The sequence below is a fragment of the Protopterus annectens genome, chromosome 6.part1 (assembly GCF_019279795.1).
Source record: "Protopterus annectens isolate FY-2018-M chromosome 6.part1, PAN1.0, whole genome shotgun sequence".
NCBI classification, from domain to species: Eukaryota; Metazoa; Chordata; order Ceratodontiformes; family Protopteridae; genus Protopterus; species Protopterus annectens.
In genome coordinates this window covers 460,755,078-460,827,166 of record NC_056738.1, presented here as the reverse complement: position 1 = coordinate 460,827,166, position 72,089 = coordinate 460,755,078, and positions in this window count along the sequence as shown.

The following is a 72,089-nucleotide window of genomic DNA, read 5'->3' as shown; positions in this document are numbered from 1 at the left end:
TGGAGGTGTGAGGACTTGTCCCATATTGAAGGGGGACTTGTACTCTACAGAAAACCAAAAAATGGATTCTATGGTAATCTGCATTTTTTTTGAAGAAGTTTGACACTGATCAGTGCTATCACTAGACATATTTTAGTTACAATTATTTTCACCGCAGCTAAACAAGATGAGAATAATTATAGTAAATTGCAGACAGTGATCACTAACCAGTGACCAGAGAACTGGATTGAAACATGGAGTTTTGAGACAAATGTCTTAATCAATAATCTACTTTTTTACACAACATGTCACTGGTTTATTTATTTTTATCTCCATTCAATGCCAGGTGGTATACAAGTTGCAGGAAGCTGAGATTCCTTGTAGTCCCTTTTAAAGGTGAAATGAGTTGCTTTGTTCAGTGAATTGTATGAGTGATTACTTTGTATTATACCATGACCCCCCATTATTATTCCAAAACGTGCACGCTGATTGGCCAGCGTGCCCGTTGTAAATCAAGTTATACTAATGGAAAAAGGTCCGGTCGCCTGGACTTTTTTCCATTAGTATAACTCTCTTTTTAAAACACTGTCTCGCTATGTTAAATGGGTTTAACATAGTGAGACAGCTTTAAAATAAGCAACGGAAATCTCCGTTCCTTATTTTAAAGCTGTCTCGCTATGCTAAACCCATTTAACATAGCAAGACAGGTTTTAAAAAAAGGCAACGGAGAAAGCAAGATCTCCGTTGATTTTTTTTAGTGTTTTGCTATGTTAAATGAGTTTAACATAGCGAGACAGTTTTAAAATAAGCAACGGACATCTCCGTTGCTTATTTTAAAGCTGTCTCACTATGTTAAACCCATTTAACATAGCGAAACACTAAAAAAAAAGCAACGGAGATCTTGCTTTCTCCATTGCTTTTGCCCACAGCTCTGATGTACTGCGCAGGCACGCAGTACATCAGAACTGCCGCGGATGCCAGACATCTGCAGAAGGGCAGCAAACAGGCATTATACTATGCCATTATTTAAGAAAAGTAATAGTTTCTTTTCTTAAATAATGTCATGGTATAATATAGCAATAACCCATGCCTGGGTGTGGGTAATGCTGCATTTACCCACGGTTGGCTTTGTTTGGTCCCTCGGGCTTCGCCCTTGGGACCAAACCACGCCAACCGTGGGTAAATCCAGCATTAGCCACACCCAGGCGTGGGTTATTGCTATAATGGTACATCATTTTCTTGATGTTCTGCATGCAGCTCATGTTTATGAGTGAGTAACATGCTGTGTTTACGTGTGTTATATGTATCGAGTGTTTAATGTGCATGTAGGTGATAATGCCTTTTGCTGCTTGTCCACATTTCAGAGCAGCTGTTTCTACTTCACACTGTTAGAACTTAGGTGTACATGCATTTCTGTTTGAAGAAAATAAAGCTCTACAGAAATAGCAATTGGATAAAAGTTGGAAAGGAAATGGCATGGGGCTCCAATCTACAAGTGAAAAGTATAGATTCATAGGTACATGTTAGGCTATTGATCCAGGAGGATACTTAGAAGTGTAGCCCATATTTCCCAAGAAATCTTTAGACCTTGTAATTTAAGTATGAATAGCAAGAGCCATGCAGACCATTTATAAGTTACTCCTATCCATAAGGGGCAAGGGTTCTAAACCAAGGGTTCCATTCATGCAGATTACATTTGAACAGAATAAGGAAAGTACTTACTTTTTGTGAAGAGAAAGAGGATTCCAAGAAGTGTTATTCTCCTTTTTATGTGTGTGTGTGTGTGTGTGTGTGTGTGTGTGTGTGTGTGTGTGTATGTATATATATATATATATATATATATATATATATATATATATATATCCCTCAACATGTTCTGTTGATGTTCCAAATTAGATTAAGATGTCTTGAGCAGATGTTTATACCATCAATGGATTTGCAGAAGTGCAGAAAATCTGAGTATAAGGTCTGTATGCATGGCAGAGATGGCTGTATCATGATGTGACATTTCCGGAGGCAGTAAAGGCACACTTCCTGTACATATTGGCACAACCACAGTGAAGAGTCACCTTGGGGTATATTATCCCAAATCCACTGCAGCGATACACTCAGCATACAGAAATAAAAATGCATTACGGATTGGTGACTTAATAGTTGGGTATACTAATTTTTCTGAGGCAGGAAAAAAGCAAGGTGGCAGGAGTTGTTTCTCAGGAGCCAAGATAGCAGACATTTCAAGGGTCCTCAGGGACCATAACCTAGACAAATAAGAGTATAACATGGTGGTGGTACATTTTTGGCTAAACAACCTAGTATGGAAACCCTTGAGGGATATGCAAAGAGACATGTAAGAGTTGTCTATGCATGTCACAAATGCAGCAAAGACCTTGGTATTGAGCAGAATCATACCATTCTCCACCAAGACTGATTCCAAATGTTCAAGGAAAAGATAATTAGTTTTAGCAACTGGTTAAACAACTGGTGTCATTCTATGGGAATCCAGTATGTCTCAGTTTGGGATGAAATAATGTCTCAGTTTGGGATGAAATATTTAACAATCAAAACTGCTGTGCAAGGGATGGATCACACCTCTTATTCCAAGGATTATGTAGACTAACAGAAGCCCTTGCTACCCCCATAATGCTTTTTAGACAACAGACTTACCAAATTTAGTAGTAATACATGTAAAGCAAAACCCCACATCAAGGTGGCTCTCCTCGGTATTTGGAGTCTAAACAAAAGATGCTACCAGACCTTGAGGTCCTCATGAATTTGGAGCACATTCATGTGTGTGTGTGTCTTGCTCCAAAACTTGGTTTACATACTCAGAAAGCACTCCTTTTATATCTGTAATTTGTGCATATCATGCCTTTAGACCTGATGGAAAATGTGGTGGCTTGTCCATATTTATTAGTTAGAGATGCATTACCTCAAGGGAGATTACAAGACCCATAAACATAACTTACTGAGATCCAAATAATCAACTGTCAGCTTATAGCTTGCTACAGGACCCCCCTATGTTCACTGAAAACCATGTTAGATTCCTACGTATTCTGGCTCAACTTTCTATAAAAAATAAACTCCACCATCCTGACTTTAATTACCTGATGATTAACTGGGAAACTGATGCCTCAAATTAAGGATATGCACAAACCTTTAGGCATCATAAGCAAGAAATTCCTGGAAGAAATTGTCAGGAAATCCACTAGAGGACAAAATATTCTTGGTCAGGTCCTTACAAACGTAGCATCAATATGTACTATTTCTATAAAGCCCCTGTCCTCAATGGATTGTATACCATTCAGTAACCCAGAAAAAAAATAAACCAGGCTGGAATGCTCCCTGATACACTTAGCGACCAAACGCTATCCAACTTTCATTGAGAACTTGAAACATTGTAACTGGATCTTTAGTTGGTCCCTGACTCTTCTTTCTATGTATCAGTCACTTGACCTGGGATTAGCAGGGAACTGTAGTATGCAGATAACCTCATCATTCACTCATTTTCCCTCACTCATACTCCTTGCTCGAAGTTTAAGTCTGCTCCCAGTTCAGTCAAAGAGAAGCTGGTGAAAGAAGAAGGCGGCCAAAATCCCGTCTCTTTGGTATTGATGGCAGACATAGGGGAAAATGTGATTGGCCCCTTCCTTCATTTATTAGGAAACAAGCTGAATAATTAAGCACTAAATCTCAGCTAATAAATAATGTTTGCTATAAGATTATGTGAAAATATTTTCTTAGCCCAGCTGGATTATGGGTCTGTTTTTAATTGTGGAAGCATAGGTTTACAGTGTCATGTGAACTTCCAATGCTACTAAAACAGAATCTGTCAGCTGAAAGCCCTGGCACTTACAAAGGAACAAAGTCAGGGAAAGAATAAGTAAAAGAATAAAAAGAGGCACACCACGACTGTCGAAGCAGACCCTCTATTCCACAAGTAAGTGCTTTCACGTCACCAAAGGCGCTTCATCAGACTTTCAACAACACAAAATAGCAATCATCTTAAATAATGGTTCAAAAACTGTTGAGCCAATGAAATTACACATAAAAACAGGAAGCTCATTAATATTTAAGTAAAAATACACATATAAAAACAGACAAAAATATATAAAATACATAATAATGAGCTATAATTGAAAACCCCTGTCCTCTTTTCATATAAATAATATATATATATATATATATATATATATATATATATATATATATATCTACTTTAAAATCACATTATAAAAGGCTTTATCATAAATAACTTTATTAAAAACAATTCTACTATTTGATTACTTAAGCCTTAACACAAACCACATATATCTAAACTAGTCATTGTACTAATGAGACAAAGGGTGATCTGATAAAAATGGTTTTAGTGAAATGCTCTCATTCAGACCATGACCCTTGTCTGCTTGTAACTTGATTATCCATCTACCTTCCTGTTTCTCTGTATGAGTCTTAATATTACCTAGTCTCACTGTTCTACGTACTATTTCTAATACCATACATGTAAATCTATGGCTAGTACCATGTACTCCACATGTCTTGCTAAAGCATTCCTTTCATTCAACTTATTAATGGCATATACGTGTTCCCTGATTCTCTCTCAGTGTCCTATTTGTTTTACCCATATAGAAACATGTGCAAGTCTGGCAAATTGCTAAATACACTGTCTCTTGATTTACAATCTGTATATTGATTAAAGGTGTAAGTTTGTGCTGTATCTGAGTGGATAAAAACATTGCAATTAGCTATATAAGGACACTGATTACAACCACAACATAAAAAAGTCCCCTTTCTCACTGAACCCAGCATCCTCTGTGGATTGTAGGTTTCATAACAAAGTAATCTCTTAAGGGATCTGGTGTTCTTATGACACATCCTTGGTCTTTCACCCACAATCTGTTTTATTCTATCGTCTAATAATAGAATATTCCAATTCTTATTTATCACTCCTAAAACTTTTTTGTTGTTATTGGTATAAGGGATCACAACTTTATGTACCTAGTCTTGAGCTGTCCTGACTGGGGGAGTATGTGTCATCCTATTCCTTCTAACATAGGTTTACCTGTCCCTGTCCTATCTAAATTTTGCATGGTCTCTAGATCCTGCAAATGGTAACCCCTATCTACAAACTCTTCTCTCATCTCTTGAGGTGTCACCTGTAAGGTATTATCATTACTAGTAAGTCTTGAATGTCTCAAGAGTTTGACTTTTAATAATGTTCATATAAATATATATATATATATATATATATATATATATATATATATATATATATATGTGGAGGATGCATACTATTACAATGTAGTAAGGCATTCCTCCTACATTCCTTCTTAAACACCTTTGTATGTATGGTGTTACCTTCTATCATTAAATCAACATCTAAAAAATTTATCAGGTGCCCAAACCACTTGGCCGTGAAAGTCAGGAACTGTGTTGTCCCATTAATGTATGAAATAAACTCTTCCAAGGCATCAGCATTGCCTCTCCAAATCAAAAACACATCATCCACAAAACGTTTATAATAAATTATATTGCTAGTATAATGTATGTTAGTAAGAACATAAGCACTTTCCCAATACGCCATTACAGCATTGGCATACCAATTAGCGCAGGGTGTCCCCATTGTTATGCCATTTATCTGTAAAAAAATGTAGCATCAAATACAAATACATTGTTGTTCAGAATTAAATCCATTAACATGGTATATTTTATCACATCATCTCCAGATGTGCCTTTATCATTTAGGAGCAGTCTCAGGTAATCAACTCCTACATCATTGGGAATACTTGTAAAGAGTGACCTAACATCTAAAGTCACCATATAGTCAAAAGTGGTAACTTCACAATTAGATAATGTCTCTAAAAATTGTTGCGTATCCCTTAAGACAGAATCAGTGGTTTCTACCAGAGGTCTCAGCTTTTTATATATATATATATATATATATATATATATATATATATATATATATATATATATATGGGCTCAGTTAGCCAACCTTTGCTTGACACTATAGGTCTTAAAGGGGGGTTATTTGTGGTTTTATGGATCTTGGGTAGCCCCCTGAGTGTAGGTATTAAGGGTTTCTCTACCAAAAAATATTTATAGATGTCCATATCTAAAATACCACACATCATCATGTCATACAAATCACTGTGGACATTTTTAATAACTTTATCCAGTTGTATATAAGTAAGTATTCTATATGCATTGCTATCAGATAACATGTTTCCCATACTTGTTATATAATAATCTTTATCTAACACAAAAACCGCACCCCCTTTGTCTACAGGTCTAACGACTATCTGGTCATTCGCACATAGAGTCTGTAGTGCTTCTCTTTCTGAGGAATTTAAATAGTAGAAATCAGGTTTAAAATCAACCTTATGACATTCAAACATATTCAACAAATCTTTTTCACATGCTTTCTCAAAAGAATCAAGAAGTGGATGTAACTGTGGTATGAAAACAGAGGGTTTCCTAAAAACATTCTCATTACTACGTGCCTCATTACTTTCATCTGCATACAAAAGCTTTAAACATACATTTCTAGAAAAACATTTCAGATCAACTACAATGTCAGAAACATCAACATTCTGTGATGGAATAAAGGACAACCCCTTTATCCAAAACCATCCTCTCAGAATCTGTTAATGTATATTTAGATAAATTAAAAGTTAAACCTTGGGCACCAGTTTTAGAATCTTCCTCTGAAACTTGTGTCTCTCTTCTGATGTTTTCCGCTTCCTCCCTGAGTAGCCTGGGCTCCAGGTTGGTTTCATGACAGGTTTGTAGGGCAGCAGAAAAGAAAAAGAAAAGTCCTGCGTGGAGGTCAAAGCCACCGGTTCAGGTGAAATATGTTTCCTCCTCACAACTGGCTCTTTTAATTGTAGCCTTGGACAATAAATTATTATAGGCTAAAAGGAAGAAGTTAGAAAGATTCCCTAGACTTTTTGAATGGGAATGTGTTCTCATGGCCGAGACAAGCACCGCAGACTAGAGAGATTGATTCTCAGCTCTCCACCAATCGTACTCTTGCTTCAGGGCAAGCACCACCTTTTGACGTCAAGTCGTATACCACTGCAGTGATAAGAAGCAACAAGAGCTATCAACACCCAACAGAGAAGACGTTGCCTCCATCTGTGGAGCCTTCTGCCGATGCTACCACAGAGAGATGTCCCTATATAGCTAATTGCAATGTTTTTATCCACCCAGATACAGCACAAACATACAACTTTAATCAATATACAGATTGTAAATCAAGAGACTTGGTGTATTTAACAATTTGCCAGACTTGCACATGTTTCTAAGTGGGTAAAACAAATAGGACACTGAGAGAGAAAATCAGGGAACACATATATGCCTTTAATAAGTTGGATGAAAGGAATGCTTTAGCAACATGGTACTAGCCATATGGTATGTAGAACAGTGGGACTCGGTAATATTAAGACTCATATGGAGAAACAGGAAGGTAGATGGATAATCAAGTTACAAGCAGACAAGGGTCATGGTCTGAATGAGAGGATTTCACTAAAATCATTTTTAGCAGATCGCTCTTTGTCTCATTAATACAATGACTAGTTTAGATATATGTGGTTTGTGTTACGGCTTAAGTAATCGAATAGTAGAATTGTTTTTAATAAAGTTATTTATGATAAAGCCTTTTATAATGTGATTTTAAAGTAGATTTATATGTTATTTATATGAAATGCAAACAAGGATTTTTGATTATAGCTCATTATTATGTATTTTATATAGTTTTGTCTGTTTTTATATGTGTATTTTTAAACACTTAAATATTAATGAGCTTCCTGTTTTTATGTGTAATTTCATTGGCTCAACAATTTTTGAACCATTATTTAAGAAGTTTGCTATTTTGTGTTGTGGAAAGTCTGATGAAGCGCCTTTGGTGACGTGAAAGCACTTACTTGTGGAATAGAGGGTCAGCTTCGATAGTCGTGGTATGCCTCTTTTTATTCTTTTACTTATTAGTTATTTTCCTTAGAGAAACACTTTACCCTGGATGTTTTTTCATTTTCTCAGGGAAAGAATACATCACAAGCACTTGTATGGAAACTGTTCCACATTCTTATAGATAGGTAGAGATGGATCACATCTCAGTACAGGAACATATTCTGATGGTGAACAAAAAAATATCCCTCCAGATCATAAATTGTGTGGCCATAGCTATATCATATGACACACCTAAGTGAGCAAAAAAGTGACGTGGGAGCATCACAACTATGTCATTGCATGAAATAATTCAAGAACAGCAGAGACAGCCACAGAGGACAGCCAGCTGACACTCCCATCTTACCTTCACTGCGCAGATATAAAATGAGGTCACTGAATACCTGTCTGCCTTTGAAGGGAAGATGACCCATGTGGAGTTATTTGGAATGTTAGTATCAGCAAGATAGGGGACTGGGGAAATGTATGGGTCATTAGGGTGTTGGCAGAGCTATACTGTCAAACTTGGAAAGACCCCAAAATAGTAAAGGCTGAAATAATCATGACGCGTGGTGATAAGTAATGGAAAAGGGAAGGCTAAGAATCATATCTGCATAGGGGCGCTCTGGTTTATTTACACTGTATCAATACACAGAAAGAACTCTAGCAGACAAATGCAGCAAAAATAAATACAAAAAATAACGTGACTGTTTTTCCTCAATGTGTGCATCGGTAGTAAAAGTGAATTACCATCCTGGGCTATCTAAAATAGCACCCCCCACCCCTGATGGCGTGATTATACCACAGTTAAAAAAATAAAAAAATAAAATAAAATCAAAATCTAAATGTTTTCCAACAAAAAAGCTGTGCAATTGCAAGCAACAAAGTGCCCCACCCCATCTTTCACTGGTGATGGCATGGCCAATACTAAATATTTTGTTGGTATTGATAATGGAAAAGGAACTTGTTCTTTGCATATCTGTGGTAAAGTTAAAGCTGCCATTATGGTAACAATATGTTTAAAATCAAATGTTAACTGTCCAATATTGATCTTTTTGTCAAGGGACAAGACACTGGCTCCATTTTTCCAGAATGAATGCAAATTATCCTTTAGGGGAAGCAAAGTGCTGGCCCAGTCTCTTGTTAAGCTCAAGTAAGGGATTTTGGATGGGTCTCGACAAAATAAAGAGACAAATACAAAGATAAATCAAAGTAAAAGAGAAATATAAAAGTATCATAAGCAACAGAAAATGTGTTTGCATGTATTCAGCAAAGCAGCGGGTCAGTAATTACAGATAAGGAGAACTGCACAGGCATGTAAGTACATGCAGTGGTTAATATCAAAAAAGGAGTAGAGAGAGCTCACAGTATCTATGACTTTGAAGTTCTTCTGTTGACATGAAATCTGCGAGCTAATTGATGCTAGAGCATATTATCAAAATATTTATATTACATACTGTCGGTTTCAATTAAGGCATACCACACATTTGTCAAGCACATTAGAACAGATTAGGAAAAGGACTCTTCTAGTTATCACATATTAAGCAACTGATATGAATGAGCGCTATCAAATATTCCTACAGAAGGTACAATCAATGTCAATTAAATTAGCTGCACATTAGGCAGGCATTAAAAATATTCAGGTTCATCATACACATCAGTTTAATAAATCCAGCATGAGCAACTAAAGGTATCAGCAATGACTAAGTACGTATACTATTAGGAAAATGTAACAGCATTAACTGACCACTGTGTATTTATGAGTGCAAGATGCCCTTACCATGGGGTACAGCAATGTAATAAAGGCCACATGAAAACCCCAATCTCAAATACAACAAGAATAATGTCACATTCTCAAATCAGGTATTACTACAGGTTTGTCCAGGAAAGCAAATGTATATATTATGTGCTGCTGTTTTTACGTCAGCACCAAAGGACACTAAGGCCAAGCTTGAATCGATATTGAGGTGAACCACTACATGCTTCTGCTTCCATGCCACTGTTATGTTGCTTCTGTTGTTTGCATTGTCATGCTTACTAACCAGTGTAGAGTACATCAGATGGGTAGCCGTTGTTCATTTACACAGCCCCCAGGGATGCTCAATCTCTTAATGCACGTACAGTGTTGTGGCAGCAATCTGATCAGAATAATAACCAGATACCCATTTGACATAAAGATAAAAAAGTTTATTAAATTACTGTGTGCTCAGATAGTTGTCAACAAAAATATAGTACAGTGTAGATCGACTCTTGCAGCTGCATTTTCAGTAAGCTGTACTCACGTTAAGGCCTACTGAAGAGCTAGGTTCAAACACTGTTTGTGTGTGTGTGTGTGTGTGTGTGTGTGTGTGTGCGTGTGTGTGTGTGTGTGTGTGTGCCTTTAATATGCAGAGAGCATGCAGCAACTATATAATGACCAGGAGTAGAATTCTTAACAAAGATTGGCACTTATATGGACCCAGACTACTTCAAAATGATGTCCCACACTATGAGACCATCCTATGCAGCATTACAATGAAACAATCAGGTAAAAAGGATATCTACCCAACAGGAGTTGAAAATTATGTCTGCAGTAAAATGCTGGGATAAAGTATTTTTGCTGCTGGGTGTGTGGGCTCCCAATGTCTGCTGAACACTTTTATGTCCTGTGTTTTATTGGGCTACAGATCCAGGAAATCCAGCTCCAAACAGTTGATCTGTATATGTTTTAAGTTAATGTTTATGACATTTACATACATTTTAAATTTCATAAAATATTCTTTGCTATGTAGGTGCCATCAGAATGAAATTCTGCATGTTTAAATGGATGTTATTAAAACGTTTTACTGCCTGTGACTATTCAAAGATTTATTTTCAATGTACTCATTTATTGATACTTTATCAACAGGTGATCTATGGCTCCACTATATATTTTTTATACTTATGAGTCAAGAAAAGAAGCAATTTTTAATGACATTTCAAATGTATGTATGAACATATGCATTTTTCTTGGGCAAGGCTTTGAATTTGTTTTAATTTGAGTATATAATGTGAGGTATGGGGCACTATTTAAGACAACTAAAAAAGGCAACAGTGTTTTTTGACTGATAAGTGTGCTGGAGTTCTTTGGATTGTGACTGTGTTTTCTCCGTGTAACTGGTATGTGCATCTGGAGTTCAGACACCAGCTGTCTGTTTTGACATGTGTATTGTATAGTAATTTAAAGCAAAACTAGTCTTGGAGTGACAAGGTGGGAGATAAACATTGCTTGCTGTACAAATCAGCCTTGGACAGGTGAATAAAAGGTGTGTCATCAAAACAATCCCTACGGCTTCTTAGGAAGGTTGTAGAAAGTTTGTTCACATGTGAGTCAGCTACAGCTCAAGTTCAGGAGGTAAAAGACCATGGAGATTAGAGCAAGAACCTTAACAATCATTGTTTTCTGTGCTGTCTCTTTGTATCTAGGTCAGAACAACAACATAACAATGCTAATTTCATTAATTCATTTGGCAATACCTGCTTTATCCTATTCAGGTTGGCATGTGAATTGAAGCTTAGTGCAGCAAGCACTGGGAGTGAGGCTTAGAATGGCATAAACAGGACATCAATTCATTGCCACATGAGCATGCATATGTATATATATATATATATATATATATATATATATATATATATATATATATATATATATATATATATATATATATATACACACACACACACACACACACACACACACACACACACACACACACACACTTACAGGCAGCTGACATAGCTTTAGGGTGTGGGTGGAAACTGAAGATCCTTGCAAAAGCTATTGTAGACGCAGAGAGGAGATGCAGACTCCATACTGAACGTACCCCAACTGAGACCCTAACAGGAGAACTAACAGTATGACATGCTGTAGCATTCTTCCACCCAGATAAACAAGCAATTTGAAATGCAAGTTACTATGCAAGAAAGCAGCAAAAAAGGAAACCATGTGTGCTACAAATTATGAACAGCAAAAAATGGAATCAACTTGCAGTAAACCAAGTATCTAGTAAACCAATTAACAGAAAAACAACAAAAAACAGACTTGGAAATGCTACAAAAACATTAATATACTGCAGATCATGATTCACAGCAAGAAGCATTAGGGAGGTCAGTGGTATCTTCACAGTGAGCTACCCATCAGTATAGCTGCCCACACTATAGATATTCTTTCATTCTATGTGGCAAATTAAGTAACCCCAGATGAGAAAGGTATGACACACATTCTTCTGACAGGAGGGAGAATGAAATGTTAATATTTGTGCTGGTGGTCTTAAAAGAGGGAATTCTGAGATTTTCTTTAGGACGACACTGTCTCACATTGGTGGTTCAACAGTCCATGAGAGGATTTCAAGAGGAATTCATCCATTTTTACATGTAGACAGTGAATTAAGGACCATACTATAAGATTAGTCATCCCTTAAAACAACATATATCTTCAAGAGAACATAATGCAGTACAGAGTCTAATTATTGAAAACAAGAACATGGTGATCCTGATGTGTGGGGAGGTTTCAGAATCTAACTTAAATTCTTAAGCCTTAGGAGAAAAAAAAAAGACTTTGAAATCAAGATGTAGAATCTCATCACTCAGGGCAAACTGGCCTTACTCTTTGATGTTTCCTTGAATGTTTCTAGAAGTCAGATGGGTTCGTTTGGAGATTTCTGCAGTTTCTGATCATTAACAATGGTTCATTTTTGCTTAATTGACTAAGTATGAATCACTTGCCATAAAACTGAATATTCTGTTTAAAATTAAGTAGTAACAAGAAATTGTACACCTTTATTTTTCACTAGTGAAACATTATTGATAAAGCAGTCATAGTTAATGTTTATTATACAATGACTGGCCATTAACATTCAAAAATGAGCACACCGATTGGTTAGCCAAATCAGCGTACCCATTGTAAATCGAGCATATACCAATGGAAGAAATCCATAAATATATCATATTAAAACTAATCATAATCGACTTAATTAATCAAAACTGCTCTAAGTATAAAAATGCTAGAATGAGTAACAAGAAAATGTAATTTTCTCACTACACACGTGTTAATCAGAACAGACATTCTGATGATAATTAATAACCACCCATAAGCAAGAAAACACTACACTCTTGACCATAAACGCAACACTGAAGTTTGCTCAGAAACATTAAAACAATGAAAGGAGCTTGGCAAATATGAACTTCTCCTGTTTATTGAAAACATACCTGATTATCCTTATATTTTCTCTGTCTTGTTTCTCCCATACGTTGAAAGTCTCCAGATTTCTTTTTTTTTAATTAAAAAAAAAAACAAAACTAAACTAAAAAAAAAAAAAAAAAAACAACAGAGATCTTCCTTTCTCTGTTGCTTTCTTTACACAGCACTGATATACTACGCTTTCTTTACACAGCACTGATATACTACGTAAGCGTGGGAAAGAAAGTACCATGCACATGCGCAGTACATCAAGGAAGCCCCAGAATACCAGGGAAAACCCAGAAGAGCAGTAACTTTTTTTTTAAATAATGTCACTGTATATATAATAGCAATGACCCACATGACCAAACCACGACAACCGTGGATATAACCAGCATTACTCACACCCAGTCGTGGGTTATTGCTTTATCATGCAATGTTCTTTCTAGCTCTAATACATAAAATTCATAAATGACACCCTGTAAAACACATTTATAGGAGTGAGATTTAAAGGCATAATGTTGGTGTTTGTTTTATAAAATGTGGACAAAAGTATTGAAACTACTGTTCATAAGTACTGACTGACTGAATGTAAGGCAGAGGCAGAGAGATGGTAAGAGTATAGGAAATCTGCCTTCAAATATATGCAGTCAACACATTGCTTTAAACACCTGACACTGAGTGTTCCAACATTTTATTGTCATCAGCATTCCATTTTTTTATCCTATGATACTTTGGCATGTGACAGTGAAGCAGCAGCTGCAACAAAATTGAGGAAAATTGCAAATATTCCCAGGAGACCCAAGAGGGAGCATAATTTGGACAGTGATGTGGAATACTAAATTAGCTCACATGGAAAATGAAGCCACCATAGCGTAAAGGCAGGTATCCAGTATCTTGTGCTTAGGTCTACTAACCTTGCCTATTATGACTGCATTGAAACTCCCCCTCCAAAAAAAAAACAAAGCAGTGAGAGTGAGTGTATGTGTATATATTTGAGATGACCAGTAGTGTTTTCCCTCTGCTGTCACTGCATAATATGCAAATCAATTAAGTGATTAGCATAGTTGCTAAACTAAATCAAACTCTCAGACAAAAAGACACTGAAATATTTCTCTTGTGAAATCCACATTTAGGTCACAATTGAAATGAAGCATGGAGAAGAGTTCTGACTCTTCTTTTATCAAGACAATATGTTTTCTCATCAGCTATCAGGCAAACAATCCTTACAAGATCCAAGAACACAAAAAAAAAAAAAACAAGGGAAAGCTACTGATAGGTACATATGATTTCCATCTCAGTTCTTAGTAGCTTACTGCACTTTATAATATTGCATCATACCAGTTACATTAATTTGTAATATTCTGATTAGAAGGCTGTGGTGACATGCCTCAGCAATTCTGCAGTTACATCTACAAATTGCAGCTGTAATAACCACAGATCCAGGAATGTGCTTGGAATTTCCGAGGGTAACAGCAGCCTTCTAATTAGAATATTACATTGAAGGCAATAACAGTACACATAAGCTAGATGTTTCCTAAAATCCATATACCATCATCCCAGAAGATTGACTAAGTGAAGCATAGTTCAGTAATAACCAGTTGGAGTAGAAGCATGCATCAAATCTTGCTTTGCTGGAAGAGAGCATTAATGCAAGTCCACTGTAAAAGTGGAAACGGTTCACTAGTGGCAATATGGTGGTGGTGGTACAGTTTGCATTAGATATCCAAGAAGTCACATTCTGCATAACAGTAATGGTACAGTTTCTTACCCCTGTGCTATGGATGGGTAGCAGACTGAAAGTCACCTGATTTAGGAAATATATATATTTAGAAACACTAGGAGACATAGGAAATACCCTGAACCAGAATCTGGTTTACAGCTGAGTTGTGCAGAAAGCTTGACAGACTACAGCTACAACAAATGGGTTCCAGCACTGAAAGACATTAGCACTGTAGAGCAAGACTACAGAATGACACTAGCCAGACTCTCAGAGCCTGTGTAGGCTAATTAGAGGGAATGTGTGGCCAGTTTGGTGCAGTATGGCTACTGAGGTACAAGTCTTAAACATGAACATTACACATCATTATAAATGGTACTGCATGTCTATTATGGCACAAGGCTATGTGGTGGGTTTATGGAGGGAAAGGCTATAAACACATTATATGTCAAACTTTGCTGGTTAGGCTACTTAGAAGGGGATGACAGAATGCTGTCTGACTAGTTTAGGGAAAGTGATTGTTGTCTTAAGGATTTCATGATTTTGTAGTGTCTAAATGGCAATGGTGCACAAGCAATTACTCTCAAGACAGGTAGACTTGAAAAGAGATACTTTTGCTGATAAACTGAGTAAGGAAACTGGGAGGGATCTTTTCCTATGTCTCCATTCCTGCCTAAAACTATAACATTCTTGTAATCTTCTATAATGTACCAGTCCTCCCTGAGGATTCATTCACTCTTTATAAGATACTAGACTGTTCCCTTCTGGCATGCTTCAAATAACTTGCATTTATTTTAATTTATCTGTTTTGCAACAACTTTTCCACCTAGAAACTACTCACCCATAAGAATCTCCACTGTTTCCTCATTACTGGCCTTCCCAAATACATCCCTCATTTCATTACTCCCTTCTACCTGTCGCTGAGTTTCTAAACACATTCAGCTTTCCTTACATTACCTTTCTTGACAGTAGTTCACTTCTCCCTCCTGATTTGCCCCCAAATCCACTCTCTGTCTGGAGGCAGAGTATACCTAATTCCATGCCAAATAATTAAAAACTGACATGTTAAGGAAAGCCTTAGGAAATGAGGAAGATTTCAGCCACCTCTACACTGTCCCCAGTCTCACTCTAATCATAATTCATATTCCTCATGGTCCAACAATCCATTTCTTTGTCTACTTTTGTATCTTCTGTAGCTCCATTCTAGAAGAAAAAACATTAGACCCATAATTACATGTGAAACAAAGGGGAACATCATGCATTTGAATAATTTAATGTACTCCACAGACTTCACCTTCCCTTCTTTTCTGTTGCAAATGGATTTTACTCACAATGTTGTTTAGATTCATTTGAACTCTGTTTTTTCATATGCTACTCACTTCAAGTTCCAGAAAGTGTGGGCCTATTTTCTGTGGAATATGTGACAAGTTCCCTTTTTCTATTGTTCACTATCCATATTAATAAAGTTCACTTTTTTCTTGTTTTGTAATCCTGCTTTCTTCTGAAACCAGTTAAATAGCCAGCATTTTAACTCAAGTGCTATTGGTAGAGCTTCTGATATTAATTTACAGAGATATATAAAAGCATACCTTCTTCTCTTACATGCTGTTTCAGAACTTGTTTTATTCTGCTTGGTATTTCTTCTATAACTAAAAATAGAAAGCCTGGGGATAGTGGGCACCCTTAGCTGGTACCACTACTTCTCCTGATTTTCACATATTCTACAACTCCTACATTCATTAATACTTCTAATTCTGGCCCAACCTTCATTGTACTGATGGAAACACCACCAAGGACAACAAACAAAGAAACTAATAAAAGTATCCCCCCATGTATCTCCACTGTAATAGCTGAAATAAAAAAAATCTCTTGAATATTTGTGTCCCTCTTTCTTAACTGCCTTAAAATCCCATAATACTGACAGGCATCTATGTCTTGCCACTGCTTCAAAAAGCTCCATCCAGATGGTCTTAAGTCTTAGGAGAATTGCATTGAATTTCATAACTTGTACATTTCATAATAACTGTATGTATTTATCAAAGAACTGGGTCTACAGTTATTAGGTTCTAGCAAATCATTCCAACCTTGGGGAATTCCACCACCATGGCTGATTTCATGGTCTCATTTACAGCCCTGTTTAACTCAATTACATTAAATTCTTGTCTTAACATCCTTAAGAAGGGATCTCCTTACCTGATTCAACCTTTGAAGACTCCCACCTTACATGACATCATCTTGTGAATGGACCTGAATATTCTCTGTGTAGTGATAGGCTTGGCTAAGTTATTTCACTCCTCATAGGTCACCCTATATGTGGGTTCTGGAATGTCTCATTTCTAATACTGAATCCAGTCTACATAAGTTGCCCAAAAACTTTCACATAGAAGGCTTTTAAACCCTCCGTAATTTCTTCCTCTTTCTTGCAAAAGGTACTTTCTTTCTGGCTGAATAGCTAATTGAGGTGTTTTCCCTAGACCCACCCGAATTCCATCTAATATGTTGTCTCCTGTTTCAGTTTCTCTAACTTTACTCCTTGTGCTTTTACTTGCAGCCTCATGTTTTCTCTCTTCTGCATTTCTTTATCCTTCTTGGCTTCCCATAACTCCTCTTGGGCCTTAAACACGTTCTTCTCTAAATCAGTCAGGTAGTCATGCCTCTTATGCCAGCTATTTTTTTTCTAAACATATATTTTATTTCCTAGTCACTTTCACTCTTTTCCACCAGAAAAATAGTTTTGTCTCTGCCCTTTATGTTGTCATTTGTGACCTTGTCCCCTCAGTAATTTACACATCTGCCTATCTTTCATTTCCAGCATGCCTAGTCCCAACCTAAGCTCTGCCGATTCCCTTCCTTATTTCTCTCTCCAGGTGCATGGTCTGATATGACTCTGTCTTCAATTCCCACCTCTTTTGTCATATCATATGTCATTCTTCTACTCAGAAAGTCATCCAAGTGACTGACTTGAACCAAGTAGTTCTGGGTAAAGGCATCTTCTTTCCTTTTCCTGTGTACTTTTCTCTACAGGTCTTTCCAACCCCATCCTGTATTGCTACTAACAAACTTTATATTTCTGGTTTTATTCTTTTTTTTCCCACCCAGATAACCACAGACATCAGCAAAAACAGGTTCTACTAAAGTTTGCACATACTAGTTAAATTTCAAATCAAGTTTGTATACTTCATACACAGAGTCCACATTTCACCCAGCTGTCTTTGACTTTATATTTCCAGATTAGCCATTGCTGTCTCTTCCTTTCCTAAAGTCCTGGATAAATTAAAAACTCTTTCTAAGCCAATCTACTTCCCTTTATTTGCTCCTATTGCATTTCTGATCTTTTACCAGTCGTGAAAATTTTAAAGAAAAAGTCCAGCGTCTCTACCTTCACACTGGATTTTCAGTCATCTTTTTCTTTTTTGTTACAAGAGAACATTCTCCAACATTCAATGTCAGAAAACAGATACATTACCATCCCTCCTTCCTAATATTCATCTCATTCCTATCAACTTCACCTTGATCCCTCCTTGCTCCTGAGCCCTGATCTCAAAGCAAAGCCAAGACAGCCTTTTCAACAATTGTACACATGGGATCCTACTTAGGCTTCAGTTTCCATGAATAAAAAAGTTTTGGCAAATGTGGATCATCTCCCTCTTGCTCAAGAGACTTGTATTTATTTATCTGAGGCTCCATTTCTTGTCTGTTTATGGCAGCCCCTTATATTGCTTTCTTTGGCATTCTGTAATCATGTATATAATTATTACCCTAGATTTCCATTTACTGTTTTGATCCTTCATGCATAATCTAGTTTTTGGTCCCCCTTCATTCTTTGGTTCTGTTTCCATCCCTTGATAACTGCAGCAACATCTGATATTACCCATTTATATTGTGAGCACCCTTGTGTCATCAGTACTGATAAAGATATCGATTCCTGCTGTTTTGTCTCATTTTAGTTCTACAGCTTGCTCCTTAGCTTTCTACCTCATTTGGTTTATCCCAGGTAGAAATAAACTTTTTAACTCATTTTGTCTGTTCCCATGTTGACTTTTCATTTACTTCTCAACCTCTACCTCCCACATCTGTCATTTTCCTTTACTTTCTGACTAATTCCCTTATTCTGAACTGTTGCACAACCTCACATATCACTATGCATAGTTAGAATACATAGTCTAGTTTCTTGTGAGAGACACAAGCAGTCTTATCTGTAGTTCAACCGTCCTTCCCCTATCATTTAAGTTGCACATACCACTACCAGCTTTCTGAGCCCAAATAAATATAGTTCATGTCCTGATTAGGATACTCAGGTTGTATATTTATAGTTGTACCCCTTACAGGCTAGCATATAATGCCTTGTTTTATGTATTTTAAAGCAACTGCCTTCAAGAATTTGTTTAAAGTCTCTGCTTTCTCTGGCACTCCCTCAACCCATCTTTAAATTAGTTCAGCTTAGCTCAATATCTCTTGCAAGCGTATATGCAACCTTTCATTCCTTAACTTCCAAATTCGGCAATACTGTATCCTTCAACTTCAAAATATAACCTTGGGAGACCTGTCTTTATTATTACATATGCTTTACTATTCCAGAGTCCACATTTATGAGCATTATAACATATAAAGCATTTTCTAGTTTTACTTCTCTACACCAGTAGTAAGTGGTTCAGTGATAATCTATGTACATTAACATTTTTAAATCTATGTATTACCTTTATTCAGTTCAGACAATGTATGAACAAAAACTGTTTGCTGTAATCTGTTATTAAAGAATTAGCCTTAATATACTGACACTTTATGTTAATACCAGTGTTGGCCAATTCATTTGTCTATGTCCTTTAGTAAAAGGTTTTATACAAGTTTAGCCGCCTACCTGTAGAGTACTATTTAGGGCTACTAAAAGTCCCTAATTAGCTTCAGCAGTTCATTCTCTTCAATATTTGATTTCCAGTTGTGGTCAGATAGGTCTTCTCCAGTAGTTTCTTGTACTTCTTCAATTTTCTATTAATTTTCAGGGAACCAACATTGTTCTCAGAGTTTCCATTCTCAGAACGTATACTTCATCAAGACCTATAAGAGCCTGGACCTCTGCTCTAAATACTGTGGACATGAATTTGTTTTGTTTGTCATCTTAAACTGATACATCAACTTTGAGTGTTAACACTTCCTTGGCTTGCAGTTCTCACCTCCATCAAATAGCTTTATTTCCTGTCCCTGGGTCCTGTTTATTTATTTATTTTTAATCTTTAGTGCTATCTTGTTTGGTAGTCTGCACTCTGAGTATGTGTGTCTGTCAGTTTCAGTAGTTATTGACTAATGTCCCTTGCTCCTCAAAGATTGCCTGATAAAGCCACAGACGTCCTGAGTAGCCATCCATTTATTTAATTCTTCCATGTGTTTAGAATGTTTTAATACTATGAAAGGAATGAAATCAACTCCCAAGTCAGGTTAAAATTAAAGCTAGCAAAATTAGTTTTGTTTCAGTCTTAGATGTTTGCCAAGTGTGTGCTGCTCAGCACCTGCAATGTACCTGGAATGGTCTTTCTGTTATCTATATTGGGTTACACACATTTACAGAATCTTTTAATGTGCTTAAAAATTCTTCATTATCCCAGTTACTCTCAATACCACTGAAACTATGTGGGTGTCCTTATTCCACATTGCTCTAATTTTGGATTCCGTGTCTTGATATTGTATAACTGTGTCTTTCTGTATGTGAGACACTATTGTCACTGGATGTTGCAATTTTTATAATCAGTGCTTTTTTATCCTTTTCTCTTTCAGTACTGTGAAAAAATTAGACACTGTCATCTGGGCTAGCATGTCTTTTACAGAATTTCAGACTAGCTTGTGTATTATATGGCAGCCTGATTAGTTATGATATTGTGGATGGGTTCTTGTATGTTGATTGATGCTCTGTTTGTACAGGACATTTTTAAAAGATGAACAGTGTTCTGTTACATGTCTAACTCATGTTTGTAAAGGTGATTCTAAATGCAGGCTGTCTCAAAGTCAGCTGACCTGCAGATTATGTCATTGGAATGTTTGCAGTTGCTCAGTGTTTACTTTTAGAGACTAAAAGACAGGAAGGAACTTTAATAAAAAGCTGTCTTTGATTTTCAAACAGTGAAATGAAAATAAGAACTGGAGCAGTTGAGACAGTTAACCTAGTCTATAAAAGAGCCTGCTGAAGACAGCTGAAATCTGTAGAAGTAGTTGTTCAGTTGTGTGCAGTTGAGTTCATAGTGTGTTGTTCAGTTCACAGTTGTACTGAGCAGTGGCTGCACAAAGACTCACCAAGAACTTTAAGCCTGCCTTTGCTCTGTTGTAATATTTAATTCAGATCAGGGACCATGGTCTTTAGTTAAATAGGAAATTATAGTAAAGAGTTTTTTTTAAATGATGGAATTCTATCCTTCAGAATTAATTTTATTTTCATGTGACTGAATTCTGTTTGTTTATTGAAATTACTGTTTTATATTTTCAATCATTTTGCTTATTATTAAATATTTTTATTATCTTACATTGTGGATGGTCAATCAGTGAATTCCTTAGTGATTTGAGAGTGCTTATACCTGCTTAGATAATTCCCAGGCCACTTCAAAAGCCTGGCTACTTTAGGTAATTTGCTGCTATTTGTTTTAATACACAATTTTAATAATCGGACACCTCTTTGAAAGGGCATGTAGATGCTCTGGTTGGTGGCAGTGTTTTACCATATTATTTGGGAAAAGGAACCAGCTGGAAATCTATTTCAGGCTTTTCCAGAAGTGTTTAGATGTGTGACATTCAATTTATTAAAGTGCGAGTGCATCGGAGGTCTTAAACTGGGACACATTGCTCTGAAGTGTGAAATAAGGAATTACACTGGGGTGGACAGAAGTATACAGTCCAGTCCTAGGTTATAGATTGGGTTCCTAGTGTGCTCTTCGGGGAAATTGTGAAATATTACTTCTGTTTAAGTGATGGTCTCACATTTATTTATTTGTTTTATTTTATTTTATTTTACATTTGTTGACCAGGCTAGTCTAGCTGGATATATGTCCATTTTCAGTAGAGGCCCAGGGAGAAAAGCTCCACATTAAAATAGACTAGACACACAAAGTATTAAGTAATAAGTTATAGAACATTAAACTTCAGATGCGGATAGGTTGCTAGACAAAAACTGGTGATTAAGGTAATTTAGCAAACATTGATGGAACAGAAGAATAGCACAAAAATAAGATAAGGTAATACTTAGTTTTTTTTTTTTTTTTTGTGAATGTTGTGGGAAGAAAGTCTTCTGCAGAATATGGGAGATCAGGTAGTTGAAAACAGGATTGGAAGAGTAAGTGGACGGGGACAAACTCAGGAGACAGAAAAGAGGTAAATTATATCTTAGGTGTATATGAGCAACTACAGCATCTAGATGGTAGAGGCCTTAAAGTGGCAATAAAGTGAGTAAGAAACTTGGGAAGACTGATTGTGATGTAAATAGGCAAAGATAGTCTTAGTCAGGGTTTGAACAGGGACATAGCCAATGTTTTTTAAGGTATTGTTTTAGTTTCTTTTTGAAGAGTGTGGTTGATGATAGTGATGTAAGTTCACTGGGAAGTAGGTTCTAACTTTTCCCCACAGTATTAGAGAAAAGAGAATCTCCTGCTTTGTTGTTGGGTTTATGTATGGATACCAGAAGTTTATTGGCTGAGCGTAGGTTTGTAAGATTTTTATATGGGCAGATTAGACTAGTGAGAATTGGTATGTTTTCTGGGTGGTAAAGGGTTTTATGTGCAATATTCAGTTGATGAAATAAAATTTGATTGTGGAATTCAAGCCAACCAAGCTGCTTCAGATTTAGGCAGTGGTGTGTTCTAAAAGGGGAGCTGGTAGCAAATCTGGCAATATTATTGTAAGAGACTGTCAGCTTGTGGAGGTTGCATTTGGATAGATTTGTATATATAGGAGAGGCATAAAAGAGAGTAGAGATAAGGTGGGTTTGGGCAATAGTAGTTCTAGCTAGGGGAGTAAGGAAGGGCTTTATTTTGTAGAGGGAGCCAAGTTTTCAGTTTACTGATTTGATTGTGATGTTGATGTGAGTATCATAGTTGAGGCTGTGGTCAATAGTTACTCCTAAGAGTTTAGTAGTAGTGTCAGGAGATATGACTGTACCAGTTTTAGATTTGATAGTAAAGTTAAGTGGGGTGGACTTTTGTGTAGGAGTAAAGAGCAAGAGTTTAGTCTTTTTGGGGTTAAGGAGGAGACGCCGCTGTAAAAAACATTCTTCTACAAGCTCAAAGGTATTAATTGGATACATTGGAGTCAGTAGTGAGGATTGAAGTTTCTTAGTTACTGACCCAGGATTGTGGGGGACGTTACATATTGGTGGCAGTTCGGTGAGATATTAGCCTAATGTCACAAGTACTATATCTGGTTTTCTTGCTTCTGCCTTCTTAGTTTTTGGTATTGGATGATTCCTCAAGACTATTGCTTCTTTATTTTTAGTAATCCTTTATGGTCCATATTTCCAATTTTTCTTGGCAACCTGTATGTTGCAGTGTTTACACCACCTGTAGTGTAACAACCTTGCCAGATTGTTACATCTTACAGTATATAAGCCCTCAGCCACATATTGTATAGCCTGTAACAAGATGGTCAAACAGCTTCTAATTTTGTGCTGCAAATGCTACATTTTCTGCCTTTGGTATAGATTTTGTGAACTATTGTATATTTCAGCCACTCTCTTAAGCTGCCATTAGCTTTTCATCTTCTGGTTTAAATTCAACCTCCATAAGTAACTGGTGTCTCAATTCTTGATCAGCATGTGGCTATTTTAGTAGTTCTGTGTGTTTTCTACAATGATTGTTGATTTCTATTTTGTCTTGCCTTTTTACTGGTCATAGTCTTTGTAGTCTTTCTTTTGCTTTTTTGTAATCTCTTACAATCTGTTTTTGCCTACTTCTGGGTTGATCTCTATGCCTCCTACCCTCTAAATGTAGCTGCTAACCAGAGCAAAGATGCCATCTTAGACTTATTTTGTTCATGGTTTACAACATTCACTATGTTTGTATCTGTTAATCTGAACAAATCTCTGCAGTCCCACAAATGCTGACTTATATATGTAGTTCATTTCAAGGTGGCCCATTCTTACTTTAGGCCCTGGGATATATAATTGTGCAAGCACTTTTCTTTATCATTTGGTAAGCATGAAGCATTTTTTATTTTCCTAGCCATATTATCCAATACTTTTTGGAGCCAGTTGACCATACCAGAGCTTACATTAGAAGAAGAAATCTGAGTTGATTTATAGCATTAACTTTTTTCACAGATATTGAAACAGTTTTCAGTATTAGTTTAATTCCCCTAAAATATTTCTTACTAAGAATTCTTTTTCTAATTTGTTTATACTGCATTGCAGTCCCTTCCTCTTTTCCCAGATATGTATATATTATGTTGCTCCAATGCTTTTATATATGGCATTCCTTTACAAGTTTGATATTTAATTGATTCTTCAGTTTGCTTACTACATATATTGCTTTTGCACATTTGTTAACAAAAAGTATCTTAGGTGGAAGGGGTCTCTGATTTCTGTTTTATTCTGAAGGAGATGGCATTATGGTCAGACCTAATAAGTCACAAAGATATGCAAGGGATGGTGTAACATGTCCTCGTATTAGTAAGGACAGGGTCTAAAATGTTATTCCCCCAGTGGGTGCTGCAATCATTCCCTGGCATTTGTATTGACTATGTCCAGGAATCTCTGTGCTGGTATACTATTGCTGGTGTTAGTTTCCCAGTTTATAGTTGGATAGTTTGGATCACCTAGAAAAATGGTAGTGGATTTGATATTGAGAGATTCTAATACCCGTGGAAAAATGTTGTGGCTTTCTTCTGTCATAGAAGTTTTACAGTTAGCTAATATAGGAAACAGGACTTTTCTGATGGTTATTTGTACATGAAAAAGCTCTAGTGCATCATTCTGCTTTACCAGCCTTGATGCGAGTCTTTTCTGGATGAAGACTGAGACACCTCCACCTTTTTCCCTCTCCTGTCCAGTAGCTGGTTTAAATGAATGGAAGGAATCTACTACATTTCAGCAAGTGCTCTAACTCCCACTAACCAATCTCCTGTAATGTTAACTATCCCTACTAGAACCCTTATCCTAACCATAAAAATTCCCACCCAATGCCTAACTGTAAAGTCCTCCAACCCTCCATAAACCTAAAACCCTAATCTCCCTCCCTTTCCCTAAAGTCCAGATCACTAACTGAACCTAAACTTACCCATCCCATTCCAGATCATTCCCTAAACTTAAAATCCCCTTCCCCTCCTGTTCACAATTGTTACTTATACCCACAATCCCCATTCCTCTCCTACCCTTAAAGGAGGTATCACTTTCTAAAACCTAAAATCCCTGTCACCTTCCCCATTCCCCCTCACAAACCATAAAGCAGTCTTTGAATTCTCCTTCCCCATTTACCTGGTCTACAGCAAGTACCTGCTTGCATCTGTCTGTTAGGACGTGAGCAGATGATGTGGCAGCTGTGCATGCAAGTTGGTCAGATGGGTTTATAGCCATTTATGTCCCTGGCTTTGAGTTCTTGAAATTAAAGCAGATGCAGAATACCTACATGGAAGGTGTTATAGCCTTGCACTGACAGAGTTTCTCATTAAGGCTCCTAACATTGATTGTGTTGGATATCTACACTCTGAATAGTAATTTGCCCTCTTATGGTTCAATCGTAAAGTGACTTGCAGCTTTTTCATAAGCAATTTTTATACAATTTATGAATGTGTGATGACTCTTTTACATATAATCCAGTAATATGGAAAACATAGATTCATAGGTAGGTACTAGGCTATTGGCCCTAGGGCCTATATAAGCCTAGCCAAAAAGGTACCCTGGCTTTCGCCACCCAAGAAAATTATTTTCCTGTGCCCCTGTCGAGGAGAGCCACAGAAGTGATCCCCGGGGTAAATTTTCTATCTCCCATCCAATCATCAAGATTTTTCTTGAAGAGTGCTAATGAGGAACTTTGTTTGATATAGATAGGCAGTTTATTCCAGAGTATGGCAAGTCTCTGGGACAGGAATCTATCCCTCTAGCATGTTCTGTTTATTGTGGTGACAAGGTTTAGGTCCCTAGAGCGTGTAGCTCAGAGGGATTGGGATTTCTTTAAGTGGAGCATGTCCAACAGCTCTGGGTTTGATGTAGCTTTGTATGTTAGGCATAAATTGCCTCTGAGCAGGTGATATGCGATAGAGTAAAGCTGGAGTTTTTTGAGATGGTCTATGTAGGGCATCTGTTTGAGGCTGGTAATCCTTTTTGTGAGGTATTTCTGCAGTCTTTCTACTTGTTGTAGATGTCTTGTGAGGTACATACCAAAAGAGGCGTTGCGCTCTATAATGGGTCTAATGAGTGATGAGTAGAGGGGAACAATGACCTCTTTTTTCCTGGATGAGAAGCCTTTTGTGATGAAGTGTGCCACATAGAAGGATTTCCAGACTACTTTGACGATGTGATTATCAAAGGCGAGACTACTGTCCACCTGTGTCCTAAGGTGTCTTATCACACTTTCAGTGTTAAGTGGACTAACGCCTATATGGTAGTTCATGGGTACAGATTTTTTACCAAAAGGGATGACAATGCACTTTATGGCATTGAGCTTGAGGCCATGGCTTTGACACCAGGCATCTGTCTCAGTGTGGCCCTTTTGTAGGATGTCCACATCATTAGGAGTTATGGCTCCAAGTTTGCAGTCATATGCAAACTTCATTAGCCAAAGGCCTTCTGTGTTAGCCTGTACTTCTGAGAAGTAGATACCAAACAGGAGAGGACCCAGGACTGAACCCTGTGGTACTCCACTTGTCACTGGTCTGAAGTCGGATTTGGAGTCTGCTACTTTCACAGTGTGGGTTCTGTCAGTGAGTCAGTTGGCAACCCATCTTGTGACATAGGGATTTATACCTAGTTTAATGAGTTTATCTATAATTACAGAGTAGGGGATGGTGTCAAAAGCCTTGACAAGATCTAGATAGGCTGTGTGAACCACCTTACCCTCATCTACAGCTTTGGTGACTGCTTCAAAGAAGTCTATCAGGTTTAGGAGACACGATCTGCCTTTTACAAATCCGAACTGGGTGGGGTCCAGACTTTGGAGATTACCAATGTCATTGTTTATAAGTTCCATGATAATATGCTCCATAGCCTCGGAGACCAGGTTCATCAGGCTAATGGGGTGGTAGTTCCTGGGGTCCGTGGTGGCTCCCCCTTTGTGGAGTGGGATAACCGTTGCTGTGCATCATTCAGTAGGCACAAAGCCTGAGGTGAGGCAATGATTGAACACGGTACTTAGGTGGGGTGCCAGTTCATTCTGTAGTTCATGTAGAACGCAGCCTGGGATGTTGTCAGGTCCCATGGATGCTGTGTTCTTGGCTTTGAAGAGTGTGTTTTTTACCTGTGCAGCCGTGATTACAGGAACTTTGCATTCTTCCGGTAGGGAGCTGGGCCCTTTAGGGGGTGGGGGGGGGGTAAAGTTAGCACTGAACCTATCTGCCAGGATGTTGGCAATATCATTTGGTTCTATATATTTAGTGCCATTGTGCTGTTACTCAGAGCAGATCTGAGTGTTGCCATTGAGATTCTTGACATAGCTATAGAATGCTTTGTGGTTGCCTTTAGAATCAGTGGTGATTTTGTTTTCATAACTAGCTTTGGAGGATTTTATGAGGGATCTCAGCTTTTTACTGAAGCTGAGTTCCTTCAATCATGAGATTTTACTCTTTTTAGCAAGAGTTTCTTTCTTCTGTTGTAAAGTTTGTTTATGGCAGGGGACCATCAGATTGGCTTCCTTTTTTTGGAGGATAGCATCTTGGTTCTGTTAGGAATTGCACGATCCATGCACTTGTATAAGTGCTTATAAAGTGCATTTGTGTAGGATTCAGCAGTTGTACCTCTATTGTCCGTCTGCATGGGTGTCGTAAAGTTTGTCACTTCTGTCTTAAGAAGCGTGAAGTTGGTTTTGGAGAATTTTTTTATGGTGGTTCCCTAATGGGGGGTGGGGGCAGGATGTGGATGTCTAGGGTGATTAGCTTGTGGTCAGATCTGACCAAAGAGGAATTGACCTCTGGTTTGGAACACCAGTCACCCATGTTGGTAATGACCACGTCTAGGATATTGTTGCCCCTGGTGGGGGTGTGGATATGTTGATCCATGGTGTTGGAATTTATGAATTCCAGGAAACGTTGAGCAAAAGAGTTGGTACATGAGTAGTTTTCACAGTTAATGGTGGAGTAGTTGAAATTGCCCATTATTAGAGTGTTAGGTTGTGCTCTAATATTTTCCAATGTATCAAGAAATGAGGAGTGGGAATCCTGGGGCATGATGGGGGATCTATAGCAAGCTACAATTTGGATTGCGGTCTTGCCCAGAGTTAGTTGCACTTGGATCATCTCTGATGCATTATGCTGAGCAACTAGCCTGGAGGTGTGGATATCTTTAATGAATATGGACACACCTCTGACTTTAGTGTTTTGGTCCAGATTAGGTGGCTGAAAGGTGTGGTATGAATTATAGCCTGGTAATGCAGGGGAGCTCTCTGGAGCCTTGAACCAGGTCTTTGTCACTGCACAGAAGTTGATGTTCTCCATTTTAAGGAGTGCCTCGAGTGAGTGCATTTTGAGGTTTAGACTTCTAGCATTGAGTAGCATTACCTTCAGATTTTGCTTGCTTGTACCTGTTACGGTGGCGAGTTTGTCATTTGAACCTTGCCTAAAAAAGGCACTATAGGGCTGGCAAGAGCCTTAGCCAGTATCTGGAATCCCAAGGGCGACAGGTGCAGGCCATCTCTGGCAAAGCAACGTGGTCTGTCGATCATGTCATCCCAGGCAGACAGATACTGGATCCCCTTTGAATGATACCAGTAGCTTAGCCAATTGTTGAAGTCAATCATTTTGTTCTTGTGCTGTGGTATCATTCTGGTTGATGGCAGGATGCTACTCAGGGCTAGGGTTATACCCAACTAGGCTACAAAATTGGACAGCTCCTTCATGTCTCCTTTCATGTTATCCAAGGAGGTACATCTCAAGTCATTCACACCACCATGGACAATGACAGAGTCATATTTGTACTTGCTATGGAGTGACCTGAGTGCGTGCATTATGTGGCGGATCCTGGCACCCGAAAGGCAGCTGACCGTAACTTTCTCCTTGTTTAGCCTTGTGACTGGAACATCAGTGTGCCTGACTATAGAGTCACCTATGAGTAGAGTGTTGGGTACATTGTTATGCTTTATGGGCTGTGGTTGAGTGGCACACTGAGTTTGTGGGCTATGTGTCATTTGGGTTGTGATGGTGGTGGAGGTTGCTTGCATTTCTGCTTTGGAGGTCCCTTTTGCTTGGGAAGATTTTTATTGAGAGCCTCCACAAATGTAAGTGTGTGTTTTCTGTTTCTAAGTGTGTGTTTTGGTGGTGTAGGTTTTGAGGGACTACGTGATGAGTGTGGTGTGGTGCAAGTGTTTACCCTCTCCTCTTGACTGTCTAGTCCAGTCTTGGGTGAAGAGAGCTTTGCTTCCACTTTGGCTATATAAGTGCATCTCTCACAAGTTGTAGTGTTGAGTGGTAGGAGGAGAGGGTTGTCTGTGTACATGAGGTAATTGCTGCATTGACCCAAGATGCCCAGATTCATCAGGTAGACAGGAGAAAACACTGGAAGCTGACCCTTAGACATGCATGGATAGGTGCTTATTTATTAAGTATTAAAACCTGTTTTCCTCTAGACAAGTGAGGAAATTTGAGTGCTGTAGTAATTTGCAGCTTATTTAGTGCTTACAACGAGTTCTAAATTGCTGAGCTCAAAGAAACAGATTTGGGTGCTAAAACTAAAAAAATGGCTAGTTCTAAGGGAAAATTTGAAGAGCAGACTTTATGGCGCCAGGAATAGTTTAACCCTAGCTAAGCATCGGGTGCTCAGAAGCTTACAGTCCTGGATACAGAAAATCTGTATCTGGACTAGACTACTCACAGGAAAGGCAGGAAACAAGCTTAGAATTTTTTTTGTAAAGTGGAAAGGGAGTAAGGAGGAGCAGAAGATAATTCAAGGCTAAGAACTAAGTAGGTTGGCCTTCTCAAATGTTCTCCCTGTATTAGGTAGAATGAGGTAATGACACTAAACTGGGAGGAGTGTCCCAGATCAAATTTGCAGTAGGGGCGGGCAACTGCAAAACCACCAAGTATAAGAACAGGATACCAATAGTAGTCTATCAGTGTCTTATTGAAATTCTTTTGTTTTTTTTAAATAATTTTGTAAATATTAGACAAGTAACCATTACCTTGATAAGGTAAATATTAGACAAGTAACCATTACCTTGATAAGGTTTATTTGTGATTATAATAAGATATTCAATAAATTCTGGAACAGTTAGTCTGACTGTTACTTGCATTTGTTCAGTTCTATTTATATGGTATTGGCTTAGATTTTGTAGAAGTAGCCATAAATCATTATTTATATTATATTTGTTAATTATTTGATCATTAGTTAATATTTTCCCTTGTTCTACCAGTTGATGTCAATAGTTTATTGTATCTTTCTTTAGTATATTTATTTTCTGAATTTGGGATGTATCAAGAATAGTAGGTGTAAAGGCTATTGGAAAGGTCAGAAAAAAGGAAGAATTACTATTTGGGACTTTGTTTATATATTTTTTAAAAGTTGTTAAGGTAATATTTATATATTTTGAAGGCAATGTATTGCTTTTATTTTTCCCTACTAGGTGATCTTTTAACAACCAGACTAGTGGTGATGGTATGATGGTTAAACAGTCTTTTATATGATTTTGACTAAGTTCTAACTACATTTGTTCATTTATTTGTTTCCAAATAGGCATGTAATGAGTATTTAACCATAAGGTTATATTTTTGACAACAGATGATATAATATATGTCTCAATGTCTGGTAGATTAATTCCTCCTTCTTCCCTATTTGGCAGATGTTTATTTAAAGCAATTCAAGGTTTATTTGGGAGCCACAAGAAGTTTAGTATTAGTTTGTTAAATCTTTGGATGATATACTTGGGACGTGGCAATGAAAAGCTTTGTATTAGATATAATATCGTGAGGAAAATGACTGACTTAATAAGATATAATCTGTCTCCCATTGCGAATATATATTTTTTCCAGTTAGATATTGCTTGCTCTATTTTATCTAATGACTTTTGATAAATAAATATAAGTGAGTCTGTAAAATCTTCAAGCAGATCTATACCTAAATATTATATTTTGTTGCCTTCTGCTAGGAGTTTGGAATATTTTTTGTTTACATGTTTCTTTTTGGTATTGCATGGCATTAATTTTGTTTTGTTTTCATTAAAGTGTAAACTTGAGACACTTTGAAAGTCTTTTATGTCATTAAATAAAGCTTGTAAAGATTTGTTACTGTTTGAAAGGGCTAGAAGTATGTCATCAGCAAAAAGTTGTTGTTTAAGGTTCAAAGTTTTGTTAATATATATTCCTTTAATGTTTTTGTTTGACCTGATTTGATTTGCAAAATGTTCTATTATTAAGGCAAATAGCAGTGGTGATAAAGGGCAACCTTGTTTAGTTACCTTTTTAATTTGTATAGGTCCTGATCTATATGATCTTAATTTAACATATGCTATAAATTCTTTATATAATGATTGGATGAGAGTGTTAAAATTTGTGGGAAATTTATATCCTTTTAAGACTAATGTTAGAAAGTTCCAGTTAACAGAATCAAAGGCTTTGTTAATGTCTAGAGAAATTGTGTTTAAATTAAAATTTATTTGTTTAGTATAATCTATTAATGTCAAAATTCTTTAAGGTTGTCATATGTATTTCTTCCTTTGATAAAGACTGTTTGGTCTTCATGGATTAACATGGGGAGAAAGTGCTTGATTCTGCCTGCATATATTGCCATGAACATTTTATAATCTATGTTTAATAATGATATTGGTCTATATGATGAGCATTGTTTTTCATCTTTGCCTTCTTTAAGTATAGGGGATATCAGTGAGTATTTCCAGGAGGATGGGATATTTATATCTTGTTTTACTATGTTATATACTTTCAGAAGTAAGGATATAGTCTGATTAGGGATTAATTTATACATTTCAAGTAATATATTATCTGGGCTAGGTGCTTTATTTACTTTTAAGTTTTTTAATTTGTGATTTCAGTTCCGTCATAGTAACTGAATTACTTATAGTGTCTATTTGTTCTTGTGTTAATCTAGTAAGAATTTTATTTTCAAGGTAATTTTCTATATCTTTAGTGGGTATTTCTTGAGAAGTTAAAGAGTTATCGGAGTTGTATTGTTGTCTAAATGCTTCCAAAATATTATTTAGATCTGTTACTTTTTTCTTAGTATTAGGTTTATACATTTCTTTAATTTGTTTAGATTTGATTATTTTTTTGTTCTGTTTGCTAATTGTTTCTTGTGCTTTGGATTTGTAGAATAAGAATTTAATTTTATTTTCTCTAGAGTAATCATAATCTTATGATGTAATATTGATTCATATTTACTATTGGTTTGTAATAGTTCTTGAACTAAGTATGCATTTCCTTTTTGAACTTCCAGATTCAGTTTAGGTTTTTCTTTTGTTAATGTACCAAAATAATACCTTCCTATATATATATATATATATATATATATATATATATATATATATATATATGGTTTTAATGAGTCCCAAGTATATATTTCAGAGATGTCCTCTGTTATGTTTAAGTCTAGAAATGTTTTAATTTCTTTTTCAAAGAATTCTTTAAACTCTGTTAATTTTGTGATGTAAGAGGGTATTCTTGTGATGGGATTTGTATCTGTATGCTTAAGTTCTCTCTCAAAAACTAGAGCGTTATGGTCAGATAGTGGACAATTTATTTTAACTTTATCAATTGTTGTTAGTAAGTCATTAGATATGTATATCTTGTCTATTCTGGATCTAGTTCTATGCCTATGTGAGTAAAAGGAATAAATTAATGACTCTGGGTCAGCAAATTCATTTATATCTTTTATGCACATTGTGTCTGTGAATTTTAAAAGTGTCTTTGATATAGGTAGTTTTCTTCTTGCAGTTTTTGAATCTGTGTCCTTGTCATCTATTATTCAATTAAAATCTCCTGCTATTATCAGGCTACCTTTGGCTAAGTGTATTATTTCTTCAAAATGATGAATAACTGTTTCTAGTCCAAGTCCTGGTATCCAGTATAAATTTACTAAAGTACTTATTTTCTTATTTAATTCCATAGACACTAGACAAAAGATACCAGCTGTATCACGGTAGGTGTTAATTATTCTGGGAGATATAATTTCACTACGGATTAATATGGCTACTCCTCTTTTCTTTTGTTTATATTGAGAGATTGCTAGTACTGTGTAGTTGTTAATATTAATATTGTTTATATCTATGTCTAACAAGAGTGTCTCTTGTAAAAATACTATTTGTGGCTTATGTAAGCTTATATATTTGAATAAACTTCTCCTCTTATTACTATTTTCAGACCATTGACATTTATAGATAAACATTTCATATTTTACTTTATGTTTGATTTGTATGAAAGTTTATGCAATCAGTTTTGACCCTTGGTTTTGTTTTATATAAATGCTTTGATTCTTTTTTCATATATGTATTCTGTATATTTCCTGTAAACACCAAACCATTATAAAAGAAAAAATGAACTGCTAATCTTATGATTTTAAATCGTATAATATAATCCCTATATTTATGAGGTAATATACCTCTTTGCCTGACTAGTAAAACTACCCAGACAAACCTTCTAACCTTGTGAATAGTGCTTAGACTAATCTCTCTTAACCTCTAAATCAATATAACATTATTTACATAGCTTAAAAGAAGAATATAATCAGCTAAAAAGTAAATATATAAAATGTGTATTAAAATATCTGCACATCTAAAATTCATAACATGCTTAACACAGTAACAATGCTCTTATTTTATATATATGTTTCCATTCAGGATTCAAAAGTAAGACTTCAAACTTAACATTCAGTATTATTTCAAAATCATGTAGTAGTTTACATGTCATTCTAATACGATCGAGTTGTTTTTGGTTCTTATTAAAGATGTTTGGTACCTTTATATGAAGTTTAGATTAGGTAATTTGTTCAGGTTTTATATTATTTTATATTCTTTCTAAACCATTTAGCAACATTTAATTATGTCTATCTTGTCTTATACTTGTCATAAAGATAACTTAATATTAATAATATACTTCTAAAATAAATATTTCCATCTGTGTATAAGTATGGATTATATTCTAAAAACAGAGCTATAATAATTGCTCGTTAAAACAAATGAAATGACTGACCCTCTGGGTTTGCATGAACCAAATGTCTAGTAGCTGTCTGTAACAGAAAAGGGGGCTATGTTCCTGGAACTGGTAGCATCTATTACATTACAGATATAAATAGTTTAATGATGAAGTGCTACATACAGATTGACAAAATGTAACCATATAAAGAACTGTAATGTGTAATGAACAGGAGTTTAAACCTCTGAGGTTTACATACATATTCAATTATTTAAGGTACTTTTCCTTTATACCATCACCAGTCCATGCCACCGCATCTTGCCAGTACTTCAGTAACAGGCACAAGTTTCAGTGTGACAAGTATATCTATATGGGTGATAAACGAGTTTCTTTTTAATGGAAAAGCATCTAAGTCACAATGCAGTTTGTGTTTCAGTGGCTGTTAATAAATACTTTACCAGAATACAGCAGCCGCCCTTCTAATTTTAAAAATAACCATAGAGGATGTCTGAAGACTGCAGCAGCTGCTAGTAAGATTTCCACCAAAAATGCCACCTTAAGATTCAGTTCACTACTCTCTTGGAACTGATGTTCATGATATCCTTCCAGATACTTGTATAATGACTTTTAGATAAAATAAAAATCTAAGTCAAATATTGGTCAACGTGAATCAAAAACAGGGCTGGGACTTGGAACATCAGGTTAAGAAAAATGTTAATTAGAGTATAGTCATAACTAGTTTATGTAGCGCCCAATTCAGTGACTCAGTTTAACTATATGAAATCTCTTGCTATATATGTGACAAACAGCCTACTATAGCTATTTTACCATATAAGAAATGTAACCCTAACTGTAAATGCAGCATCTGGATTAATTTCTGAATGCTGGTACACAGATCTATAATTATCAAAACACATGTACTGGTGTAGCAACGTTTTATTGGATCTGTTAACAGTATTTCTGCTGCAATTGTGCTGTAGTATATTCTTTACTATTCAGATCGATCAACTGTCTCTGTGTTGGGAGAATTTACCTATTTTTATATCTGATTTACCCATGCATATGATATACCCAAGAAAGGCTGCTTGTCATTAAACATTTCTATCGACTTAATGCTATTTACGTGTTCCAGTAATATGTGACAAGTGCTCGTTTTGTATTTCTGCTTACAGAAGGACAAGCTGGTAGGGGCTCAATGGAAAAGCACCTCATTTAGCATAAGTTTAGTTTGAATAATGTGTACACATTGACTGAAGTGTAAAATTTCTTATTTGATGTGTCAGGTAGTTTGAATAGCTGAGTTCGTGTTTTAACGTGTGTTTATTTACATGCGCTTATGGTTAGCAGTACTGATATTGTAAAAAGCAAGTGTACTTCCGTGTTTTGCGTCTCTGTATTATGAGGGTGTGATGACATACTTTTAAGAGATGACGTAAGCAGGGAAAGAACGGTTGCAGAACGAGTTTAACATTCCTGGTGTGGATGATGCTTTAAAATTCATGTAAACAGCTCGAGGAACAGGCGGGAAGGAAAATATTATTTTTCTCCTTTTTGATTAAGGTAATGTTCACACGACTACAATGTATTGTTTGCGGTTGTATAATTTGTAAATGGAACTGCTTCGATGTCAAATACAAAATGCTGCAAAGCACAACACAAACTGAAAGTTTGATTAATCGCTCCTGCAAGTGTTCTGTTTTAGTTTAAAAAATTCCAATACTTGTAATTAAACATCTAGTTTAAGGGGTCATGTAACAATAAATTCTAAACATTTTAATAGTCTTGTTAGTTAATTTTATCACAAAGTAATTTAACATTTACATGGCAGTGAAACAGCCTCTATGACAACTTGATAATCAGGAATGTTCATTGAAAAAAGCAACATTTACTGGCTGTTTCTATAAATAATCCAATTAATTTTGAGCACCCATAACTGAACATTTTGTTTAAGACTACAGCCAATAAGAAACTTCAAATACATTTTGCAACCCATTTAATCTATCATATCAAGGACTTATCAAGCATTTGCATGTCAGTGGATGCTCATATAAGGACATTTCTATTTGTTATTGCTTTATATGTTAACTATATGGAAATCTTTATATATTTATTTATAAGTTTAACCAAATGAATATGAAAGTAATTGTTAAATGACTATAGTAAAGACATTGCTCTATTTTAATAATTCTAATAATAATAAATGAATAACTGTAAAGGGGTACCTGTTTCATGTTGGTTTGAAGACAAGTAAACACTCTCTGTTTTGTTTTTTTTTCCAAACATTTACATTATGTAAAATATGAATGTTTATTTGTCCTTTAGTTTTTTGTTCAACAGTCTACTGGTTGTTGGGTTCTGCACTTCTTTTGGGTGTACTGTGTGACCATTCCATAGATTCTTCTTGTGTTAAGATGTTGTTATTAGAAAGATATATTATTGTGGAGTCCATTGTTTCAAAGATTTTTATTCACTCTGGTAGGAAGATTCTCAGTCTTGCTGGAAACAGAAGATGAGTTTTCAGTTGCTTTTCTTTTAGAACTTTTATTATTGGTAGGAATTCTTTTCTTTTGGAAACTACTTTAACAGAATAGTCATTATCAGATCTGATTAAAACATCATTATACTTGATGGGTGAATTTGCCCAGGCATTTCTTAAGATAAGATCTTTGTCATGTGTAGAGTAAAGTTTCACAATTATGGATCTCGGCTTATTTGTGATTAAAGAAGTATTTCCAGAGGCTGTTAATGACCTGTGTGCTCATTCTATGCCATATGAAAGGGCTTCTGGTAATTTCACTATGTTTGATATCTAGGTGGTGAGAAAGTTTATTATGTTATCTCCTTCTGCTTTTTCTGGTAAACCATATATTCGGATGTTGTTTCTTCTTGTTCGGTTTTCCACATCATCAAACTTTTCTGTATTTTGTTGCAACAAAACTTCTGTTTGTTGTTCTTCTGTTAGAAGTCTAGAGTCAATGTCATTTAATGACTATTCTATAAGTGAAATTTGCCCTTTCTGTTAAATAAACATTTCCTGAAGTTGTTCAAGTTGTTGAGAGCAATTTTCTTTGAAAATATCTATTTTGTTATCCAGCTTATCTATCTTAATTGTAAGTTCTTGTATATTTGAAATAAGAGAATGCAGTTCCTTTGTGATGGAAGAGCCCTGAGCTAAGTTCTTGAGATGACTCATGATGTATAGCTGATTGTGGTGTTGTCTTTCCAGTGGTTACTTTGACAGGAATTATCCAAAAATAAACAGTAACATTTCTTCTGTAGATGCTCCAAAGTATTAAGAATTAGTTAATAGTAGAAATTTCCTCAAATTGTTCCTTATTTCATAACATTCCTGTCAGGAACAGTAATGTAGTAAGAGAGCTGAAAGAAAGTGCTGCTAACTGATTACCATCTTGGCCATGCCCCCAACATGGAGCTTATTATTGACAGTTTCTACATCACAACTTTGTTCTCATTTTCCAGTATATCTATTTTTGTGTGCAATTTGTAGTGCTGTGTGGTGCTGCTAAAAAGTAGTTTTAGCTGTCTTTATGTTTTATGACATGTAAAATAACATCTGCAAAACACACACACACACACACACACACACACACACACACACACACACACACACACACACACACACACACACACACACACACACACACACACACACACACACACACACACACACACACACACACACACACACACACAAGCACACACATAACTTCCATTGTAAAACTTCTGAAAGTTGCTGTTGATCCCTACTTTCTTTTTCATCTCCAAATACAAAGATACTGAAACACAGAAGTGATGCAATATCTTTTTATTGGGAAAATACATTTTTTTCAGTTACTCAAGCTTTTAGGCCAGCAGGAGCCCTTCATCAAGACATATTACATCACATTTGTGCTCCAGTATCTTTGCGTTTTCTGTTGGTGGATCAACATGGCAGCTGCTAACTTTTTATCGCTTACTACATTTTATGTCTCTGTGTGCTATCTGTGAAACAAATTGTTTTTAAACAGCCTTAGAGAAGAGCTTCTGAATTAATCTTCACAACTACTTAACTTGTAGCTTCCACTCTCTCCCCCAGAAACAGTTTCTTCTTTCTCTGGGATTGTACGACTCTGCATTTGGAATTTATTAGCCAGGGGTAAGGTTGCAACTTCTAGAGGGGCTTACTGTCCCTAAGAAAACCACAGTTTGCTCTGCTGTATTCGGGATATTTCAGTCTTTTTTTAACGGTATGATACATTCAGATTTGATATATAAAATATACACAGAGAGAGATACAGGCACATGTACATAGTTATGCACACACACAAACACCACGTGTATTCATGCATACTTGAAGAAAAAACATTTTTCATCAGATTTTCATACAGAGATCAGATTACAGCATAAGTTATCATTTGAGACAAGATCCATGGAGGATTAGATAGTATGTGGTACAACTGCAATTTGTCTGGAAAATTGTAGGTACTGAATAAATCGGCAGTGGGATTATGATCCAAGGGCATAAGTAGACAGTTTAAGGTAAAAAACGTGTTAAAAGGGGTACTTTTTCTAATATTAATTTTGCAAAATTTAATATCAGGAAACCAAGTGTGTAGAATGCAATTCTGCTGACAAAGTAACCTGTGAAAATGTCTTCAAGGGGCTCAAAAGAAAATTTATTACAAGTGGGTCCCTCTAAAATTAGCTGTAAATTCTTGGCTCTGTATTAATACTGTGATTTTGATTTAACAAAGATTTTTGACATTATTAATTAAACAAGAAAAGGCTATGTTAAGCTACAGTTTGATTGATAAAAACGGATATATGAAAGCTGATGGGGGAGTGCAAATATGTGGTTTTAAATGAGTTATTCAAGAAAGGCCTTTTAACTTTAAATGCTTACACATTTTGTATTGTTTCCAAACCTGTCTTCTGCATAACTTTTATCAAATCAAAGGTACAAGCTGATTGTGTTGATCCCCCATTTAGACCTTTTATTTCAGAAGAGAGCTCAAAACCTGGACTATTAACTATGGTAGTTGAGGAAGAATTACATCCACCTTTAAAAAGGATATACTTCTATTATAAAGGATTTAGCAGATTTTATCAGTAGGTAAAGTAATGTTCATTGTGAGAAGGACTGGTTTATGACAATTTATATTAAATCCTTATATACTGTGATAAAGAAAGAGGGTGCATCTAAAAGCATTTAGACCAAAATCATCACGCTTACCTCTAAGATTGTTAGCTGTCAGTTCTTGGCTCTGTACTAGTACATTAGAGAGTTGATTATCTGAACATCAATTATCCGAAATGTCAGTTATCAGAACCAGCCTTCCAAAGTTTCCGGATAGGAAAAAATCATAAGATCTGAATATGTAAACATTATACGTATTTGCTTGAGTATGTTTTTTGAGCTTGTAGCCAGTTTGTGTGTGAAAAATATTCTTTATTGTCCAATGGAATCACTGAATGGTTGAAAAATATATTTCTGCGTGCAGAAGAAAACAAGATTTTAGAATTTTTTTTATCTCGTTCAATTATATGTTTGATTATTCAGTTTATCTGAACTACCCCAGGTCTCAATTAGTTTGGATAATCAACTCTCTACTGTACTGTGTTTTTGATTTAGCAAAGGACCAGATTCATGAAAGTCTACACTAAGTATACACCATTCTGAGTGAATAAACAAAACAAACATAACTTCCACCTTTTTCCTCTTAAGTTTAGTTTTCCTACTGGTTTTCTTACAGCCTTAAATATTGAAGGGGATTCATAAAGGTTACCACAAAGTGTAGACTATGTGTACACCTAATGTAATTTTTTGAGTGAACAGACAGCTGCAAACATGTGGAAGGGATGTGTTTGAATATGGAATGTGTACACTTAGTGTTGGCATTCATGATTCTGGTCCAAAGACTTTTGACATTATCAGTTGTACTTTATGTGTAAGCTTTGACCCTAAAGTTCCCATGTACTGCCTTTGGTTATTTCAAGGATCACCCTTGTCACTATTACCAGTGTATCTGGCACTCCTCAGCTTCACTCCCCGCTCTTGTACAGCTTCCAGACAAAAAGACTGCCAAATGGCATATTCCATGAAAAGAATTCCTGCACAATAGATTTCAGTTATGCCCTTTCACTCAGATATGTGCTGTTAGGCATCACTTCCTTATGCGTTCACTCAGACAGGTGCTAATGGGCATCATTTCCTTACAAATTCACTCATGTGTGCTGCTGGGTCTCACTTTCTTACCCCTTTATTCAGATATGTGCTGTTGGACCTCACTTCCTTACCCCTTTATTCAGATATGTGCTGTTGGACCTCACTTCCTTACCCCTTTATTCAGATATGTGCTGCTGGGCCTCACTTCCTTACCCCTTTATTCAGATATGTGCTGCTGGGCCTCACTTCCTTACCCCTTTATTCAGCTATGGGCTGCTGGGCCTCACTTCCTTACCCCTTTATTCAGCTATGGGCTGCTGGGCCTCACTTCCTTACCCCTTTATTCAGCTATGGGCTGCTGGGCCTCACTTCCTTACCCTTTTAGTCATATATATATATATGTGCTGCTGGGCATCACTTCCTTACCCCTTTATTCAGATATATATGTGCTGCTGGGCATCACTTCCTTACCCCTTTATTCAGATATATATGTGCTGCTGGGCCTCACTTCCTTACCCCTTTATTCAGATATATATATATGCTGCTGGACACCACTTCCTTACCCTTTTATTCAGATATATATGTGCTGCTGGGCCTCACTTCCTTATGCCTTTATTCGTATATATATATATATATATATATATATATATATATATATATATATATTTAGATGTACTGCTGGGCATCACTTCCTTACCCCTTTATTCAGATATATATGTGCTGCTGGGCCTCACTTCCTTACCCTTTTATTCAGATATGTGCTGCTGGGCCGCACTTCCTTACCCCTTTATTCAGATATGTGCTGCTGGGCCGCACTTCCTTACCCCTTTATTCAGATATGTGCTGCTGGGCCTCATTTCCTTACCCATTTAGTCGTATATATATATATATATATATATATATATATATATATATATATATATATATATATGTGCTGCTGGGCATCACTTCCTTACCCCATTATTCAGATATGTGCTGTTGGACCTCACTTCCTTACCCCTTTATTCAGATATATATGTGCTGCTGGGCATCACTTCCTTACCCCTTTATTCAGATATGTGCTGTTGGACCTCACTTCCTTACCCCTTTATTCAGATATATATCTGCTGCTGGGCCTCACTTCCTTACCCCTTTATTCAGATATGTGCTGTTGGACCTCACTTCCTTACCCCTTTATTCAGATATATATCTGCTGCTGGGCCTCACTTCCTTACCCCTTTATTTAGATATGTGCTGCTGGGCCTCACTTCCTTACCCCTTTATTCAGATATGTGCTGTTGGGCCTCACTTCCTTACCCCTTTATTCAGATATGTGCTGCTGGGCATCACTTCCTTACTCTTTTATTTAGAAGTATGCTGCTGGACACCACTTCTTACCCCTTTATTTGGATGTGCTGTTGGGCATCACTTCTTTGCCTTCACCATAACTGCTTCCCACATCATGCCCAAAGACATCTAGTAGCGTTCCTTGCCCACAGGCACAAACTCTTCAAATATTTAATTGATCTGTAACTCACGCTAAGGCTTTGCTGTACTGTTTAACATCTACAGTTCATTTCTTTACTTTTACCTCTTTGCAGACTGTAATTTACATTTATTTCATCCCATTGCACTTCCTTAATAGTGGTCTTTTTACACAATAATTTTACTCCAGTCTGCAACACAAGGGATCCAGATTTGAAAGACAATGGTTCTATTTTAGAACCTTGAATTATCATATGCTCGAAACTCACATGCCCGAGACCAAAGATCAAGCATACAAAATTGCAAAGGCACAGAAAATTGAAAATTCAAAAGCTCAAATACTGTGTCTACTGAGTATTAGATAATATGCCTTGGTATACTAGAAGTGCAACTGTAAAAGAAAAAAAATAACAGCTGTGTCCATAAGCATCCAGCAAGACTTCTGTAAGGACAAAAAAAGAAACAAACAAAAAAATCCTCTAAACATTGACATGTTCTAAGCCACATGACAATGTGAGAAAATACAAAACAGAACATATGTCCAAGAATTCTGTAAAAACTGAATACGTGCAGACAACAGGGCATTTCCCAAACAATCCCAGTGGTACATTAAAGGTACATGCTATGAAAAATTAACAACTATACATTCAATATCAAAGCTAGGATTTTCAGAAATTCTTGTGTTGCATACTTAGCTTTGTTCTCCAAAAGTTGGATGGATTGGTGTCTCTGAGCGGCACAATTGTTTTAGGTGATGGTGGGCATTCTGTCAACATTGTCAAACATTGTTCATCCTCTCTTTTGTGTCCCCTAATGAGAACAGCCATGACCACTGTTAAATCGGATATTCTTCTATCCAAAAGACAGTGTATTCTTCAATGCCAAGCTTTTTATTTCTGTGTATGAGGCAACATTATTCATAATGGAGACATTCCACAACTGCATCGGAAACAACAGAGGAAACCTAGCACTGCTTAAAGTATGTGCAGTGAACTTTCTAGGTGTCCCATTTGTGTTCCAGTCTTCAAAGTATTTCACCAACCCCCTCCCTTCATCTGGAAAGCTAGAGTTCAACACCTCAAAGGCATCTTTTACTTCTTACACATCTAGAAATGATGAAACAACAGCTTTTTCACACTAGGCAAACCAAACATACCTTTCATGCAGTGCAGCTACACCAAAACGTTGTCGTTTTTACATATATTCTGTCTAAAGTGGACCAGGCAGCCATTTGAAATTGCTCCATTGATATTTTGATGATACTCTTGACAGCTTCTATCTCAAAGTCACAGTTTGCATATTGTACCCTGACAGAGAAGTTGGAAGTATATAATAACTCAAATACACAGTGCCATAGATAACTGTATGACTTTAAAGGTTTCTTCCGTAACAGGCAATGTTTCAAAGACATGGTTTTAGTCATCCACCCGATAATGAACAAAACCATGTATACTACACAACTGACAGCATATGTGACCTTTTGTCAGAAAGGTGCCATCCATTAACCAAACAGCAGCAATGGTTAAATTAGGAGGGTTTACTTTGGTTGAAAGTACTAACACATCTCCCGTACAAATTCTCCGTTTTGTAGGGAAAACTGTCTACTACTATATTGTCAGCTGTTATTTCCTTACCTACCATGTAAAAGCTCCTAACTCTAGTAACCTGTTGCAGCATTGCTTTTTGACTTGGTAAAACCTTGTCACTCACCAACAATTAAACAAGGAGTATCCAAGCATAGCTCTATCCAATGCTTCAGATCTATGCACATTACATACTGTTAATGTTAATTCAGGTCACTGTAATGACATCACTGCACATCCCTTACTGCATTCATATATATTTTTTTAATACAACGCCAGTATTTCAAGTTTTAGTTCTTCTCTCCAGATGGTAAACTTATCGGTCTACACACAGCATTTCTTCCCTGTCCTTCAGTTACATCTTACATCTGCTATGTTTGAATTTATTACCTTTGACAGATGACTTGACATCCCAAAAAAAATTCATGATTTTGAATGCTCAATCTTCTGGTCTCAAGCATGTGAATTTTGAGTACATGGTAATTTGAGGTTCGAAAATAGAACCATAGGAGCAGAGTGGTCAGAGAAGCCAGCTGGAAGAATGTTTGGGATGGTTAATTGCTGGTCCTTTAATACAAGGGGAGAGGAGAGTTTAGATAAATAGGCATGGGTTTCGGATACCTTCAGCAAAGGCTGGTGGACTGCTTATTGCTGTTCCTGTCTGAACAACCTTGCTAAAACACAGAAAAAGCAGATTCTCGACTGCATGGCACAATAATAGTTAGTGCTTTTACTAGTTTGTGCTCTTAGTTATGTATCAGTACCAGTGCAGCCTTTGCTGCTGGGGGATAGGTGGACATATACATTCCTTCAATTGTCCCGCACACCAGAATGACAAACCTGATAACTTTATGCCTTCCCAGATCCAACAAGTGAGTAAGCAATCTCTGGAATCCAAGATTCTGCAAGGTAAATGGATCATGGGGAATAATAGGGTTGAAGATCATCTGGTGATCCAGTGGTACAAGTCCAGAGTTAGCAAGATCATCTTCATTTTTCCTGGAACTACTTTGGTCATTAGCTGCCCCTTTCCTCCTTAAAGTAGTTTTGGGGATGGAAGACAATTACAGAACAGTGCAACTGCCAGTTTGTGCTGTATTAAATTTTGTGGCATGATTGGGGAAAGTTACTTATTAGTAAGCAGAATTGGCTTGCTGTGTGCTATACATTCAGTACTGCCTGTCCTTTCAGTTTTATAGGCTTTATGCAACCATGCTTAAGACATTGTTTGCCTTGTAGATTTTAAAATTTAGTGTATAACAAAGAACTATAGCTCTCTTGGACCAGAATTTGTAGTATATATATATATATATATATATATATATATATATATATATATATATATATATATATACACACACACACACACACACACACACACACACACACACATATTGGTTTTACTGCACTTAACTAAACTGAACTGTTTTTGTTCACTATTACTCAGCAAAAATCTGTGGTTCTGAGGGTCTATATTAAATCAGCGAATGCTTAAAAAAGTGAACGCTGATTTATCGACCCGATGCGAAAGCTTACAATTCCGAACACTTAGAACAGCAATTTTTTTGCCAGGGAAAAAAAACATCGCTGTTCCAAAAAAGAAAAAAAAAAAGAAACTTTGAAACATTATATAAAGCGGGGGGCTTTCGGCCACCACACCCCCCCCTACTTAAATATACCAACTCCAAGATCGCACTAGTGACAAAAGCTGGCAAAATAACGAAGGTGGCCAAGTGATTTCTTTCCCAGGGAAAGAATTCACTTATATGCCATTTCGGTATTTTGCCGTTTCGTGCTTTCAAGTTCGATCAAGATGCATTCGAAAGAATGCGTCTTCGATCATATAATAGGGAACCGGTTCTGATATATTATAGTTTGTAAGCCAAGGGTAAACAGGGTACACAGACAATCCATTCAGTAAAAAACTGCAAGAAAGATGCAGCCAAGCTTGAGTTTTCACTATGTAAAACTTAAACCACCTGTAGTAGAAGCCCATGGGATATATGCAAATGATCCCTCAAGGACATAACAGTGTTTCAGTTACATGATGTCTGAATGCCTATGACCATTTACATTTTACATCTTAATGGTACATTCAGTCCAATACAATCAAACCTCACTAGCTGTAGACATGAACATTTTGGTCTTTTTTGACCTCATCAGTACAGAGTAAGCAGATTGTTTTGCTATACATTAGAAACACAAGAGGTTAAATCAAGCCTGGTATCTATACACATTAGGGTGCCTATAAAATAAAGAAAATATCATCTTTCTTGCAATTTTTACTGAATGAATTATCTGTGTGACCATTTTACCCTTTGGTTTGGATATTACTGTATTAAAACTGACCCACTTTTGTTCCATATTATTATATAAAGTTGTTTTATTGGGTTTCTCATACCAATACAATTTCCCACGTTTTCAGCTTAAAACCTTCAGCTCCATCTACTATTGACACAGGGCTAGATTCTTACTGCAATTGTCACATACTGAAGATGATATCTCTTTATCTAGCTGTATAGATAGCTGAATAGAATGTATATGTATGTATATATTTACTTATACACATTATATATATATATATATATATATATATATATATATAATGTGGCACATCTGTGTTTCTTCTCACATTTTCTCCTCAGGTTCCAGCCTTACTACTATTTTTTGTTGTTTGCAGTGTAAACTTAACTCATTTTTACAGGTACAGTGTACTTACTGGCTGTTCTCATTTTATTGTGATTAATTTCTCTACCATTGCAACCCCTTTTTAATTAGAACAGGCTGCTTCTAAACAGGTTTGTAACTGTTGCAGACCTAGATCTGATATTTGTTTTTATATAAATGCATGTATTTCAGGGTTCCCTGTCAGATATTCTACTGTCATATTAATGTTTCAATGCAACCCTTTTTTTCCTCACATCACTACTTATTCTTAGAGAATAAGATGGTCACAGTTCTGAAAGTAATGTCTTTTTCTGTAGCATCTATGCAGTTGGTGGGTGTGAGCTCCATTTAAAGGCACCATTGCTTAATACCAGCTTAATTTCTCACTATTATGAAAAAAAATAGAGGCTTAACTCATTTTGTCTTATCTGTCCCTATTTTAAATCAGTAAGTTGTAAATAGTTTACTATTTTTGTTCTTTGGAAAACAGTTGCATTAATGTTATTTATGAAAGTATTGCAGGGTAACATCAGTCCCATTTAAGGTGATTAATAACTTTTGTTTTCTCCTACCATCACAAAGACTTAATTTACAGTATGCTTTTTTGTCTTACTGCGCTGCATGGTGCTGATAATTATGAACGCTGCGCTATATTTAGCAAAACTTCTAAAATTAGGATATGCAAAGCCTTGAGATTTTCTTTTATAGAATAGAAATACACATCTTAGGAAAAAAGCTAAATGTGACAATTTTGGGAAAGGCAAGCAATTGTAGAGAAAGGTTTAAAAATTAACCTAAAGACACTAAAAAAAATAAAATGAGCAAAAAAAAAAAAAAAATATAATAATAAATAAATAAATAAATAAAAACCATTTTTGTCTTTTTTTTTTTTTTTTTTTTTTTTTAGAAGTATAGTATAGTCTGTCAAAAAATGTAATAAAGCATTGTATTTCTTTCAGTTTCAATACAGAGGGGCACAAACCCTAACACTAATGAAGGTCTCTTAGGAATTATTGACTATTGTAAACAGTTGCACATTTAGGATAGTTCCACTTCTGAGCTTAAACACACAAGTATGGGTGTTAAATAGACCCTGAAGACTTAAGGCATGTCTCTTTTGAGCTCCCACACTACTTTAACGGCTAGAGTAGTAGCAGCTGTGTTTGACGTTTGCTGGTATATAATCCAGTACAACCACCAATGTAGAGCCAGACACTAGCATTGGATTAACACCGATTTGCTACTTCAGAGTCAATGGGGGAGGTGAAGCCATAGCCTCAGTTCTGGTACATCTGCCCACATTTAAACAGATGCAAACAACTCATTAGATGAAGGGTTTATCCCATTTACTACACTGGTGTCTCATTCACCTTCTAGATCCAAATCAATTATTCGCTCGTCCAAGTAAAAAGTTAAGATTACCCTCCAAATGATCTTGTCTTCAAAGGATGAACCCATTTATTTTAAACAGACAATTATATTTTGCATGGACACTGATTCTGATAGATCACAGTAAAACTGCTGTGTTATGGTAAAAAAAAAACTAGCAGGGCAGCATAAAGCAACCATCATTTAGGCCACCTCATTCCCCCTCCAAACTATCTGAAGATGTTCTGGGATTCAGAAAATAATATAACAGGGTTCCTCCAACAATAGCACTTTGTAAGAAAGCTCTGTTAATACCAAATTAGGTTGCTTAATTCCAAAAGACCTTCTAAAACAATTCTCCATATTACTTACTAAACACAAATGGGCAAACACTAGTGTTAGTGGCACAACAGGGAGCATGCTTGCTTTTAGTGCTGGAAGACAAGACTGCTTTGGGTTCAATTCCTACTCCAGGTGATTGCATTGCTGACAATGTAGTGCAGAATTAGGGTGTGCTGCACTCCTGATTATATAACTTTTCAGATGAGGTGTTAAACCAGGGTCCCATCTGCTTAGATTTTAATGGCCCAGGTGGATATAAAAGATCCTATGCCACCTATTGAAAAGAGTAGGAAAACTCCCTGATGCCATGGCCAAATTTCCCCTAGAAGTAGAAATACCACTTCAGATCTCCCCTGAAAAGAGAAGCTAGGCTAGTGGGACTACCTAGCTCAAAAAAGAATAAAAAAAAGTAAGTAAATCGATAAATAGAAAAATATGTACAATTTTATCACTCCAAATGAGATCACAATGGATTCACCCAAATATATTTTAAAACAAAGATATTACCAATGTAAGAGAGAAAATACCAATGGATATCTCCACTGGAGCAAACGTTATCCACCTATAGTTCATCATACTCTGCATGAATTATATCTGTTTCCTCCACTGAAACAAATATACAACATATGCACCATCAAAAATATCATGCCAATGCAATAGATAACGACTATGTTAAAACCACTACTTAGGTTCATAGGTAGGTACTAGGCTATTGGCCCTAGGGCCTATATAAGCCTAGCCAAAAAGGTACCCTGGCTTTCACCACCCAAGAAACTTATTTTCCTGTGCCACTGTCGAGCAGAGCCACAGAAGTGATCCTTGGGGTGAATTTCATTTATATTACATAATACTTCCAAAGCTAAAGACCCATCTCTGTCTTACCTATAGGATTCTTACGCATCATTATCACACCTTCTGGTCATGTTAGAGCACTATGATGCCCTGTTGCACCCTAACTGATGACAAACTAGAAAACATAAACAGAGACCTTGTTACAGGCAGCATCTTTATTTACCTTAGAAAAGCATTTAGGCTAGCTAATCACTCTTTCCTGATAAACTTCTTTATTAGGTCAGGAATATTCTCACAAGGGACAGAAGGGTTTAAAGGCTTCCCATCTAATACACACTTCACAGTTCAAACACGTACAACTTCCTAACCTACTTCAAGTCTTACCAAAGAAGTTTCTCAAGGATCCATTTACCTCCATACTATTTTCCTTGATCATTAACAAGCTGCCTGTAAATTTCCTCCCTTCTCACAATCATTCTCTATGTAGACAGTGTGGATTATTTCTAGATCAAACACCTCCACAATATTCATAAAATACAAAAGGGAACAAACTCTCATCATGCCCTCAAACTGGCTAGCTCACCAGTGCTATTCTTAATGCTAAGAAAACCAAGGCGATAGTCTGTGGTACACTTCATAAAGTAACCAACTCAAATGTAACAGGACCATAAACCACACCACCAATAGATCTATAGAACTAGACTAGTCCAGTACTACAGGTTAACTAACATTTAGCAAATCCTTCACTTAGCATTCAGCACCATGTCCAAATTACCTAGAACAAAGTCAACTGGCCTCTTTTCTGGGTTAAGAAGACATCCCATTTTCCCTCCCCAGCTGGAAAGACAGCCATAGGCGAAGTCCTTCTTCCCCAACTGAAATAATGGATATAGATCATTGTTTCAGTCTCAAAAATAATCTCACTTCATTGAAAACTACATAAGCATGTTTTTAACCCTTTCAGCAAGCAGCACCACACTTACAAAAGCAAAGTTGCTTCCTGTCAACCATAGTAGTTTAGAAACTTTAACCATGAAAAACAGCATAAAAAAACAAGGATGAAGTACCTCACAGAGGAATAGTAATGTCCAATAATGAACTCACGAGGTAATACCAAGGTGAAGACACACTTCTTTATTCAAACAAGTAAAACAACATGTAAAAAATGGTGAGCGCTTTCACGTTCACAAAAGAATGCTTCTTCGGACATAAAAACTCAGTAAAACACTTAACTTTAAATAGAAGTCATGGTTTGTCAGATGACTGCATCAATTAAAACACCAAATCAAGAATTTAAAGCCATAAAATCAACATTCATAATTGACCAATGAAGCTGGTGTAAAACACCCCTAATAAAACAGAAACAACCAAAAAGTATATGATCTGAAACAATGTAATTAAAATGTGTGTGTAGTGTTTCATTGTTTAATGTGTAATGTAGTTTCTTATAATGTCAACTACTATGAAAACCTATCGATGGGTCAGTGGTCTGTCTACCAAAAATTGTTTAAGGGAAATTTTATCATTCAGACCACAAGCTTTGTTGCAATCAACCTCCTGATAACCTTTAATATTTATGAACATGGCACTGAAGTGGTGGTCAATTTCTGCAGAGAACTAGTCTAACGAATCCTAGCAGGCTTCCATAGTATTAACAGCCTACTGAAGGGCACAGCACACAACTAGTAATTGTAAAGGACAAATGCATTCAACTTACAGAAATGCTCAATTAACAACTGATAGCAGCTTTATGCAACTATGTGCAGCTTTCCACAATAGTTATATTGTTGAAATGCTCAATGAACATGTTAACCAGTGGCCAAAAACTGAATTACTTTGTCCAGTCCCTCAAAGTGTTACCGCCAACTACTATGCAATGTCACCTACATAGTACCACAGTGCACAAACCAAGGTATTATATAACAAAAAAGGAACACTGAAACAATCAAAACACAGTTTTCTGCTGCTCCAGCAGTATTTTGAACTTGTACAATAGCAACAAAATTACCCTCTCTCAAGATATAATCACTAACAGTGTTCCAAGATGCCCCTCTCCAAACACTGCCAAACTTGGTTGTGCACAGTTACACTAAAGTTCAGCAATAAATTTATCCTCTATTCTAATCAACTTAGCCTCTTTTACATGCAATAGCTTGATTTACATAAATAACTTAATCTGCTGCATAAATAAAAAGCTTTAAATAGTGTTTCTGCGATGCTTGTCTCTTTTTATTGTAAGTTTACACTAGGTAATATAGCTACCCTCCTTTACCCTGCATAGTAGTAATAATACCCACTCTCCTTTACTCTCCAACATTTTCCTTCATCTAAATAGACTCATCTGTTGTTCATGTGTCACCCTTTGATTAATTAAGTACCCCCCCCCCCCCCATTATCAAGTATCACTCTACCTAATTCTCAAACACACTTTTTGGTTTTCCGGCAGTGTAGCAAATGCTTAGGATTTCTGGTAACCCTTTACCTCTGCTCCATGCTGATTCTACATGTAAAACAAGCAATTATTCAGTTAGATTGAAGGGTCAACTCTCCCTAATGCACTGTGTCTGTAACTAACCACCACACCTACACAATGTGAAGTGATTAAAATATTTGCCTAGGCCCTTCAAGCAAACTATCTAGCAAATGCAAACCTTGGCCACCAAGAAACAATTTTGTAGCTTTGTACATATACAATAGATATTTCTAATTCTGTAACTGTGCACACAACCGGTAGGTACTTCCAACATGAATTGCCCTAGAGCCCTTAGCAACTTCAAGTGGGATGGAAAATCATGTTTACTCCCAGTCTGGCCCCCATGTCCCTTATGGATAGGGGCCATCAATAGGAAAAGTATTATCCTAACTAACACCCCCTCCACAAATCCTAAGTTGCCTTCCTACTGACACCCCGCCCCCAGTATGGACGCCCACAATACTCTGGACCCAAAAGGTCTGATGTGTACTTGGGCTTGTAGGGGTCCCAGTGGTAGTTATCATAGTAAAAACCTATGAGTACTGCAAATATGATTATTCCATTGAGGTTGCCCACATGGTAGTGAAAAGTCTATTGCATTCCACCATAAGATATAAACAGACACAAACTGAACTCTTCATTTCGCTTCACTTATGTCTCTGAAGAATGTAAGAAACTTTTAAGGAATATTGTACCTTCACTGATAATGATGCCCTAAATTTAAAGAAAAAAAATAAATGGCTGGTGAAGTAGCACATTCCACAGGGATCCAGTACATGACTGCATGAGATGAGATAAACATTTCTTCCTCCTTTCTCGTGGAAGCCTTAGCCATATCTTGTCATACAATGGCTTTTTGGATACTGCCAAAAAAAAAAAAAAAAAAAAAAAAAACATCCTGCCCCTAGAATGTTTTTTTTTTTTCTAAGAAACATTTTACTTTTGGTCAGCTCTATACAACAAACTCCAATTCAAACAGCATCATAGTAGCTCTGATTAATGCTTGAAGCTTAGCATCATAGTAGCTCCGATTGATGCTTGAAGCTTAAACACCAAAATATCAGCACATGATGCCTTCCTTATCCTTGAAGATATATTTGTACAGTCTCTAAAACTTAATTTGAAGCAATTCTACTCCCTCATTACCAGGGTTTAGTACCTATCAGGCATTCAGATACCCTGGACATTGTGGGGGAATATCTCTATTTATACATAATCCCATCATCTCATAACACAATGGTAAACTGTAACTCAGTGATGTCCTAGCAACAGTCAATAAAAACAACAATCTCATTTTTTGCCAGTTACAGGCCCTGTGTTCCTTTCAGAACATGTACAATACCCATTTCAGATATAAAAGATAACCCTTAAAATGAAATACAGTTAAAGGAGGTAGCAAAATCTCACATCATCAAACTGCCTGACTTTTACAATTAGGAATAATTATGCTTGAGTGTCCTGTACTTTCTTTATTATTATTTTAGAATAAATAACTCCCCCCATGTCAGAGGTATAAACCTTCTTGAGTTTGTCTTTATAAATAAATCCCCAGCCTGTACAACCCCATATGTCGTTTCCTCCCTGGTTAGTTCTGAACATTTAGCTGTGAACTTTTCCATTATAACCTAGTTCACAACCCACAAGGACCTTAATGTATTTACAGATTATGCCAAAACAAACTACTTTACTGACCTTTGTAATAAACAAAATGGAATACACTTCAGGTTTTTCTACCTGTTAGACAGCTATATTGAGGCATCAGTCCCCATTCATGTTAAGCAGAGAGAGAATTTCAAAGCAAACCCATATGTTAGAATTCTCACATCAATAGATTCTAGAAAAGAATGTAACAAACTTATATAATCATCAACAATAAATCAGTGCTCATCCAGGAAGGAAGGGATTTAAATTAGCTTTGTCCAGCCCTTAAAAATATCATTAAGAACAAGGTCAGTTATGACAATAAGGTTGCCACCACTAAGGAAGTTTACTACAAGATTCTTTAATTATTCATGCAGTACTGAATGCGACTAGTACCAAATGGCCCTTCCTACTCTGCCCCTGAAACCATTAACAACATCCTTGCTTATAAATTTGGCTCTGATTTTACTTCAACTACTCCTTTCACTATTCTTCCAATTAACCCAAACTCCTTCTCATAATCACTCCAGATCAGGTCCTGCTGCTTTTTCCAAAGCCAAGAACATTACCTCTGTGGGACCTGATCATAGCAACAGGTGTCTGTTGATTAAATGCAAAGCACCACTTAGCCATCTCCCACTACACTCAGTCCATGACCCACCCAAGCCATTACGTTTAAGCATCCCCTCCCTCCCTGCAATAGTTTATTCCTCCTGGTCCAGCATTTGCTTCAGTTTCACCCCTGCCTGATTTCTATGTTAGGCACACTCACCATAATTCCATTTATCAACCCCCCCCCATTTTCCTTCTGCTACTCACCTTCCCCTATACAAGCTGATCAGTCTGAGTTTAATACTGAACTGAGCGAGGTGTACATGTAGACATGGACACAGCATGTATTCACTGGCTATACATTACTGTTTGCTACACCATTAACTCAGAAGCCCAGAGAATTATTCATGTCAGAGTTTCTCTTTCTAAAGTCTTTGGCACTGGGTTATACTTGGCTCTTTGTGAGACTCTAAGATGATAACATCAGACTGAACCGTATTAAATAGATATACTGCCACCTGAAGAAATATTATGGTGAAGTGAAATCATGAATTATGAATGTTTGATTTGATTTTCTTTGGTGATCCCCTCCCCCTCCCCGTCCAGTCTCTTCGCAGAGATCGGAACAAGATCTAACAGACCTTCATTGTGCTTAGAATTGTAATTTTCTGCAAGTCTGTTGCTCTTGACAAGTTCTAGCCTATCTTTCAAGCAAAATTCAGTTATCTGCAGAACTGCACAGAAAATGGTAGTCTTATCCCGAGTCTAAATCAAAAGCTATGATATTTCTGTATAAACTGCTATCACAGACAGGCATTTTGGACATGGCTCGAGTACTGCAAGAGAATTACTGTGCCTACACCATCAGGCGATATATATTTGTCATATGTTACATGTTCAAACCATTTCCCATTAAAGGAGCCTGGAACTTGGCTCATTATGCTGACTCATACTGTAAATGTCCAGTCAGACTAAATGCAATATTGTCATAGCTGCGGCTGCTCCTTCTTGGTTCCAGCTATAAACCTTCATACTAATCAGCTTTTGTATGGGAGTAACAGACACATTCTCAGTAATCAAATAACTGCAGAAAGTATAGGAGCTTGATCTGGAATAGAATCACATTTTGGATTCACTGTTTTGTTGTGTTGATATTGCCTGGTCGGCTTCCATTCAGAAGCAGATTCAGAAGTTTGTGACTTGGTGCATCCAGAAACTGGTATTGTCTGGTTAAGCTATTTTTTCATTGACTGTGTCTGTTTGTTAATAAACTAAGGTGGGTGAAGTACACAGTTTTAAATTGATCCTTTACTACTGGAATTGCCATCCACTCACTTATGAGGAGCAGACAGCCTGCGATGGCCTTTTAAATTTCTGTTAAAAGCTATTTACACAAGTTTCGGTGTGAGGTACCAAAAACGTAAAGTGTGACACATTCATTGCTCCTTATAATTCTATATGCCTTTCCTACTGTGTCAGAAGCCAGACATGCATCACTCCCAGCTAGAGTGCATTTGTACGTTAACAGGAATGCAAAACTACACTAATGTATGTAAATGCATATCAAACGCTAGTTGTACTCATTTTCCTTTCTTTCTGAAGTATCACCTGACAAGTGTCTCGTCTTTTATGAGTCTACAAAATGATTTTGGTATTAATAGTTCACATTATTATAGTCTGAATGAAAGATCATTGTTGCCTTACTTAGCTCCTAAATGGATTTAAGATTGCGGCTGGAGTTATATTTCTTATTAGATTTTATTACAAATTGATACTGTGAAAGTCAGACTGCTCCAAATCAGCTCTTAATAATCAAGTGGCAGAGGAAAGCACCCGTGAGCAGGTAATGTAAGAGGAATGTGACAGAATATTTTATCACAAATACAGTGATGTTGTCTTAATGGGCATTCTGCAAGCCAGCAAACTAGTGTAGGACAATAGATGGGTTCAATATTATCTGAGAAAAATGGAAAACGAAATAAACTGGTTCATACCAGGTCCAGCAGATATCTACTCCAGTTAATTTGACTGCATATAGCACATAATCTTGTACCAAATTTTTCATATAGTGTTCTTGCTAACACCGTCAGCTCACCTGCAGCTTCTGGGCTTGCATAAGTGAGCCTCTCTTTTTATCTGCAGCATACTAAGAAACACATGTACCCATAAGAAAGAAAAATGTACTGTAGCCACTTCTGTCATTTTACAACTATTTCAAAAAGGCTGTTACTTATTCGTGTAACTTAAATTTGGCATAGTTTATGGTTCACACAAGAGTAGAAGTGATGGCAGCAGAGGAGTTTTAGTGCAACTTCTCTCCCTCACTCACTCACTCACTCACTCACTCACTCACTCACTCACTCACTCACTCACTCACTCACTCACTCACTCACTCACATTTGATAAAGATATCACAGACCTCAATCATTACATAAATAAACTTTAAACAAATTATATCCAACTTTCAGGAATTCCCCTCTAAAATGACTAATAAAATAATTTTTAACAACATCACAAGGGTGCTATGACAAGACAGGCTTTCCCTTTTTTCTTATTTTCTGGCAGATTAGAACTTAAAGTCCTTACGCTTGACTTTGATTTTATTTATTACTCTGGAAAAAAGTTATAATATTGTCAGCAATCACTTTTCTAAATTCATTAAGCTCTCATTTAGAGTAGGATGTCCAGTAAAAGGATTCCTTTTTTGTACACAAACAAAATGTGTAAACTGTATGTTTTAGTGGATAATACTGTTACCAGCCAGAGTCTAGGACATATATTAAAGATGAACACAAAGGCTTGGGATTATACTCTAGTGGTAGTAGAAGGCAGCCTGGTCTGTTCTGAGCTGAGAATCATACACTAAGGTTTCAAGTATGACTTTATTGATTGGCCAGTGGTCAACTTAGTCAGCATATCCATTACCTTTATCAAAGGTTAATCTTTGGCCTCTTCTGGCCACACGGACTCTGTGGATTTGAATGAGGAAGATGTTTTTAGAAAGCCATCAGGAATTTTCTCATTGCAGGCATTCATTTAGACTAGCAGAGAAAGGTCAAATGGTGCCTCCAATTCTGGGAATGCATTTTATAATATGCCAGGTGAAAAAAACATTCACAGTTTTGGTCCAGAAATTCAACACATATGTCAAGAGAGTTTTTGAAGAGTGAGAGGATGAGGAAGAGGAAGAGGAAACATTTGCTAAGAACATTACAGTTGGACTAGTTCCTGTGTTTTTACTAATACTTCACATAATATATTCAACCTTACTAAGGAACCATTTACTGATGCACAAAAAAAGGTTTTAGACAAATTTATTCCAGATATAAAATCTAATTTTAATAGGACTGTGAAAGAGTTAAGGTTTTATGTACAAAGGTTAAATTTAGTATTGTTAGGTAACTTTAGATCATATAATAAAAATGTCTTATATAACCATTCTATATATAATCATCCTCTAGTACCTACCATGCAGGCTTTTTTGGACAAATGTGAAGATAAATTATTTCACAGCTTTCAGAATAAGGCAAGTTTGAAATTTTATAAAATGGATAAATCAGAGAGAAAAGTCATATTGGAGTTATGGCCCATCTCAGATTTATGAAAGCAGACAAAGGTGGGTGGAGGTATGGCAGTTATGTATGTTCAAGACTATAGCAGAAGCATGGAAGTCATTCTCAGTAATAAGTTAGGTTATATGAAATATATAAATTATATAATAATACTCACCAGGAATTGCTGGATCTTTTGGCACAAAGATCTAAAGATATTAATACTTTTGATCCTATTTACAACAAGAAACCTAAGAATTGTTTTATAATTTGGTACACCTAAAATTCATAAAAATTCTACTCAGACCGATTGTATCAGCTAGTGGGTCTATTACAGATGAGCTATTTTAGTCCATTTATTTAATCTTGCGGCACAAGAGATTTTTCTTACACTAAAGATTCCTGGGATTTTTTTTTAAAGAATTTGAGTAAATATGTATTTTCTGGTAATAAGGTGATATTGACTGTAGATGTAAACTCATCATATACTTGCATACCAAAGATGTAAGTATGGTCTTGATTTCTTTGAGTTCACTTGATGGACCAAAGTGAATATCAATATTGCATGTTTGCTTATAGAAATTGTATTGCAAAACAATTTATGTTTAATCAACAGTATTACCAACAGATCAAAGGTATAGCTATGGGAGTTGCTGTTGCACCCTCTTTTGCTAATATAGTCACATGGTGGTGGGAAACTAAGATCCTTCTGAAGGCTGTAGGTTACCAAAATATCCAGTATTATGTAAGAGTTGTTGAATACCTATTTTTTATAGCCAGCATTAAAAGACAGCAATGGTTTCAATGTTTGGAGCAGTTAAATAACAGTACTACTTTTTAAAGTTTAGTATTGATGAATTAGGCTGTGATGTATCTTTTTTAGATATGGATGTTTATTTAGTTCTAAAAGAGATGGCAGGAAATCACATAGAAAAATGCTGCAGTCGGAAACTTTTTATCCTATTTTACTGCTCATCCTGCATTTGTTAAGGATAATACACTCAGAAGCCAGTTTATTAGAGCATTGAGATTGACTACAGATCAAAAAATATTTTTAGAAGAAATTAATATTATTGGTTTATTTACAGACAGGGGTTCTAATATGGACAAGCTGAGAAATATAGTTAGTGAAGTCATTAATCAGACAGATAATTATTTTCCACCTGTTCTTGTTAAGGGTTTGTTAAGCAAATGGAGAAGAATAAAGATATATTCATTTTTCAATATTGATATGGCTGCTGGTTCTAAGAATATTATTATATGTTTACAGGATAATTGCAAAAATAACACAAGGTAAGCCTGAGCTCATTAAAATTATAGGTGATAAACCATGTTTTGTGAATTAAAAAAAGGTAATACTATAAAAAGGTATTTTAGGTAGGGATAATACAGAAAATTTCCCTATACTGTAATAAAAAAGCAGAATGGCATTTTTCTTTGTAGAAGTAAATCCTGTAGATACATATATATATATATATATATATATATATATATATATATATATATATATATATATAAAATTATATCTTACTGCCATATACTGATCACATTTTTATTCTGATCATAGGATTTCCTGTAATTATAGTGCCATAGCTTATATTGTACTCTGTGATAGATGTAAAACAATTTATATATGTTTGCCTACAAGGATGGTTAAGAAAAGAATTTTAGAACACATATATGATTTTAAAGTCAAAAATGTAAATGATGCTTTATATAGTCATGTCTGAGTTTCCCAAACATAAAAATTTTCACTTTTTTGGGTTAGAAAGAGTTTTACTTAATGCAAGAGGAGGTAACATTAAGAACAAGACTGACTAGAGAGAGTATATATGGCAATTAACATTGCAAGCTCATAAACTACCTGGTTTAAATTATCTTATTAATATGAAATGCTTTATTTTATTTTTAAGATAGGAAGGTTAGAAAGTATTGATGTAAGTTTATAGGCTGTTTAATATTTTTAATTTAGAATTTATGTTTTATGTAATAAGTATTGTAGTCAGCTGGTCAAGTCATATGATTTTTTAATGTGATAAAGGGATGCATTGTTTGTTGTAATAAGTTGTTCTAAAGAAGTCTTTTATATGTGAGACAAAAGTGCTGAAGTAAATTTCTGGTATCAATATTACAGGGTGTTTTGTAGTTTTTGGTGGATGATTACACAAAGGAAAGTGTATCTTTTTTCCCCCAGATTGGACTACTTAGTCTATTTAGTCCATTTTCCTCTGGTTTATAATTGTTGCATTTGTGCAATGAACAGCATTGCATGGTGGTGGTTAGCACTGCCCTGTTTAGATGCAGGCTCTTAGATGACATTTTCTGTATATAACCACCTTTGAAATTTCCTATATATTCAGCTGTACAAAGAGCAACTAGTTTGTGCATAGAACAACAGTGCTTTACAAGTTTAGTCTTACATGCTCCCAATTATACTATGTACTCTAACAGCAACTTTTTAGGTCATATAACAAAGGGTCTGTAACCATGGATATGAACTTTACTAACATCTCTGCAGCCAGGTTGGTAGATATGGGCACCTTGAGGCAATGTAGCAATTGTCTAATGTTTACTAAGAACCACCAAACTCTTAAAAAAGATATGGCTTGTGAGATATGTAGAAATACATGGTCACTGAAGACAAGGCTCTCACATACAAGCACTTATAATATCAAAAGGTTTTCAGAAACACACTAAACCCACCACAAATAGAATGGTCCAGACACATAGACCCACCTATGCAGAGGGTCCTAAGTGTAATCTTCCAAAACCACAAATGCCTTCCATATGTGGTACGCACAAAATGCATCCTCAGCAACCTCAAAAACACTCTACCAAAACTATAGAGCCACATTTCATGGGGTCTCAACTTCAAAACCCATAAGGGACACATCTCAGTATCTTGGTCATAGAGGACTTCATTGTGAGACACACAGGTGTCCCATTCCCGAAGGCAAAGTAAGGAAAGATTAACAGACAGTTGCGTATCATGGGTCAGAATCTGCCACATCACACATGCATTCAAGTCATTAAACCTCAAGTCCAAGTCATAGTCCATATCTGCATTAATGACCTGAGAGGTACCTCCCTTACCAATATAGAGAGAGAGAGACATGATGGCACTCTTAGACTATGTGCCCCATGCCAGCATAAGCTTTGCATTGAGTAGTATTCTATTTTCTCCTAAGATGATGCCACAATATGAACAGAAGATAACTGACTTTAATAATTACCTTAGTTTTTGTTGTCATATGGTGGTGGGTTGATAGACTGAGCTGCTTTGGCAGGAATGGTTTACAACTGCACCCTCTAGGCTTTCAAATATTGGTTAAAACCTTGTCAACCCCCATAGAGCCTTTTTGGTATTACCAGCCTAATAAAACTTCCAACAAAGCAAAACTAACCAAAGCAAATCTGGGGGCATTACTGCTTAATGTAGAAGTCAAAACCGAAAACCACTCCTGCAGGCTCTCCTCAACCTGCAGAGCATAAAATATCTGTGTAGTTTCTGAGATATGGTTTAAAGATGGGGACAGCACACTGGCAGTGCAGAGCAATAATGCCGTCCACACATTTAGATCAACTAGTACAGAGGAACAGAAAAATGTTAAGATGACTCAATCTACATAAACACACATGCAGCCAAGACTAGTGAAACAGTATGATAAGCTTGAGCTGCTCCATGAATTACCACAGATAGCATCCTATAGCATATCCTTGCAAATTATACGTCTGCCTCTATGACCCAAAAAAACATAGCTCTTACTTAAATGTACTGGAAACATTCCCCATTAATCCCAACACCATGTCCATGGGTGTCTTTGATTACCTCTCTATAAACTGGGAATCTTACACAACCCATAAACATACAGGTCCAGTGATTCCTGGAGTATTACAAACTGCATTGACCAGCAAGTCTGTAAACCCACAAAGGATACAAACATCTTTGACCTGGGCCACACAAACATGGGGGAATGCTGCACCCCCTCCCCAGTTTAATGTTCTCACTGGTCAAATTAGACCATAAAGATGTCTCCTTTGAAATGCAAAATTAAATCTGAGACCTCAGCTAACTCTAGTACTTTAGGAATTATTATAAGGCAAACTTCCTACTATTTAGTGACACCCTGGTAAAATTCAAAGGTCCCCTAAACCCTAAGAATTGTTCACATGAACTCTGTATGATCATGTAAATAGCTGCAATGAGACAGCTGTATGGACCCAGAAAAAGTACATGACCAGATAAAAAAGCCACTCTGGTGAAATTGCAGCATCAACAGTCTGTATAACAAATGAAAAAAAATAATCATGACAAAAATTAGGAAATGCAATGCCCTACAGGGTAAAAACTCCCTCTTCAATCGCAACAAATAACTCATTGGACAAATCAAGGCCAATAAAGCCAAATTTAAGGTAAACATAGCCTTCTATACTAAAAAGAAACAATTGCAGGGCTTTCTTCAGCTATGTCTGCAACCTCAAAGGCAGAACACAGCAATGTGCCAAACTGATTCTAAATGGAACCACCTACTCAGAGCAGGGATATATAGTTAATGCACTGGCCAACGAATTTAGCTCCAATTTTACTCCCCCAAATATCCTCAGGAAATATCCTCAACCATAACTGCTCTGTGACAAAAACACTGCATTGGTGGACAGTGATAATATCCCAAGATGCCTCCTTTATGGCATGAAATACAACCAGGCAGGATCACTTGAATTACTATTTAACCATAGCCTCCAGAAAAGCTTTGTGCCTAGCGAATGGAGGACTGCAACTGTCACCCCCTGCTCAACAGAGGGCTGTCAATGGACCTGGGTAACTACAGACTCATAAGTCTAACTAGTCTCATATACAAGGCCATGGAAAGAATAATCATGGACTTGATAAATAATGTCATTGGAGACCTGCAAATATTGGAGCCAACCCAGTTTGGCTCCATCAAATACAAGTCATGCCTGCTCAACGTGATGGACTTCTTTGAGAAGGTCACCAAAGCAATGGATGCAGGAAAAATTGTATGAATTTCCTACCCTGACCTGGCCAATGTATTCAACATAGTACTTCACTTGGTCACTGTAGAGAAGTTCACAAAACTAGGCATAAACCCCTACATTGGATGGCACAGTGGTGCAGCAGTAGCATTGTCACCTCACAGCAAGAGGTTTGATTCTTGGCTGGAGTGCCTTCTGTGCAGAGTCCTCCCTGCATTTGTGTGTGTTTCCTCTCGGAGCTCCGGTTTCCTCCCATGTTTCAAAGACATGTATCTGGAGTGTTTCACCCCAGGTCTCCTCTGAAAATTGATTTCCTTTCAAGTCAGACTTTCCTGGTAAACAAATGTTAAATAAAAATAAAATAAATACATCACCTGCTGGACAGCCAATTGGCTCACAGCTAGAACAGAAATCAGAATATGTGAATTTACCTCCAAAAAAAGACCAGTCACTAGTGCTAAGATGACTCCTTTTTGACATCTACTACTTGAAAGTCAAGGCTAATTTCAAGGGCTTCTGGCTGACTAAGTTCACTAATGCCTGCAAATTAAGCACAGTCATAGAATCTCTGAATGAGACAAACATCCTCCAATAAATACTGATAAAGACTAGTAACTGGTACCAAAACTCAATACTAAAACATGCACAATAGTATCTTTCAGAAAGAAGGCCACTCCAGAAAATGACAGCACCAAAAATGTACTCCTAAGAGTTGACCACATGATCAGGGACTTGGGAATGCATGTAGACAGTGACTTGGCCTTTGAGTATCATGTGTCTATCATAGCAAGGAAATCTTTTTATATGGTGCCACTTACAAGCAAGAGTATGGCATCTACACCCAAAAGATACCATTGTTCTCTGTCTCATCAGACAAATCATTGAGTTCAATGCCCCCTTCAGTATGTAGCCAGTTAGTTAGACATAACCAGCAAATGGTACATCTTCAGAGGTTCCTCACAAAAAGAATATAACAAATATGCCCTACAAGGCCCATCTCAAAGCCTTATCCTTGTAGACTGTCTTCTATATACTGCTTAGAAGGGATCTGTCTGGCCTACAAAGCATCCTCTGATCCAGCCCATATGGACCTATTGATCATCCACAAATCAAATACCATCAGAAACACCTGATCTAGGGAACTAAACCTTGTATGCAACATAACAGAACATACTGGAGGGACAAGTTTGTGTTGCAGAGACTACCCCTTCTCTGGAACAGGCTTCCTGTACATGTGAAGCAGAGTTCCTCCCTGCACTTATTCAAGCAAAACTTGGATCAAGTGAATGGGGAATTGTAAATTTACCCCCTTGGTCTGTCACTTATGCCCCATTACAATGAATCAACAAAGAGCTCAAGTAGATAAAGTATGGACCAAGCTCCAAAAAAGGTCAATGAACAAAGAGAAAACACTGATAATAATCATAATTTCTCAATAAGATTTGCAGCTGTCAATAGAAACAAAGCTTAACATCTGCTGTAATAGATAATTGGGCAAGATGACTGGTTACCACACCCCTTTCAGCAATGACTAACCAAATGGTGAGTAAACATTTATTGTGAAACGTAATACAAAAAGGAAAAATTGGACACAATACAAAATGGAAGTAAAGGCAGTGTAGCAAAAGGAATGCAAAACAGATTAATATGTTACTAACAGTTATACACAATGTTAGCAATAATTTAGTAAAAAAAAAGACAAAACATTTGTGCAATATTGGAAAATAAGCTAACAAATAATAATGCATTGTGTCTGAAACTAAAATCACTGAACAGTTGCAAATTTTCAGTTACTCAATCTTTATTAACATTTTATCTGAAATTTTGGAAGATTGTATAGATTTCATTCAGTTTCAATGCATCACATGCTATATTCTTAAAAGCACTATCAACTTCATAAACTTTGATTAAAGCAAACAAAGAGGACTTGGCTTGTGAACTACAAGTACATTGCACTACTGCTTGTCGGCATATTACAATGCTTGGGGAACTGTTACTTCTGAAGGGTACAGCTGTGTCCTAAAGGCATTATAAGACATGCCCCCTCAGGCATGCAGTTTTAAGAAAAATGACAAGCAGACTGCTTTTATGAAAAACATATGAAGTATGTACACTTCTCATGAGACATTAAAATCTGATGTGGCAGAGTTGGCTGGATCTTAAGGGAACAAAGGACACCTTAGTACTCACTGGTAAAACTGAAGAAGGAATTTATAAAATATTGAGTTGGATATTATGCAGGCTGTACCATAAAATCAATAGACCAACACTATACATAAATATATGAATAAAAACTAACATAGTTAAGTGGTACTGCACTGTCGTTTAAGGTGCTGTATTCTAAAGTTCATTTTGTCTGCTGTCTGGCAATCCTTTCTCAGCAGAGAGGACTATTTTACATAACTTTCATTTACAAAATGCTGTATAAATGCTAAGTACATTTTCATTCAAGTGCATTAAAGTGATGCACGTACAGTCACCAGACTGCATTTACCTTTATTTGTTTATGAATTTCTAATCCAATTGCTTGAATAAGTGTGACAATTAAAACTGAATTATGCAGCATTTTAGAATTTTAGGTATTTTTTTTTTTGTTTTTCCTCCAAAAAGAAAATCCATTTCAAACCCAAAATCTAGTTCTAGTCACAAACATGTCTATGTGATTACTTTGGAGTAGGGTTGTACTTAAAGCCAAGAGTTCGATATACATTCAGTACTACAGACAATGCAAAAACCACTATTGGGCAAACAATACAAAAATTCAAGTTGTTCCACAAAAAAAAAAAAAAAAAAAAAAATCACTCAGTGTTATAATGGAGGACAATATGAAATTCAATCTCCTCTTTGAGCCGGCTGTCAAAAACCTGGTCTAATGTACGTACCAAGATGTTACTTAACATACAGTGCTAGAAAGTTAAAACATCTGTCTGATTTCTAATCTCAGTTATTCCACTCCAGTAACTGACCAAAGCTATAATAAGATGCAAAACTCCCTTGCAATCAGCCTTACAAGTCTTGCCCTCAAGCAATTTAACTGGACTGAACTAAACCGTTTCCTTACTTTATTAAAGCATTATTTGAAAAGCAATAGCTGCTGTACACTTAAGGCATATTCTATATCACTAGTTTCCTAACAGAATCCTATGCCCAAAAGACAAACTACTTCTAACCACAAGCAAATCTTACAATACAGATGATGATGCCCTATACTCCAACTATATGTCTATAATATGAAACACCATTCCACTCTTCCTGAGATTTAAAGATAATCTGTTTACTTTCAAAACTGAAATAACAGTACCTGAAAGACTCTATTATATCTGCCTCTGCCTCCATACAAGTAAATTGTCCTCATAAGGGTGTTATGTCATGTACCCTCTTCGTGTGAGTAAACAACCCAAACAAAGGAGCTATGTCATTAACTTAATTCTAATTACTTTTGCCATCCTATGATGATTATTAATAAAAATGTCTACAACTAGTAATATATCCAGTATGAACCACTGTGAAAGTAATATTGCCTGAGTTAGTATTTTGTCTAATAACCTAATTATAAAAGTACTATTTCGTTTGTACTATATCTTGGGTCTGAGAATAGCTTAATAGGATTCCTTATTAGTTCAATTTCTAGTTGTCATATAGTCATAGCTTAAATGTATACTTTTCTCATTGTACTATTTACAATTTCTTTATATGGTTTCCTCCATGCAATGATGCTTTTCTCCTCAGTCATCCAATAAAAATGGGTGCTAGTACCCAGTAGGAATTCCCAGCAGACAAATGCCAAGAATACCAGCATTATGACCCACTGTCTTTCGCTGTGCACATCCATGGGGCCACTGTCATTGTGTGAATTTACTTCCAGGTTTTCTGCTTACTGGAGAACATAATGTCATTGTATGAATTTGCTTCCAGGTTTTCTGCTTACTGGAGAACATAATTTTGTAATGGTATAGTGCAATAATCTTTAAACTGTCAGCCCACAGTCCAGATGTAGCCCACTGGCACTTTTTTTCTGGCCCACAAACATTCACAAAATGCCTGGACTTCTTGTCTGTAAAGGTCTGGTCATTTTGCGACCTGAACAATATTGACCAGTGCTTGTCTTTGTACAGTGCATTGCTTGCAGTATCTCATCTCTGTCTGTCTTATTGACTTGACTGTCCAAGTACTTGTACTCTAGGTCTGTTTTGAGCTCAAGCAGGACGCAGTATGAGAACTGACTGCAAGGCCATGATATTTCATACTGTATTTATTTCACATACCAAGTAATTCATACCTCACTATACCAGCTGCAAACAAGGTTGTTATCTGTCCCTCTTTGCACAGGACAGTCTCTACATGGGTAGTTGTGTCCAGTAAAAAAAAAGATGAAAAAAACAAATGTTTTGAGATTTTAAAGATAAAAAATATACTTCCTAGGTTTCTTGTAATAGTTTCACAAAACAATCGTTTTGCATCTGGAACACCTTAATGTTGTGTGAAACAGAAACAAATGAAATTCTACAACAGTGCCAAGAAAGATCCATCCAGTCTTTTGCACTAGCGACAGGTCTGGTTTATTTCACAAATGTTCCTACTTCCATAAAAAATGTCTCACTTTGGACATCTGAAAAAGTGGCAACTCTAGGTAGCAATCATTTGCTAAATGAAACAAGCAGGAGTATGTGTGTGACAGACAGAGTGCATGTATGCACATTACTGTTATATTGTCTGCTGAGATTGAGAGTCTAAGTTTATTTTTTGTTATGACTTGACCAACCGTTGCCACTGCGCACTCACCCTACATAGCCCTCAAACCATTTGAGTTTGAGACCAATTGTGCCTCATTTCTCATTTGAGCCACCGAGTTCATTCTGGGGAAAAATACATTTTTATTATGAAAAATTTTGGAAATCTGCTTATAGTTCTACACATATTGTTCAGCAAGTCAAACCTCAAGATATTCATTCAGCTCTGGATAAAGTTTTAAGTGCGTATAGAACAACAATTGAATCACACCTCTGGGGATTCATGGAGCTCTATGCATAAAGGACAAGAATGATCCCAATATAAAGATTCATGGTGAAAGGAAATGCTAAAGCATAGGTCTTGCATGGCATTTTACAATTTTACAGATGCACAGCAAGCCCAACATGCAAAAAAATGAAAAGAACAGAGAGCAACAACAATAAAATGTGAAACAGCATTACAATTTAAACAAACCACATACAGCTCCCACATCATGGGAGACAAATCAGAGTGAGCATTTGGTAACGTGGCACAGAGTGCAAGAGAAGCTTTGTTGAGGAGTGAGATGGCACACCTAGAGAAAGAGAGCAAAATATGAAACTAATAATAGACAGCCGAATGGACGGATGAGGTATAAGGGGGGAACAGGACAAAACAACATTATGGCATGTGTTATGTACATGATGCAGTGCATTATGGCATGTGTTATGTACATGGTGCAGTGGTAAAGCAAGCAACAGGTTGTACTGATAATGCTATGCTCTACTGATGTAAGCTTGTAGAAACACCCTGCCAAAATAAGGAATGCTATGAAAATGTATCAAGGAGTCAAGAAACGTGGGGGAAAATGCAATCACCAAAATAGCTCAGTATAGTACATGGTTTAAACTACATTATGAAAACAGAGTAAACGTATGTACTTGCAATGCTAATGTTCTGTATGGTAGCAAATGATCACATAACAACAGAGAATTGCACAGCATTCATGCAGTAATCCAGAGTTACCAAATTAGGAAGAAATGCATTGGCTACTGTCATGCAGAACATACCTAGGTATGTATACCCACACGTGTGTGTTATAAATGACAAAAAAAAAACAAATTCCACCAACACCAAAGAGTATTCTTTAGCTCCTGTTGTTTTTAATAACCTATACCACAGCATAAACACACACGCACACACACAAACTGTGGTTTCACCCTCCAGCTTTAATGATGTGTTTTAACAAAAACACTGAAATAGGTCCGCTGTGGTGCGCTGACATTACCCACTGGAAAAACTACCACAATACCAAAGAAATTAATGCTTATTGTTAAGTAATTCAAGGGATCAGCTGTTAAACTATCAAAATCCACAATCCACTGGATATCCATCCAGGCAAATACATCTAAATATTCATTGCAATGTAATTAAACAAATATAGTCTTTTTCAGTGCCCTTTAGTTAATTTCTGACCTGGGCAAATAATAACATTTTAACATCAGATATAGAATTTAATTTAATCTTGACTTAAAGCTCCAAAGTTAAAATCCATAAATTATCTTTATAGTCCCTTATATCATGTCTACATTTCAGGGTTAATGATGCTAACATTACCTTCTTCAAACTAATAACTGTAAAAAAAAAAAAACTACATTAGTATTACTGAACCATGTTTGAATAAAGCACTTCCACCCCTTTTAAGTTTTTACTACATTGCATGCACATCAGCTATTTATCTGCTTCAATGAGCATGAGGTATGTCTCTCATAAAAAAGCCCCAAAAGTACAAATGGGCATGCATATGACTCAATCTACAGTGCATGTGATTAAGTCCTTTATCTCAAAAGTTACTTTAGTTTTCACAAAAAATAAACAAAATGCTATAAATATTCGTGTAACATGTACAATTACCAGCATGGAACATCCTCATAAAGCAGTCGGCTGACTTTGGACATCCTCATATTTATTATCTGATAATACACTAATATTCCTGACCATATATTATCTGGTTCTACAGCTTATAGATAATTTGAAACTGACAGTTTACTGCTAATGGTACAAAGGGTTTATAAGTATCTTAGCACAGGTTGTAGTCTGAAATTTAAGCAAATTGCTTCCCAATTAAGCCAGAGATCTATTCCAAGCTGTACCAGCAATAGCATTATAATAATTTCCTTTTATGAAGAATTTCTTGAAATCACCAACTTCTTTAAGATAGTTATTAATATAAACCTGTTCTATATAACATAGCGCTTACAATCCCATCTGTCAGTTTGATAACTTGCAATAAAAAAGGGTTATTAAAAAATCATATGTAATAATGAAACTGATATCAACCTGTTATCATTCAAATATGAAAAGAAAGCTTTCAGATCAGACACCTCACCTCTCCTTATTAGCCAGCTGTCAAACAAACATATACCATATTTTAATGTTCTAAAAATGACAGTTCTTATCTGTATTAAAGGTCAGTTATCTCACAAAATATCCCATGAATTAGTTTGTATAGCTGGAGTAAGATGTACTCTTCTGATCAGTACCTTTCATCTAAATGGAAGATTAATTGCATTTTAGTAAACAGAAATTCAAGTGATTGGAATAAGAATCATTAAATTCCAGGCTATATGAACTAGATCATATATAACATACTTATTTTTAATAAGTACATATTCCATAATGTTCATATATTGTGTATTATCTTTAATCCTTGAGGTGACATGAACCTGCACTGGTTTTAACATATACCACATCTACTTGGGCTCCTTTCACTTAACGGATATTACTTTGTCTAGATCACCCATAATCATTTCACTTTTGACTCTTTCACGAATAACACCTTTAGTTACATGATCTGCAAGGAATTCTACTAAATGTTCTTTAAAGTAGGTAGTAGGGTTAAAGAGTTCATTATAAAATATAGATACATAAACTTTGTGTTTCCTCTTCCTTATTATAATTTTTCATACTCCGGACTACCACTCTGTCTCCTTTACCTGCTAGTATAAAGACTGAAACTACTGTTTTTAATGACTGCAATATGACATATATACAAGTCAGCCACAGCACACTGTTAAAAGCAGTTTAAACCACAGGGTGGTAGGGAAGCTGGAAATGTAACTTTTTAAATCTAAATGGTAAATCATTAGAGTCAGCAGCATGAATGCTATGAAATCAGTTCTTTAAATTTAAATTTCTACGCACAGCTTTGAGATCTAGATTTCTTTGCAAAAATGCAGGAAAATATGACCAACCAGACCACTCAGCTGTCCCCATTTTGGAGGAATATAACCTATTCTAAGGCCTGATGTACCCCTCCATATAATGTGTCTGCTTTTGGATGTACATCAAATTTTCAGGGTTGATTTATCCCATCACACAGTTTTCCAAATTCTCCTAATCACATATGATTTCTGAAGCTGTCTAGTACACAGAAAACCACACTACATGACTACCATACTAGTGCTACCAATAGTTTAAATAAACAGGGCACACATCATAGATTTACCTTTTTCGAAAAATAAAATAAATGACTTTATGTGGTAGAATTTTGCAATACAATTCATTAAAACATATGCAACTTAGAAATGTACATATATCTTTTCAGCATTTTTGTCACTATAACATATTTATGACTAATATTCCACATTTCTAATGGAAGTAGGAAGATGTATGTGCTATTTGGTACTAAAATGTTAAGCTAATTAGATGTGTAGATTTTTGGCTGGATTACCCACTTCTCAAAATGTCTTTGTACTTATTTTCAGTGTCTGCAGGTTGAGAGGCATATAACAAATATTTATTCAAAGGACTAGTGTTAAAATTTTAAAACATTAGAAAATGTAATAAATGTATGATTATATGTAATAAGATCAAAAACAGAAAAACACTAAATACATTACACAAATACATTAAATATCCATTTAGCAATCATAACAAAAACATTGGAACATACTACATTGAACAGAAAAACACCACTCAAATCACACACCACCAGCAAAAAACAACCCAACCATAGACCAGTCACAAGCATGCCAACAATTTCTATTCTGTTGAGTCACACATAACCACTTATGCAAACATTCAACATACAAACCCTCAGACAAATACACAAAATGCTTTACTTGGGTTGTTTTGTACCCCCAAACCCCCTTACATCTATACATTTTCCATGATCCACAACTTACACCAATAGGAATCCAACAGCATGTCATACTGAACAAAACAATGACTGATTATAATACTCATCGACCAGATGTGATTTTGAAATGTTGTGGTGATGGCTTTACAACCAGACAATAAAACAAGCTTTCAACCAAAGTATCTCTACTACCATTATATACACACACACACACACACACACACACACACACACACACACACACACACACACATGCATATATACACATATATACGTATGTATATGAACACAAATCAAAAGGTGCATGGGTCCAGATAAATAGCACATGACTTATTTAACTATAATTACATAAAGACATCAGCACTTCAAAAAGTAATACAAGTCTTTATTCACTACATATTTAGAATGTTATTTAACTAAAAGAAAATGCCCCAACTGAAAAACTTATTTGGCATTCAGTGAGCAGTTAACACTTTCACCCTTCATTATCAATAACTTCTTCAGAACATCAAAACACAGGAAATGAAATGTTTAAATACCAAAACTGGTGTCAGAACATGTTTGAATTAACCAAACAACTTCACAACTTAATAAAGTAAAAGCAGTCTTAAAGCGACACTATAAATAGATTACTTAAAACACATTTAATGTTAGTTACTTCATTTAAGTCAGGTTCCTATTAGCTCTTACATTTTTTCATCACAGTTCTTTATAATCTAATACATGGTTACCACTGTTAGTAGACTGTGATTGATCAATTTTATCTAACACAAAAATATTTTAATTTTTTGTACTCTTTACAAACCAAAGCATGTTTGGCTAATGCATTGCTTACATCTTTCCTCTTTACAGCTGCACAATGTTCGTAAATTGTTGATGAAAGCACTGTAATGGTGTTTCTCACATAGCATGCCACACGACTACAGCACATAGCTAAACAAACTACTCCTTGGCTTTTTATGTGTACCTGGACTTAGCAAAAGCATTAAAATTAATGAGTTTAAAAAACAGAGTGTGTGTGGACTGAATAAACCTACAATATTTACAACTTAAACAAGGGTAGGTCTCAAAAGGGCCAACTCCATCATTCAAAGAATAGCTAACTTTGCTTTCAAGCAAACTTTTAATATTGGGCACCTTTTGATAAATAAAAGCAGGATAATCCCCACAATCCTAGCCATCTCAGAATTGCCCAGAATTACCTTCCAGCTATCAGCTAAAATTTTATTTATATGATCTGAATCAATATTAATAATTACTGGAAAGGAACAACTTGTATCAATACTTTGAAATGTCTCCCTTCCGCTTCTTTTTTGAAGTATATCCGTAAATTACAATGGGGAAAACATGGTGTTTCTAGACCTAATAACATCTTCCCTAATCCATTCCAGCTTTGATACAGGATATCCTCTATTGGCAAACATCAAAATTAAATTATCTACCTCAATTAAAAAATAATTGTCATCACTAATTGACCTACTCATTTGTATTATCTAACCTCTCATAATGTTCCATTTCATACATCTAGGATGTTGTTAGCCAAAATGCAAATAATT